Source organism: Hordeum vulgare, chromosome 4H (genome assembly GCF_904849725.1).
Source record: "Hordeum vulgare subsp. vulgare chromosome 4H, MorexV3_pseudomolecules_assembly, whole genome shotgun sequence".
Classification (NCBI taxonomy): Eukaryota; Viridiplantae; Streptophyta; class Magnoliopsida; order Poales; family Poaceae; genus Hordeum; species Hordeum vulgare.
This window is the reverse complement of record NC_058521.1, coordinates 440,345,698-440,417,786: the sequence shown is the minus strand read 5'-3', so window position 1 is coordinate 440,417,786 and position 72,089 is coordinate 440,345,698. Positions and strand designations below refer to the sequence as shown.

Sequence of the window (72,089 nt, the reverse complement as noted above, 5' to 3'; positions counted from 1 at the left end):
CCCATGAGTAGGTGGCTCTCTCTCTCAGAAAAGTGAATCTGGCAATGAAGTGTGTGTTCTGAGTGCTTCTCCCATGAATGAGAGGTGGGTGAACGGGTATATATAGTCAGCACACAAAATCCAACCGTTACACCCAAAGTGGCAAACTCGGTGACACCAAAGTCATCAACTCGGTGGTACCAACTTTCACTAAAGGCAACGACTTTTGAATCTCGGTGGAACCGATATACGAAACTCGGTGGCACCGAAGAGGTGTCTAACGTCAGATGACAAAACTCGGTGACACCGATACTCAAGCTCGGAAATTCCGATTTTGTGTACCGAGGCAACAAAAAGTTTGTCACCGAAACTCGATAGCACCGACATGGTTTTGGTTGCACCGATTTTGAGTGTGTGGTTTTGGACAGAATGGTTATGTGGGAAAAATGACTGAGTATTTTGGTGGCTAACTTTGAGCACTTGAGCAACCAGTTCATTTTAATACCTCACCCCTTTTGAAAGTATTGGCTTTCCTATGGACTAAAAAGTGATTTCTCACAAACATAAAATAAAGCGTCTTCTAGCTTGAAGCTTGGGCCAATCCTATTCCTTCCTTGCATCAAGGGGCATCTCCACATAAGCCTTTAGCCAAAGCATCTTTTGAATTTTCTAAAATATACTTGGATAAACATATTAGTCCAATGATGCATATGTTGTGATCAATTATCAAAACCACCCAAGGGAGCAATTGTGCTTTCAAGGCGTCTGCGCACAAACGCCTCTTCAAAGTCGGTCCATGCATTGATGCTACCGGCTCACACGCTGTTGAGCCATGTTCGGTCCGAGCCGAGCAGCATGGGCGGGACGTAACGCACCGCCACGCGCTTGTTCCCCTGGCGATGCCGACTGCGGTGGTGTAGTCGACCGGCCAGTCCTCTGGCTTGGCGGAGCCGTTGTACTTGGGGGTGTCGCTGGCAACGTGAAGCCGGTGGGGAACGGCCCATTGCGGATGCGGGGGCGAAGCACGCCGGACAGATCATCCCTTCCTCCTCCAGGAGGCTGGACTCCGCCAATCGGTCAGGCGGTGTCGACGTCGTTCTCGTCCTAAATGCGTGGGCCTAGCCAGGCGGTGAACTTGGGCCCCACTGTCGTGCCGGCTGAGACGGCCATGTCCTAACGTAGAGGCGGGCCACGGGCGTCCGTCTGGAGCCGGCCAATTCCCCGCCTGTCGTTACACACGCTAGTGATTGACGACTGATCATTGTGGCGTCGGGGACGCTCGTCCCGGCCTCGGCTGGCGCGGAGCACAAAACCGTGGAGGAGGACGCTTGCTGCGCATGCCGAGCCCGTCAGTCGGGTGCTGGCTGTTGCCCCGAGCGTGGCGTGACACGAAGCCGTCCTGAGCCGGCTCGAACTAGGCTTGAAGGGCATTGATAGTGTCGATGAGCTCGTGGACACGCTACTCCTCGGGCGCGCGCTCCTCGCCCTCCAGGTCGGCCATGGCAACGCCAACGGCCTTCAAGTTGGACGCATGCGTGTCATATATGAGGAAGTTCCCACCAAATATGTCGGCGACAGCGTGGCCACGGTGACGCACCTCACCATGTCGACTGGGCTTGGTGCTAGATGGGGTGAGACCCTAGACGGTGTTGTACTCGCGTTGTGCGGACTCCATGCGGCGGTGCGTGGTGGCGAGGGCGGTGGCCTCCGCAAGCAACTGCTTGCGGGCCACCTCGAGCTCGGCCTTGGTAGCGGTCGGGTTGGTGGATGGTGTGATGGGGGTACGCAGAACCTCCAAGGTTGTGCATAGGGTGTCCGACAAGCCAGCCCAGGCCGCCGCCTCAGCCCTGGCATGCCCTAAGCTAGAGGTGGAGCCGATGGTGATCACCTAGTTGGGGAACGTTGCATGGGAAACAAAAAAAATCCTACGCACATGAAGACCTATCATGGTGATGTTCATCTACGAGAGGGAGATCGGATCCACATACCCTTGTAGATCTCTAAACGGGAAGCGTTAAGAAACGTGGTTGATGTAGTGGTACAGCTTCGTGATTCAAATCACCGTCGTCCCACGATCTGTCCCACGATCCGTCCCGATCTAGCACCGAACGGACGGCACCTTCGCGTTCAGCACACGTATAGCTCGATGACGTTCTCCGCCTTCTTGATCCAGCAATAGAGACAGGGAAGTAGATGAGTTCTCTGGCAGCGTGACGGCGCGCCGGTGATGGTGATGATCTATTCCTGCACGGCTCCATCCGAGCTCCGCAGAAATCCGATCTAGAAGAAGAACTACGAGGTATAGGTTTGAGTTGCACGTGGCAAAGTTGTGTCTCAAAAACCCTAAAACCACCAATATATATAGGAGGAGGGGAGGGGCTAGCCTTGGGTCTCAAGGGAGCCCCAAGGGCGCGAGCCGAGAGAGGAGGAGGTGGACTCCCACCCCAATTCGGTTTGGGGAAGGAGAAGTCCCCTCCTTCCTTCACACGTCCCCTTTTTTCTTTTCTTTGGTTTTTATCCTTGTGGCGTCATAGCCCACTTGGGCTGGCCTCACCAGCCCACTAAGGGCTGGTGCGCCACCCTAGGGCTATTGGGATCACTCCCGGGTGGGTGGGCCCCTCCCGGTGAATACCCGGAACCCATTCGTTACTCCCGGTACACTGCCAGTAATGCCCGAAATATTTCCAGTGACCAAATGAAACCATCCTATATATCAATCTTCGTTTCCGGACCATTCCGGAAACCATCGTGACGTCCGTGATCTCATCCGGGACTTCAAACAACCTTCGGTCACCAACAACTATAACTCAACTATACTAAAACGTCACCAAACCTTAAGTGTGCAGACCCTGCGGGTTCGAGAACTGTGCAAACATGACCCGAGACACTCCTCGGTCAATATCCAATACCGGGACCTGGATGCCCATATTGGATCCTACATATTCTACGAAGATCTTATCGGTTGAACCTCTGTGCCAAGGATTCATATAATCCCGTATAACATTCCCTTTGCCCTTCGGTATGTTACTTGCCCGAGATTTAATTGTCGGTATCTCTATACCTATTTCAATCTCGTTACCGGCAAGTCTCTTTAGTCGTTCCCTAATACAAGATCCCGTGACTTACTCTTGACTCACCTTGCTTCCAAGGCTTATATGTGATGTTGTATTACCGAGTGGGCCCCGAGATACCTCTCCGTCACATGAAGTAACAATTCCCAAACTTGATCCATGCTAACTCAACGGACACCTTCGGAGATATCTATAGAGTACCTTTATAGTCACCCAGTAATGTTGTGACATTTGGTACACACAAGGTATTCCTCCGGAGTCAGTGAGTTACATGATCTCATGGTCATAATAATGAATACTTGACACACAGAAAACGATAGCAACAAAATGACACGATCACATGCTACATTTTTAATTTGGGTCTTGTCCATCACATCATTCTCCTAATGATGTGATCCAGTTATCAAGTGACAGCACTTGCATATGGTCAGAAAACCTTAACCATCCTTGATCAACTAGCTAGCCAACTAGAGGCTTACTAGGGACATTGTTTTGTCTATAGATCGACACATGTATCTATGCTTTCATTAAATACAATTATAGCATGGATAATAAACGATTATCTTGAAACGGGAAATATAATAATAACTATTTTATCATTGCCTCGAGGGCATATTTCCAACAGTCTCCCACTTGCACTAGAGTCAATAATCTAGTATCACATCGCTATGCGATTTAAATTGGAATGAATCTAACACCCATATTGTTGTGGTGTTGATCATGCTTCGCTCATGGAAGAGGTTTAGTCAGCGAATCTGCTACATTCAGATCTGTGCGCACTTTGCAAATATTTACGTCCTCCCCTTTGACGTAGTCGCGGATGAGGTTGAAGCGTCGTTTGATGTGTCTGGTCTTCTTGTGAAACCTTGGTTCCTTTGCTAGAGCAATGGCACCAGTGTTGTCACAGAACAGAGATATTGGATTTAGTGCCCACGGCACAACTCCAAGATCCGTCATGAACTGCTTCATCCAGACACCCTCCTTAGCCGCCTCCGAGGCAGCCATGTACTCCGCCTCACATGTAGAATCTGCTACGACGCTTTGCTTGGAACTGCACCAGCTTACCGCACCCCCATTAAGAATAAATACGTATCCGGTTTGAGACTTAGAGTCATCCGGATCAGTGTCAAAGCTTGCATCGACGTAACCATTTACGACGAGCTCTTCGTCACCTCCATAAACAAGAAACATTTCCTTAGTCCTTTTCAAGTACTTCAGAATATTCTTGACCGCCGTCCAGTGATCCACTCCTGGATTACTTTGAAACCTGCCTGCCATACTTATGGCCAGGCTGACATCCGGTCTAGTGCACAACATTGCATACATGATAGACCCTATGGCTAAAGCATGGGGGGCGATACTCATTTTTTCTCTATCTTCCACAGTTACTAGACACTGAGTCTTACTCAACTTTATACCTTGTAACACTGGCAAGAACCCCTTCTCGGACTGCTCCATTTTGAACTTTATCAAGGTATGTGTTTTGTGAAAGTCCTATCAGGCGCCTCGATCTATCCCTGTAGATCTTAATGCCTAATATGTAAGCAGCTTCTCCTAGATCCTTCATTGAAAAACATTTGTTCAAGTAATCTTTTACGCTCTGTAAAAACTCCACATTGTTTCCAATCAGCAATATGTCATCCACATATAATATTAGAAATGCTACAGAGCTCCCACTCACTTTCTTGTAAATACAAGATTCTCCAACAACTTGTATAAACCCAAATGCTTTGACCACCTCATCAAAGCGCTTATTCCAACTCCGAGATGCTTGCACCAGTCCATAAATGGATCGTTGGAGCTTGCATACTTTGTTAGCATTCTTTGGATCGACAAAACCTTCGGGTTGCATCATATACAACTCTTCATTGAGAAAACCGTTAAGGAACGCCATTTTGACATCCATCTGCCAGATTTCGTAATCGAAAAATGCAGCTATTGCCAACATGATTCGGACGGACTTAAGCATCGCTACTGGTGAGAATGTCTCATCGTAGTCAACTCCTTGAACTTGTGAAAAACCCTTTGCCACAAGTCGAGCTTTATAAAAGGTCACATTACCGTCTGCGTCCATCTTCTTCTTAAAGATCCATTTGTTCTTAATAGCCTTGCGACCTTCAGGTAATACTTTCAAAGTCCACACTTTGTTTTCATACATAGATCCTATCTCGGACTTCATGGCCTCCAGCCATTTGTTGGAATCCGGGCCCACCATTGCCTCTTCATAATTCGCAGCTTCATTGTTGTCTAACAACATGATAGATAAGACAGGATTACCGTACCACTCAGGAGCAGTACGTGATCTTGTCGACGTGCGAGGTCCGATAGTAACTTGATCCGAAGTTTCATGGTCATCATCATTAACTTCCTCCTCAACTGGTGTTGCCTTGACAGATGTTTCCCCCTACCCTGCGCCACCATCTAGAGGGAGTAGAGGTTCTACAACCTCATCAAGTTCTATCTTCCTCCCACTCAATTCTTTCGAGAGAAACTCCTTCTCAAGAAAAGCTCTGTTCTTAGCAACAAACACTTTGCCCTTGGATCTGAGATAGAAGGTGTACCCAACTATCTCCTTTGGGTAACCTATGAACACGCACTTTTTCGCTTTGGGTTCCAGCTTTTCAGGCTGAAGCTTTTTGACATAAGCATCACATCCCCAAACTTTAAGAAACGACAACTTTGGCCTCTTGCCATACCATAGCTCATATGGTGTCGTCTCAACAGATTTTGACGGTGCCCTATTTAAAGTGAATGCAGATGTCTCTAATGCATAACCCAAACCGATAACGGCAAATCGGCAAGAGACATCATAGATCACACCATATCTAACAAAGTACGATTACGATGTTTGGACACACCATTATGTTGTGGTGTTACAGGCGGTGTCAATTGTGAAATGATTCCACATTGTCTTAAGTGAGCACCAAACTTGAAACTCAAATATTCGCCCCCTCGATCAGAACGTAGGAACTTGATCTTCTTGTTACGATGATTTTCAACTTCACTCTGAAATTGCTTGAACTTCTCAAACATTTCAGACTTGTGCTTCATCAAGTAGTTATATCCATACCTACTCAAATCATCAGTGAAGGTGAGAAAATAACGATATCCGCCACGTGCCTCCACACTCATTGGACCGCACACATCAGTATGTATGATCTCCAACAAGTCACTTGCACGCTCCATTGTGTTGGGAAACGTAGCATAAATTCAAAATTTCCCTACACCATATTCAGATCTTCCTATGGAGAGACCAGCAACGAGAGAGGGGTGAGTGCATCTTCATACCTTTGAAGATCGCTAAGCGTAAGCGTTGCTAGAACGCGGTTGATGGAGTCGTACTCGCGGTGATTCAGATCGCGGTGTGACTCCGATCTAGTGCCAAACCACGGCATCTCCGCGTTCAACACACGGCAGCCCGGTGACGTCTCCTGCACCATGATCCAGCAAGGAGGAGGGAGAGGTTGGGGAAGATCTCTGGCAGCACGATGGCGTGGTGTCGATGGAGATACGAGGTCTCCCAGCATGGCTTCGCCAAGCACCGTGGGAGGAGGAGGAAGGAGAGGAGCAGGGCTCCGCCGAGGGAGAGAAGAAACCGTGTGCAAAACAGCCCCAAACCCCTCTCTATATATAGGAGGAGGGGAGGGGGGTGCCACCCCTAGGTTTCCCACCCTAGGTGGTGCGGCAGCCCCCCCCCAGATGGGAGGTGCGGCGGCCAGGGCAGGGGGAGGGGGTGGCGCACCCCTAGATGGGCCTTAGGCCCACCAGCGCCTAGGGTTCCCCCCCCTCTCCACCTCGTGCGCCTTGGGCCCCTTTGTGCGAGGCGCACCAGCCCACTTTGGGCTGGTTCCCTCCACCTTTTGGCCCATGCTACCTCTTGGGGCTGGTGGCCCCTCCAGATGGACCCCCGGAACCATTTCCGGTGGTCTCGGTGGTCCCGGTACGCTACCTGTGACGCCCGAAACATTTCCGGTGTCCAAAACCATCCATCCTATATATCAATCTTTACCTCCGGACCATTCCGGAGCTCCTCGTGACGTCTGGGATCTCATCCGGGACTCCGAACAACTTTCGGTAACCTCGTATAACAATTCCCTATAACCCTAGCGTCATCGAACCTTAAGTGTGTAGACCCTACGGGTTCGGGAAACAGGCAGACATGACCGAGACACCTCTCCGGCCAATAACCATCAGCGGGGTCTGGATACCCATGGTGGCTCCCACTTGCTCCATGATGATCTCATCGTATGAACCACAATGTCAAGGATTCAATCAATCCCGTATACAATTCCCTTTGTCTGTCGGTATAGAACTTGCCCGAGATTCGATCGTCGGTATACCTATACCCTGTTCAATCTCGTTACCGGTAAGTCTCTTTACTCATTCCGTAGCACGTCATCCTATGACTAACTTATTAATCACATTGAGCTCATGATGATGTTCTACTGAGTGGGCCTAGAGATACCTCTCCATCACACGGAGTGACAAATCCCGATCTCGATTCGTGCCAACCCAACAAACACCTTCAGAGGTACCCTTAGTGCACCTTTATAGTCACCCAGTTACGTTGTGACGTTTGATACACCCAAAGCACTCCTACGGCATCCGGGAGTTGCACAATCTCACGGTCGAAGGAAAAGACACTTGACATTAGAAAAGCTTTAGCATACGAACAATACGATCTAGTCATATGCTTAAGATTGGGTCTTGTCCATCACATCATTCTCCCAATGATGTGATCCCGTTATCAATGACGTCCAATGCCCATGATCAGGAAACCATGATCATCTATTGATTAACGAGCTAGCCAACTAGAGGCTTGCTAGGGACACATTGTGATCTATTTATTCACACATGTATTACTATTTCCTGTTAATACAGTTATAGCATGAACAATAGACGATTATCATGAACAAGGAAATATGATAATAACCATTTTATTATTGCCTCTAGGGCATATTTCCAATGGTCTCCCACTTGCACTAGAGTCAATAATCTAGTTACATTGTGATGTATCGAACACCCATAGCATTATGGTGTTGATCATGTTTTTCTCGAGGAAGAGGTTTAGTCAACGGGTCTGCAACATTCAAATCCGTGTGTACTTTACAAATATCTATTACTCCACTCTGGACATGGTCGTGGATGGAGTTGTAGCGGCGTTTGATGTGCTTGGTCTTCTGGTGAAACCTGGGCTCCTTGGCTATGGCAATGGCCCTAGTGTTATCACAGAAGAGTGTCATTGGACCCGACACGCTTGGAACCACTCCAAGGTCGGTGATGAGCTCCTTCATCCAAATTCCTTCATGAGCCGCTTCTGAAGCAGCTATGTACTCTGATTCACATGTAGATGCTGCCACGACTTCTTGCTTGCTGCTGCACCAGCTCACTGCCCCACCATTCAAAACATACACATATCCGGTTTGTGACTTAGAGTCATCCGGATCTGTGTCGAAGCTAGCATCGATGTAACCCTTTACGACGAGCTCTTCGTCACCTCCATAAACGAGCAACATCTCCTTAGTCCTCTTCAGGTACTTAAGGATATTCTTGACCGCTTTCTAGTGTTCCATACCGAGACCACTTTGGTACCTCCCTACCAAACTTATGGCAAGGTTTATATCAGGTCTGGTACACAGCATGGCATACATTAGAGAGCCTACGGCTGAAGCGTAGGGGACAGTACTCATCTTCTCTCTATCTGCTGCCATGGTCGGTGACTGAGTCTTACTCAATCTCATACCTTGCAAAACTGGCAAGAACCCCTTCTTTGAATTTTCCATATTGAACTTCTTCAATATCTTGTCAAGGTATGTACTTTGCGAAAGACCTATGAGGCGTCTCGATCTATCTCTATAGATCTTGATGCCGAATATGTATGCAACTTCTCCAAGGTCTTTCATCGAAAAACTCTTGTTCAAATAGGCCTTTATGCTCTCCAACGTCTCTATATTATTCCCCATCAATAATATGTCATCCACATATAGTATGAGGAAAGCTACAGACCTCCCACTCACTTTCTTGTACAGACAGGCTTCTCCATAAACCTGTATGAACCCAAACGCTTTAATCACCTCATTAAAGCGAATGTTCCAACTCCGAGATGCTTGTACCAGCCCATAGATGGAGCGCTAGAGCTTGCACACTTTGTTAGCACCCTTAGGGTCGACAAAACCTTCTGGTTGCATCATATACAACTCTTCCTTAATATTCCTGTTAAGGAATGTTGTTTTGACGTCCATTTGCCAAATTTCATAATCATGAAAAGCGGCAATTGCTAACATGATTCGGACTGACTTCAGCTTCGCTACGGGAGAGAAAGTCTCTTCTTAGTCAACTCCTTGAATTTGTTGAAATCCCTTTGCGACAAGTCGAGCCTTATAAATGGTCACATTTCCGTTTGCATCAGTCTTCTTCTTGAAGATCCATTTATTTTCTATGGCTCGCCGATCATCGGGCAAGTCCACCAAAGTCCATACTTTGTTCTCATACATGGATCCTATCTCGGATTTCATAGCCTCAAGCCATTTGTTGGAATCCGGGCCCGCCATTGCTTCTTCATAGTTCGAAGGTTCAACGTTGTCTAACAACATGATTTCCATCACAGGGTTGCCGTACCACTCTGGTGCGGAGCGTACCCTTCTGGACCTTCGCGGTTCAGTAGAAACTTGATCCGAAGCTTCATGATCATCATCATTAACTTCCTCTTCAGTTGGCGTAGGCGCCACACGAACAATTTCCCGCGCTGCGCTACTCTCCGGTTCGAGAGAGGGTGTAATTACGTCATCAAGTTCTACTTTCCCCCCACTTACTTCTTTCAAGAGAAACTCTTTCTCTAGAAAGGATCCGTTCTTGGCAACAAAGGTTTTACCTTCGGATCTAAGATAGAAGGTATACCCAATAGTTTCCTTAGGGTATCCTATGAATACGCATTTCTCCGCTTTGGGTTCGAGCTTCTCTGGTTGAAGTTTCTTCACATAAGCATCGCAGCCCCAAACTTTAAGAAATGACAGCTTAGGTTTCTTGCCAAACCATAGTTCATACGGTGTCGTCTCAACGGATTTAGACGGTGCCCTATTTAAAGTGAATGCTGCAGTTTCTAATGTGTATCCCCAAAATGATAGCGGTAAGTCGGTAAGAGACATCATAGATCGTACCATATCTAATAAAGTGTGATTACGATGTTCATACACTCCATTGCGTTGCACTGTGCCAGGCGGCGTCAGTTGTGAAACGATTCCACACTTCCTTAGGTGTGTGCCAAACTCGTGACTCAAATATTCTCCTCCACGATCAGATCGTAGACACTTAATTTTTCTATCACGTTGATTATCAACCTCACTCTGAAATTCCTTGAACTTTTCAAACGTCTCAGATTTGTGCTTCATCAAGTAGATATACCCATACCTACTCAAATCATCGGTAAGAGTGAGAACATAACGGTAGCCACGGCGAGCTTCAACGTTCATTGGACCACACACATCAGTATGTATTATTTCCAATAAGTTGGTCGCTCTATCCATATTTCTAAGAATGGAGTCTTAGTCATCTTGCCCATGAGGCACGGTTCGCATGTGTCAAATGATTCAAAGTCAAGAGACTCTAATAGTCCATCAGTATGGAGCTTCTTCATGCGCTTAACACCGATATGACCAAGGTGGCAGTGCCACAAGTATGTGGGACTATCATTATCAACTTTACATCTTTTGGTACTCACACTATGAATATGTGTAACATCACGATCGAGATTCATCAAGAATAAACCATTCACCAGTGGAGCATGACCATAAAACATATCACTCATATAAATAGAACAATCATTATTCTCTGACTTAAATGAGTAGCCGTCTCGCATTAAGCAAGACCCTGATACAATATTCATGCTCAAAGCTGGTACTAAATAACAATTATTAAGGTTTTAAACTAATCCTGACGGTAGATGTAGAGGCAGCGTGCCGAAGGCGATCACATCGACCTTGGAGCCATTCCTGACGCGCATCGTCACCTCGTCCTTGGCCAGTCTCCGCTTATTCCGCAGTTCCTGATTTGAGTTGCAAATGTGAGCAATGATACGTCTCAAACGTATCTATAATTTTTGAGGGTTTCACGCTGTTATCTTGTCAACTTTGGATGTTTTGTTTACCTTTTATATCTTTTTTGGGACTAACTTATTAATTCAGTGCCAAGTGCGAGTTCCTGTTTTTCTGTGTTTTTGACTCTTTTCAGATCTGATTTTGGAACGGAGTCCAAACGGAATAAAATCCCCGAAATAATTTTTCCCAGAACGGAAGAAGACCGGGAGGCTTGAGGTCCAAGGCAGGGGGCTCCCTGGGAGCCCACAAGCCCCATTGCCGTGGCCAGGGGGGCCCGCGGCAACCAGGCTTGTGGCCTCCCTGGCGCTCCCCTGCCCTAGCTCTTTGGCCTATAAATTCCCTAAAAATCCTGAAAAAATCAGGGCATCCACGAAAACACTTTTCCGCCGCCGCAAGCTTTCGTTTCCGCAAGATCTCATCTGGAGACCCTTCCCGGTGCCCTAACGAAGGGGGCTTTGGAGCTGGAGGGCTTCTTCATCAACGTCATCGCCCCTCCAATGACTCGTGAGCAGTTCACTTCAGACCTACGGGTCCGTAGTTAGTAGCTAGATGTGGGACTATCATTATCAACTTCACATCTTTTGGTACAAACACTATGAATATGTGTAACATCGCGATCGAGATTCATCAAGAATAAACCATTCACCAGCGGAACATGACCATAAAACATATCACTCATATAAATAGAACAACCATTATTCTCTGACTTAAATGAGTAGCCGTCTCGCATTAAGCAAGACCCTGATACAATATTCATGCTCAAAGCTGGTACTAAATAACAATTATTAAGGTTTAAAACTAATCCCGGCGTTAGATGTAGAGGTGGCGTGCCGACGACGATCACATCGACCTTGGAGCCATTCCCGACGCGCATCGTCACCTCGTCCTTGGCCAGTCTCCGCTTATTCCGCAGTTCCTGCTTTGAGTTGCAAATGTGAGCAACAGCACCGGTATCAAATACCCAGGAGCTACTACGAGCGCTGGTAAGGTACACATCAATAACATGTATATCATATATACCTTTAAGGTTGTCGGCCTTCTTCTCCACTAAGTACTTGGGCAGTTCCGCTTCTAGTGACCTTTGCCCTTGCAATAGAAGCACTCAGTCTCAGGCTTGGGTCCATTCTTTTTATTCTTCCCGACATCTGGCTTACCGGCGAGGCAACGGCTTTGCCGTCTTTCTTGAAGTTCTTCTTACCCTTGCCCTTCTTGAAACTGGTGGTCTTGTTGACCATCAACACTTGATGCCCTTTCATGTTTTCTACTTCTGCAGACTTGAGCATCGAGTACAACTCGGGAGTGGTCTTCTCCATCCCTTGCATGTTGTAGTTCAGCACGAAACCTTTGTAGCTTGGTGGGAGAGACTGGAGGATTCTGTCAATTATAGCATCATCCGGAAGTTCGACTCCAAGTGAAGTCAGACGACCGTGTAACCCAGACATTTTGAGTATGTGCTCACTGACAGAACTGTTCTTCTCCATCTTACAGCTAAAGAACTTGTCACAGACTTCATATCTCTCGACACGGGCATGATCTTGAAAAACTAGTTTCAGCTCTTGGAACATCTCATATGCACCGTGTTGCTCAAAACGCCTTTGGAGCCCCGTTTCCAAACTGTATAACATGCCACACCTAACTAGAGAGTAGTCATCACTCCGCGTTTGCCAGACGTTCAGAATGTCTTGGGATGCTGCGGGAGCAGGAGGGTCACCTAGCGGCGCATCAAGGACATAAGCCTTTTTAGCTGCTTCAAGGATGAGCTTCAAGTTGCGAACCCAGTCCGCATAGTTGCTACCATCATCGTTCAGCTTGTTTTTCTCTAGGGATGCGTTGAAATTGAGGTTGACGTTGGCCATCTACAATATTTATAAAGACAACTTTTAGACTAAGTTCATGACAATTAAGTTCATTTAATCAAATTAAGTATGAACTCCCACTTAAATCGACATCCCTCTAGTCATCTAAGTGATACATGATCCATGTTGACTAACCCGTGTCCGATCATCACGTGAGACAGACTAATCGTCATGGTGAGCAACTTCATGCTGATCGTATTCAACCATACGACTCATGTTCGACCTTTCGGTCTCTTGTATTCGAGGTCATGTTTGTACATGTTAAGCTCGTCGAGTCAACCTAAGTGTTTCGCGTGTGTAAATCTGGCTTACACCAGTTGTATGCGAATGTTTGAATCTATCACACCCGATCATCACGTGGTGCTTCGAGACAACGATCCTTCGCAACGATGCACACTTAGGGGAATACATTCTCGAAATTTTTAAGATGGATCATCTTATTATGCTACCGTCGTTCTAAGCAATAAGATGAAAAACATGATAAACATCACTTGCAATCATATAGTGACATGATATGGCCATTGTCATCTTTGCTCTTTCGATCTCCATCTTCAGGCATCGCATGATCATCATTGTCACCGGCGTGACACCATGATCTCCATCATCGTGTCTCCGTGAAGTCGTCATGCCAACTACTACTATCACTACTACTATAGCTAACCGTTAGCAATGAAGTAAAAGTAGTAAACACATGGCGTTGCATCTCATACAATAAATTAAGACAACTCCTATGGCTCCTGTCGGTTGTCATACTCATCGATGTTCAAGTCATGAATCCTATTACAATAACATGATCATCTCATACATCACACATGCAACATCACAGCTTTGGCCATATCACATCACATGTCAAACCCTGCAAAAACAAGTTAGACGTCCTCTAATTGTTGTTGCAAGTTTTACGTGGCTGATTTGGGTTTCTAGCAGGAACACCTTCTTACCTACGTGACAGCCACAATGATGATATGCCAAAGCTATTTACCCTTCATAAGGACCCTTTTCATCAAATACAATCCGACTAGAGTGGGAGAGACAGACACCCGCTAGCCACCTTTTGTTGGAGAACGTCGCATGGGAAACAAAAATTTCTTACGCGCACGAAGACCTATCATGGTGATGTCCATCTGCGAGAGGGGATGTGTGATCTACGTACCCTTGTAGACCGTACAGCAGAAGCGTTAGTGAACGCGGTTGATGTAGTGGAACGTCCTCACGTCCCTCGATCCGCCCCGCGAACCGTCCCGCGATCAGTTCCACGATCTACTGCCGAACGGACGGCACCTCCGCATTCAGCACACGTACAACTCGACGATGATCTCGGCCTTCTTGATCCAGCAAGAGATACGGAGAGGTATAAGAGTTCTTCGGCAGCGTGACGGCGCTCCGGAGGTTGGTGGTGATCTTATCTCAGCAGGGCTCCGCCCGAGCTCCGTAGAAACGCGATAGAGAGGAAAGACCGTGGAGGTATGTGGTCGGGCTGCCATGGAAAAGTCGTCTCAAATCAGCCCTAAAACCTCCGTATATATAGGGGGAAGAGGCGGAGCCTTGCCTTGGGGTCCAAGGACCCCTAAGGGTTTCGGCCGAGCCAAGGGGGGCAGCCCTCCCCTTCCAAACCGAATCCAACTAGGTTTGGAAGGAGGAGTCCTTCCCCCTTTTCCCACCTCCTCTTTTTTTTCTCTTTGATTTTCTTCCTATGGCGCATAGGGCCTTCTTGGGCTGTCCCACCAGCGCACTAAGGGCTGGTGTGCCACCCCCAAGGCCTATGGGCTTCCCCGGGGTGGGTTTCCCCCCCCCCCCCCACCGGTGAACTCCCTAAACCCATTCGTCATTCCCGGTACATTCCCGGTAACTCCGAAAACCTTCCGGTAATCAAATGAGGTCATCCTATATATCAATCTTTGTTTCCGGACCATTCCGGAAACCCTCGTGACGTTCGTGATCTCATCCGGGACTCCGAACAACATTTGGTAACCAACCATATAACTCAAATACGCATAAAACAACGTCGAACCTTATGTGTGCAGACCCTGCGGGTTCGAGAACTATGTAGACATGACCCAAGAGACTCCTCGGTCAATATCCAATAGCGGGACCTGGATGCCCATATTGGATCCTACATATTCTACGAAGATCTTATCGTTTGAACCTCAGTGCCAAGGATTCATATAATCCCGTATGTCATTCCCTTTGTCCTTCGGTATGTTACTTGCCCGAGATTCGATCGTCAGTATCTGTATACCTATTTCAATCTCGTTTACCGGCAAGTCTCTTTACTCGTTCCGTAATACAAGATCCCGCAACTTACACTAAGTCATATTGCTTGCAAGGCTTGTGTGTGATGTTGTATTACCGAGTGGGCCCCGAGATACCTCTCCGTCACACGGAGTGACAAATCCCAGTCTCGATCCATACTAACTCAACGAACACCTTCGGAGATACCTGTAGAGCATCTTTATAGTCACCCAGTTACGTTGTTGCGACGTTTGATACACACAAAGTATTCCTCCGGTGTCAGTGAGTTATATGATCTCATGGTCATAGGAACAAATACTTGACACGCAGAAAACAGTAGCAACAAAATGACACGATCAACATGCTACGTCTATTAGTTTGGGTCTAGTCCATCACGTGATTCTCCTAATGACGTGATCCAGTTATCAAGCAACAACACCTTGTTTATAATCAGAAGACACTGACTATCTTTGATCAATTGGCTAGCCAACTAGAGGCTTGCTAGGGACAGTGTTTTGTCTATGTATCCACACATGTATATAAGTCTTCATTCAATACAATTATAGCATGGATAATAAACGATTATCTTGATACAGGAATTATTATAATAACTATATTATTATTGCCTCTAGGGCATAATTCGAACAGTCTCCCACTTGCACTAGAGTCAATAATCTAGCCCTCACATCATCATGCGAATTACATTGTAATAAATCTAACACCCATACAGTTCTGGTGTTCATCATGCTTTGCCCGTGGAAGAGGTTTAGTCAGCGGGTCTGCTACATTCAGATCCGTGTGCACTTTGCATATATTCACGTACTCCCCTTCGACGTAGTCGCGGATGAGGTTGAAGCATCGTTTGATGTGTCTGGACTTCTTGTGAAACCGTGGTTCCTTTGCTAAGGCAATGGCACCCGTGTTGTCACAGAACAAGGTTATTGGATTCAGTGCACTTGGCACCACTCCAAGATCCGTCATGAACTGCTTCATCCAGACACCCTCCTTAGCTGCCTCCGAGACAGCCATGTACTCCGCTTCACATGTAGAATCTGCTACAACGCTTTGCTTGGAACTGCACCATCTTACCGCACCCCCATTAAGAATAAATACGTATCCGGTCTGCGACTTAGAGTCGTTCGGATCTCTGTCGAAGCTTGCATCGACGTAACCTTTTACGGCGAGCTCTTCGTCACCTCCATAGACGAGAAACATCTCCTTAGTCCTTTTCAGGTGCTTCAGGATATTCTTGACCGCCGTCCAGTGATCCACTCCTGGATTACTCTGGAACCTACCTGCCATACATATGGCCAGGCTAACGTCCGGTCTTGTGCACAGCATTGCATACATGAACCTATGGCTGAAGCATAGGGGACGGTGCTCATATGCTCTCTATCCTCATCAGTTGCTGGGCACTGAGTCTTACTCAATCTCGTACCTTGTAAAACTGGCAAGAACCATTTCTTGGACTGTTCCATTTTGAACCTCTTCAAAACTTTATCAAGGTATGTGCTTTGTGAAAGTCCTATCAGGCGTTTTGATCTATCCCTGTAGATCTTAATGCCTAGAATGTAAGCAGCTTCTCCTAGGTCCTTCATAGAGAAACTTTTATTCAAGTAATCCTTTATGCTCTCCAAAAACTCTACGTTGTTTCCAATCAGCAATATGTCATCCACATATAATATTAGAAACGCCGCAGAGCTCCCACTCACTTTCTTGTAAATACAAGATTCTCCAACCACTTGTATAAACCCAAATGCTTTGATCACCTCATCAAAGCGTTTGTTCCAACTCCGAGATGCTTGCACCAGTCCATAAATGGATCGCTGGAGCTTGCACACATTGTTAGCATTCTTAGGATCAACAAAACCTTCGGGTTGCATCATATACAACTCTTCCTTAAGGAAACCGTTAAGGAACGCCACTTTGACATCCATCTCCCAGATTTCATAATCGAAAAATGCAACTATTGCTAACATGATTCTGACGGACTTAAGCATCGCTACGGGTGAGAAGGTCTCATCGTATTCAACTCCTTGAACTTGTGAAAAACCCTTTGCCACAAGTCGAGCTTTATAAACGGTCACATTGCCGTCAGCGTCCGTCTTCCTCTTAAAGATCCGTTTGTTCTGAATAGCCTTACGGCCCTCAGGTAGTACTTCCAAAGTCCACACTTTGTTCTCATACATGGATCCTATCTCGGACTTCATGGCTTCTAGCCATTTGTTGGAATCTGGGCCCACCATTGCTTCTTCATAATTTGCAGGTTCATTGTTGTCTAACAACATGATTGACAAGACGGGATTATCGTACCACTCTGGAGCAGCACGTGGTCTCGTCGACCTGCGTGGTTCGACAAAAACTTGAACCGGAGTTTCATGATCATCATCATTAACTTCCTCCTCAACCGGCGTCGCAACGACACAGGTTTCCCCTTGCCCTGCGCCACCATCCAGAGGGATGAGAGGTTCGACAACCTCATCAAGTTCTATCTTCCTCCCACTCAATTCTCTCGAGAGAAACTCCTTCTCGAGAAAAGCTCCGTTTTTAGCAACAAACACTTTGCCCTCGGATTTGAGATAGAAGGTGTACCCAACTGTCTCTTTTGGGTAACCTATGAAGATGCAATTTTCCGCTTTGGGTTCCAACTTTTCAGGCTGAAGCTTTTTGACATAAGCATCACATCCCCAAACTTTAAGAAACGACAACTTTGGTCTTTTTCCATACCACAATTCGTATGGTGTCGTCTCAACGGATTTTGATGGTGCCCTATTTAAAGTGAATGCAGTTGTTTCTAATGCATAACCCCAAAACGATAACGGCAAATCGGTAAGAGACATCATAGATCGCACCATCTCTAATAAAGTACGATTACGACGTTCGGACTCACCATTACGCTGTGGTGTTCCAGGCGGTGTCAACTGTGAAACAATTCCACATTGTCTTAAGTGAGCACCAAACTCAAAACTCGGATATTCACCCCCACGATCAGACCGTAGGAACTTGATCTTCTTGTTACGATGATTTTCAACTTCACTCTGAAATTGCTTGAACTTTTCAAATGTTTCAGACTTGTGCTTCATTAAGTAGACATAACCATATCTACTCAAATCGTCAGTGAAGGTGAGAAAATAACGATATCCGCCGCGCGCCTCTACGCTCATCGGACCACACACATCGGTATGTATGATTTCCAACAAGTCACATGCACGCTCCATTGTTCCAGAGAACGGAGTTTTAGTCATCTTGCCCATGAGGCATGGTTCGCACGTGTCAAGTCAATCAAAGTCAAGTGACTCCAAAAGTCCATCGGCATGGAGTTTCTTCATGCACTTTACACCAATATGACCTAAGCGGCAGTGCCACAAAAATATGGCGCTATCATTGTTAACTCTAACTCTTTTGGTCTCAATGTTATGTATGTGTGTATCGCTATCAAGATTCAATATGAACAATCCTCTCACATTGGGTGCATGACCATAAAAGATGTTACTCATAGAAATAGAACAACCATTATTCTCAGACTTAAGAGAGTAACCGTCTCGCAATAAACAAGATCCAGATATAATGTTCACGCTCAACGCAGGCACTAAATAACAATGATTCAAGTTCATAACTAATCCTGATGCTAACTGAAGTGAAACTGTGCCGACGGCGATTGCATCAACCTTGGAACCATTTCCTACGCGCATCGTCACTTCATCTTTCGCCAGCCTTCGTCTATTCCGCAGTTCCTGTTTTGAGTTGCAAATATGAGCAACAGAACCGGTATCGAATACCCAGGCACTACTACGAGAGCTGGTTAAGTACACATCAATAACATGTATATCAAATATACCTGATTTTTCTTTGGCCGCCTTCTTATCAGCCAGATACTTGGGGCAATTGCGCTTCCAGTGACCCATACCCTTGCAATAGTAACACTCTGTTTCAGGCTTAGGTCCAGCTTTGGGTTTCTTCGTCGGATTGGCAATAGGCTTGCCGATCTTCTTTGATTTACCCTTCTTGCCTTTGTCGTTTCTCTTGAAACTAGTGGTCTTATTCACCATCAACACTTGATGTTCTTTACGGAGTTCAGACTCTGCGACTTTCAGCATCGCAAACAACTCGCCGGGTGACTTGTTCATCCCTTGCATGTTGTAGTTCAACACAAAGCCTTTATAGCTTGGCGGCAGTGATTGAAGGATTCTGTCAGTGATAGCCTCCTGCGGGAGTTCAATCCCCAGCTCAGCTAGATGGTTTGAGTACCCAGACATTTTGAGCACATGTTCACTGACACACGAGTTCTACTCCATCTTGCAAGCATAGAATTTATCGGAGGTCTCATACCTCTCGATCCGGGCGTTCTTCTGAGAGATAAACTTCAACTCTTGGAACATCTCAAATGCTCCATGACGCTCAAAGCGACGTTGAAGTCCCGGTTCTAAGCCATACAAGATTGCACATTGAACTACTGAGTAGTCCTCCTTACGTGCTAACCAAGCATTCTTAACATCCTGATCAGCCGTAGTGGATGGTTCATCTCCTAGCGCAGCATTAAGGACATAATCCTTCTTCCCAGCTTGTAAGATTAGCTTAAGGTTACGAGCCCAGTCTACAAAGTTGCTTCCATCATCTTTCAACTTAGCTTTCTCTAGGAACGTATTAAAATTCAGGGTGACTGTCGCGTGAGCCATGATCTACAACACAAATATATTCAAAGTGGACTTAGACTATGTTCAAGATAATTAGAGTTTAACTTAATCAAATTACTCGCTAAACTCCCACTCAAAAAGTACATCTCTCTAGTCATTTGAGTGGTTCATGATCCACTTACACTAGCTCAAGTCCGATCATCACGTGAGTTGAGCATAGTTTCAGTGGTAAGCATCCCCATGCTAATCATATCATCTATATGATTCATGATCGACCTTTCGGTCTCATGTGTTCCGAGGCCATGTCTGCACATGCTAGGCTCGTCAAGCTTAACCCGAGTGTTCCGCGTGCGCAACTGTTTTGCACCCGTTGTATGTGAACGTTGAGTCTATCACACCCGATCATCACGTGGTGTCTCGAAACGACAAACTGTAGCAACGGTGCACAGTCGGGGAGAACACAATTTCGTCTTGAAATTATAGTGAGAGATCACCTCATAATGCTACCGTCGTTCCAGGCAAAATAAGGTGCATAAAAGGATTAACATCACATGCAATTCATAAGTGACATGATATGGCCATCATCACGTGCTCCTTGATCTCCATCACCAAGCACCGGCATGATCTTCTTGTCACCGGCGCCACACCATGATCTCCATCAACGTGTCGCCATCGGGGTTGTCGTGCTACTCATGCTATTACTACTAAAGCTACATCCTAGCAAAATAGTAAACGCATCTGCAAGCACAAACCTTAGTATAAAGACAACCCTATGGCTCCTGCCGGTTGTCGTACCATCGACGTGCAAGTCGATATTATCTATTACAACATGATCATCTCATACATCCAATATATCACATCACATCGTTGGCCATATCACATCACAAGCATACCCTGCAAAAACAAGTTAGACGTCCTCTAATTTTGTTGTTGCATGTTTTACGTGGTGACCATGGGTATCTAGTAGGATCGCATCTTACTTACGCAAACACCACAACGGAGATATATGAGTTGCTATTTAACCTCATCCAACGACCTCCTCGGTCAAATACGATTCAACTAAAGTTGGAGAAACTGACACCCGCTAGTCATCTTTGAGCAACGGAGTTACTCGTAGCGATGAAACCAGTCTCTCGTAAGCGTACGAGTAATGTCGGTCCGAGCCGCTTCGATCAACAAAACCGCGGAATCAAGAAAAGACTAAGGAGGGCAGCAAAACGCACATCACCGCCCACAAAAACTTTTGTGTTCTACTCGAGAAGACATCTACGCATGAACCTAGTTCTGATACCACTGTTGGAGAACGTCACATGGGAAACAAAAATTTTCTTATGCGCACGAAGACCTATCATGGTGATGTCCATCTACGAGAGGGGATGTGTGATCTACGTACCCTTGTAGACCGTACAGCAGAAGCGTTAGTGAACGCGGTTGATGTAGTGGAATGTCCTCACGTCCCTCGATCCGCCCCGCGAACCGTCCCGCGATCAGTCCCACGATCTAGTGCCGAACGGACGGCACCTCCGCGTTCAGCACACGTACAGCTCAACGATGATCTCGGCCTTCTTGATCCAGCAAGAGTGACGGAGAGGTAGAAGAGTTCTTCGGTAGCGTGACGGCGCTCCGGAGGTTGGTGGTGATCTTATCTCAGCAGGGCTCCGCCCGAGCTCCGCAGAAACGCGATCTAGAGGAAAAACCGTGGAGGTATGTGGTCGGGCTGCCGTGGAAAAGTCGTCTCAAATCAGCCCTAAAACCTCCGTATATATAGGGGGAAGAGGGGGAGCCTTGCCTTGGGGTCCAAGGACCCCTAAGGGTTTCGGCCGAGCCAAGGGGGGCAACCCTCCCCTTCCAAACCGAGTCCAACTAGGTTTGGAAGGAGGAGTCCTTCCCCCTTTTCCCACCTCCTCTTTTTTTTCTCTTTGATTTTCTTCCTATGGCGCATAGGGCCTTCTTGGGCTGTCCCACCAGCCCACTAAGGGCTGGTGTGCCACCCCCAAGGCCTATGGGCTTCCCCGGGGTGGGTTGCCCCCCCCCCCCGGTGAACTCCCGAAACCCATTCGTCATTCCCGGTACATTCCCGGTAACTCCGAAAACCTTCCGGTAATCAAATGAGGTCATCCTATATATCAATCTTCGTTTCCGGACCATTCCGGAAACCCTCGTGACGTCCGTGATCTCATCCGGGACTCCGAACAACATTCGGTAACCAACCATATAACTCAAATACGCATAAAACAACGTCGAACCTTAAGTGTGCACACCCAGCGGGTTCGAGAACTATGTAGACATGACCCGAGAGACTCCTCGGTCAATATCCAATAGCGGGACCTGGATGCCCATATTGGATCCTACATATTCTACGAAGATCTTATCGTTTGAACCTCAGTGCCAAGGATTCATATAATCCCGTATGTCATTCCCTTTGTCCTTCGGTATGTTACTTGCCCGAGATTCGATCGTCAGTATCCGTATACCTATTTCAATCTCGTTTACCGGCAAGTCTCTTTACTCATTCCGTAATACAAGATCCCGCAACTTACACTAAGTCATATTGCTTGCAAGGCTTGTGTGTGATGTTGTATTACCGAGTGGGCCCCGAGATACCTCTCCGTCACACGGAGTGACAAATCCCAGTCTCGATCCATACTAACTCAACGAACACCTTAGGAGATACCTGTAAAGCATCTTTATAGTCACCCAGTTACATTGCGACGTTTGATACACACAAAGTATTCCTCCGGTGTCAGTGAGTTATATGATCTCATGGTCATAGGAACAAATACTTGACACGCAGAAAACAGTAGCAACAAAATGACACGATCAACATGCTACGTCTATTAGTTTGGGTCTAGTCCATCACGTGATTCTCCTAATGACGTGATCCAGTTATCAAGCAACAACACCTTGTTTATAATCAGAAGACACTGACTATCTTTGATCAACTGGCTAGCCAACTAGAGGCTTGCTAGGGACAGTGTTTTGTTTATGTATCCACACATGTATATAAGTCTTCATTCAATACAATTATAGCATGGATAATAAACGATTATCTTGATACAGGAATTATAATAATAACTATATTATTATTGCCTCTAGGGCATAATTCCAACACCTTTATGCACGGTGTGAATGTCTGTCGGTGGAACCAGTCTCACGTAAGCGTACGTGTAAGGTCGGTCCATGCCGCTTCATCCCACAATACCGCTGGAAAAGAATAAGACTAGTAGCAGCAAGCAATTAACAAATCATCGCCCACAATCTTTTGTGTTCTACTCATGCATAGAATCTACGCATAGAAAACCTGGCTCGGATACCACTGTTGGGAAACGTAGCGTAAATTCAAAATTTTCCTATGCCATATTCAGATCTTCCTATGGAGAGACCAACAACGAGAGAGGGGTGAGTGCATCTTCATACCTTTGAAGATCGCTAAGCGGAAGCGTTGCTAGAACGCGGTTGACGGAGTCGTACTCGCGGCGATTCAGATCGCGGTGTGATTCCGATCTAGTGCCGAACCACGGCAGCTCCGCGTTCAACACACGTGCAGCCTGGTGACGTCTCCCGCACCTTGATCCAGCAAGGAGGAGGGAGAGGTTGGGGAAGATCTCCGGCAGCACGACGGCGTGGTGTCGATGGAGAGATGAGGTCTCCCGGCAGGGCTTCGCCAAGCACCGTGGGAGGATGAGGAAGGAGAGGAGTGTTGGGGAATGTCGCATGGGAAACAAAAAATTTCCTACGCGCACGAAGACCTATCATGGTGATGTCCATCTACGAGAGGGGATTTCCGATCTACGTACCCTTGTAGATCGCACAGCAGGAAGCGTTATGAAACGCGGTTGATGTAGTGGAACGTCCTCACGTCCCTCGATCCGCCCCGCGAACCGTCCCACAAACCGTCCCGCGATCCGTCCCACGATCCGCTCCAATCTAGTGTCGAACGGACGGCACCTCCGCGTTCAGCACACGTACAGCTCGACGATGATCTCGGCCTTCTTGATCCAGCAAGAGAGACGGAGAGGTAGATGAGTTCTCTGGCAGCGTGACGGTGCTCCGGAGGTTGGTGGTGATCTTATTCCAGCAGGGCTCTACCCAAGCTCCGCAGAAACGCGATCTAGAGGAAAAACCGTGGAGGTATGTGGTCGGGCTGTCGTGGGAAAGTTGCCTCAAATCAGCCCTAATACCTCAGTATATAGAGGAGGGAGGGGAGGGACCTTGCCTTGAGGCTCAAGGAGCCCCAAGGGGTCGGCCGAAGTGGGGGAGGAGGATTCCTCCTCCAATCCTAGTGTGGAGTCCTTCTCTATTTTCCCACTTCCCCTTTTTCCTTTTCTCTTTGATTTTCTTTCTCTCCTGCGCAGGGGACTTTTTGGGCTTGCCCACCAGCCCACTAAGGGCTGGTGCGGCACCCCTAAAGCCTACAGGCTTCCCCATGGTGGGCTGCCCCCCCCGGTGAACATCCAGAACCCATTCGTCACTCCCGGTACATTCCCGGTAATTCCGAAAACTTTCCGGTAATCAAATGAGGTCATCCTATATATCAATCTTTGTCTCCGGACCATTCCAGAAACCCTCGTGACGTCCGTGATATCATCCAGGACTCCGAACAACATTCGGTAACCAACCATATAACTCAAATACGCATAAAACAACGCCGAACCTTTAGTGTGCAGATCCTACGTGTTCGAGAACTATGTAGACATGACCCGAGAGACTCCTCGGTCAATATCCAATAGCGGGACCTGGATGCCCATATTGGATCCTACATATTCTATGAAGATCTTATCGTTTGAACCTCAGTGCCAAGGATTCATATAATCGCGTATGTCATTCCCTTTGTCCTTCGGTATGTTACTTGCCCGAGATTCGATCGTCAGTATCCGCGTACCTATTTCAACCTCGTTTACTGGCAAGTCTCTTTACTCGTTCTGTAATACAAGATCCCGTGACATACACTAAGTCACATTTCTTGCAAGGCTTGTGTGTGATGTTGTATTACCGAGTGGGCCTTGAGATACCTCTCCGTCACACGAAGTGACAAATCCCAGTCTTGATCCATATTAACTCAACGGAAAGCTTCGGAGATACCTGTAGAGCATATTTATAGTCACCCAGTTATGTTGTGACGTTTGATACACACAAGGTATTCCTCCGGTGCCAGCGAGTTATATGATCTCATGGTCATAGGAACAAATACTTGACACGCCGAAAACTATAGCAATAAAACGACATGATCAATATGCTACGTTCATAGTTTGGGTCTTGTCCATCACATGATTCTCCTAATGATATGATCCTGTTATCAAGTAACAACACTTGCCTATGCTTAGGAAACCTTGACCATCTTTGATCAACGAGCTAGTCAACTAGAGGCTTACTAGGAACAGTGTTTTGTCTATGTATCCACACAAGTATTGTGTTTCCAATCAATACAATTATAGCATGGATAATAAACGATTATCATGAACAAAGAAATATAATAATAACTAATTTATTATTGCCTCTAGGGCATATTTCCAATAGTCTCCCACTTGCACTAGAGTCAATAATCTAGTTCACATCACCAAGTGATTCTAACGAATCTAACACCCATATAGTTCTGGGGTCTGATCACGTCTTGCTCGTCAGAGAGGTTTTAGTCAACGGTTCTGAAACTTTCAGATCCGTGTGTTCTTTACAAATCTTTATCATCTTATAGATGTTGCTACCACGTGTTATTCGGAAATACTCCAAATATCTACTCTACTATATGAAACCGCTTCACTACTCATAGTTATTCGGATTAGTGTCAAAGCTTGCATCGACGTAACCCTTTACGACGAACTCTTTAACCACCTCCATAATCGAGAAAAATTCCTTAGTCCATTAGTTACTAAGGATAAATTTTGACCGCTGCTAGTGATTCAATCATGGATCACTCTCTCTACCTCTCAACAGACTTTGAGGCAAGGCACACATCAGGTGTGGTACTCAGCATGGCATACTTCAGATTCTATGGCCAAGGCATAGAAGACGACCTTCTTCTATTCTCTTTATTCTGCCGGGGTCAAGTTTTGATCCTTACTCAAATTCACACCTTACAACACAACCAAGAGCCCCTTCTTTCTTGATCTATTTTGAACTCCTTCAAAATCTTGTCAAGGCATGCATCTTGTTGAAACTTCTATTAAGCATTTCGATCTATCGCCATAGATCTTGATGCTCAACGTTCAAGTAGCGCAATCCAGGTATTCCTTTGAAAAACTCCTTACAAACAACCTTTTATGCTTTACAGAAATTCTACATTACTTCTGATCCACAATATGTCAACCACATATACTTATCAGAAATTCTATAGTGCTCCCACTCACTTCTTTGGAAATACAAGTTTCTCATAAACCTTGTACAAACCCAAAAGCTTTGATCATCTCATCAAAGCGTATATTCCAACTCCGAGATGCTTGCACCAGTCCATAAAAGGATCGCTGGAGCTTGCATACTTGTTAGTATTCTTAGGATCGACAAAACATTCTGATTGTATCACATACAATCTTTCCTCAAGGAAACCGTCGAGGAAACAATGTTTTGACTTCCTATGTGCAATATTTCACAAATAATGCAGCAACTACTAACATAATTCCAACAGACTTTTAGCATCGCTACGAGTGAGAAAGTCACATCATAGTCAACTCTGTGATCTTGTCGAAAACATCTTTGCGACAAGTCGAGCTTTTAAAGATCCATCTTTACTTAATAGTCTTACTACCATCAAGCAGTTTTTCCAAAGTCTACACTTTGTTTTATACATGGATTCTCTCTCGGATTTCATGGCCTCCAGCCATTTGTCGGAATCCGGGCCCACCATTGCTTCTCCATAACTCGTAGGTTCATTGTTGTTCAACAACATGACCTCCAAGACAGGGTTACCGTACCACTCTGCAGTAGTACGCGACCTTGTCGACCTACGAGGTCTGTAGTAACTTGATCTGATGCTCAATGATCACTATCACTAGCTTCCACTTCAATTGGTGTAGGCGCCACATGAACAACTTCCTATGCCCTACTACACACTGTTTGAAGTGATGGTTCAATAACCTCATCAAGTTCTATCACCCTCCCACTCAATTCATTCGAGAGAAACCTTTCCTCGAGAAAGGACCCGTTTCTAGAAACAAACACTTTGCTTCCGGATCTGAGATAGGAGATGTACCCAACTGTTTTGGATATCCTATGAAGATGCATTTATCCGCTTTGGGTTCGAGCTTATCAGACTGAAACTTTTTCACATAAGTGTGTCATCCCCAAACTTTCAAGAAACGACAGCTTAGATTTCTCTAAACCTCATTCTATAATGTGTCATCTCAACGGAATTACGCGGTGCCATATTTAAAGTGAATGCGGTTGTCTCTAATGCATGACACATAAATGACAGTGGTAATTCGATAAGAGACATCATAGCATGCACCATATCAAATAAGTCGCGGCTATGACACCATCACACCATGGTGTTCTTGGTGGCATGAATTGCGAAGAAACTTCCACATTGTCTTAACTGTGTACCAAAACTCGCAACTCAGATATTCATCTCTATGATCATATCGTAGACAGTTTATCCTCTTGTTACGACGAACTTCACTCTGAAACAGAATTGAACTTTTCAATATTTCAGACTTGTGATTCATTAAGTAAATACTCATGTATCTACTCAAATCGTCATTGAAGTAAGAACATAATGATATCCACTGCGTGCCTCAGCACCCATTGGACTGCATACATCAAAATGTATTACTTCCAACAAGTTACTATCTTGTCTCATCTCAATGAAAACAAGGCCCTGCTCATGTGGTATGATCTGCATGTCTCAAGTGATTCAAAATCAAGTGAGTCCAAACGATCCATTTGCATGGAGTTTCTTCATGCGTTTTACACCAACATGACTCAAGTGGTAGTGCCACAACTAAGTGGTGCTATCATTATTACTTTGTATCTTTTGGCACTAGTATTATGAACATGTGTAACACTACGAACGAGATTCAATAAACCATTGAGGGTAATTATTCAAGCAAATAGAATAACTATTATTCTCTTTAAATGAATACTTGTATTGCAATAAACATGATCCAATCATGTTCATGCTCAATGCAAACACCAAATAAAAATTATTTAGGTTTTACCACCAATCCCGATGGTAGAGGGAGCGTGCGACGTTTGATCACATCAACCTTGGAAACACTTCCAACACTTATCGTCACCTCGCCTTTAGCTAGTCTCCGTTTATTCCGTAGCTTTCATTTCGTGTTACTAATCACTTAGCAACCGAACCGGTATCCAATACCTTCGCGCTACTAGGAGTACTAGTAAAGTACGCATCAACATCATGTATATCAAATATACTTCTTTCGACTTTGCCAACCTTCTTATCTACCAGGCATCTAGGGTAGCTCCGCCTCAGTGACCGTTCCCCTCATAACAGAAGCACTTAGTCTCGGGCTTGGGTTTAATCTTGGGTCTCTTCATTAGTGCAGCAACTGTTTTGCCGTTTCACGAAGTATCCCTTCTAGCCCTTGCCTTTCTCGAAACTTAGTGGTTTTACTAACCATCAACTATTGATGCTCCTTCTTGATTTCTACTTTCGCAGTGTCAAACATCGCGAATCACTCAAGGATCATTGTGTCTATCCTTGATATGTTATAGTTCATCACGAAGCTCTCACAGCTTGGTGGCAGTGAGTTTGAAGAACCATCACCATCTCATCTGGAAGATTAACTCCCACTTGATTCAAGCGATTTTCGTACTCAGACAATCTGAGCACACGCTCAACGATTGAGATTTTCTCCTTTACTTCGTGGACAAAGAATCTTGTCGGAGGTCTCATACCTCTTAACAAGGGCACAAGCATGAAATCACTATTTCATCTCTTTAGAACATCTCTTTTGTTTCGTGACGTTTCAAAACGTCTTCGGCGCCTTGCTTCTAAGCCATTAAGTATTTTGCACTGAACTATCGCGTAGTCATCAGAAACGTGTATGTCGGATGTTCACAACATTCACAGACGACGCTCGAGGTGCAGCATGCCGAGTGGTGCATTAAGAACATAAGCCTTCTGCGCAGCAACGAGGACAATCCTCAGTTTTACAGACTCAGTCCGCAAAGTTTGCTACTATCGACTTTCAACTAAATTTTCTCTAGGAACATATAAAACAGTAGAGCTATAGTGCAAGCTACATTGTAATTCGCAAAGACCATTAGACTATGTTCATGATAATTAGTTCAATTAATCATATTACTTAAGAACACCCACTCAAAAAGTACATCTCTCTAGTCATTTGAGTGGTACATGATCCAAATCCACTATCTCAAGTCCGATCATCACGTGAGTCAAGAATAGTTTCAGTGGTAAGCATCTCCATGCTAATCATATCAACTATACGATTCATGCTCGACCTTTCGGTCTCTTGTGTTCCGAGGCCATGTTTGTACATGCTAGGCTCGTCAAGTTTAACCCGAGTGTTCCGCGTGTGCAACTGTTTTGCACCCGTTGTATGTGAACGTTGAGTCTATCACACCCGATCATCACGTGGTGTCTCGAAACGACGAACTGTCGCAACGGTGCACAGTCGGGGAGAACACAATTTCATCTTGAAATTTTAGTGAGAGATCACCTCATAATGCTACCGTCGTTCTAAGCAAAATAAGGTGCATAAAAGGATTAACATCACATGCAATTAATAAGTGACATGATATGGCCATCATCATGTGCTTCTTGATCTCCATCACCAAAGCACCGGCACGATCTTCTTGTCACCGGCGTCACACCATGATCTCCATCAACGTGTCGCCATCGGGGTTGTCGTGCTACTCATGCTATTACTACTAAAGCTATGTCCTAGCAATATAGTAAACGCATCTGCAAGCACAAACGTTAGTTTAAAGACAACCCTATGGCTCCTGCCGGTTGCCGTACCATCGACGTGTAAGTCGATATTAACTATTACAACATGATCATCTCATACATCCAATATATCACATCACGTCGTTGGCCATATCACATCACAAGCATGCCGTGCAAAAACAAGTTAGACGTCCTCTAATTTTGTTGTTGCATGTTTTACGTGGTTGCCATGGGTATCTAGTAGGATCGCATCTTACTTACGCAAACACCACAACGGAGATGTATGAATTGCTATTTAACCTCTCTCCAAGGACCTCCTTGGTCAAATCTGATTCAAATAAAGTTGGAGAAATCGACACTTGCCAGTCATCTTTGAGCAACGGGTTGCTCGTAGCGATGAAACCAATCTCTCGTAAGCGTACGAGTAATGTCGGTCCAAGCCGCTTCAATCCAACAATACCGCGGAATCAAGAAAAGACTAAGGAGGGCAGCAAAACGCACATCACCGCCCACAAAACCTTTTGTGTTCTACTCGAGAAGACATCTACGCATGAACCTAGCTCATGATGCCACTGTTGGGAAATGTCGCATGGGAAACAAAAAATTTCCTACGCGCACGAAGACCTATCATGGTGATGTCCATCTACGAGAGGGGATGAGTGATCTACGTACCCTTGTAGACCGTACAGCAGAAGCGTTAGAGAACGCAGTTGATGTAGTGGAACGTCCTCACGTCCCTCGATCCGCCCCGCGAACAATCCCGCGATCAGTCCCACGATCTAGTACCGAACGGACGGCACCTCCGCGTTCAGCACACGTACAGCTCGACGATGATCTCGGCCTTCTTGATCCAGCAAGAGAGACGGAGAGGTAGAAGAGTTCTCCGGCAGCGTGACGGCGCTCCGGAGGTTGGTGATGACCTTGTCTTGGCAGGGCTCCGCCCGAGCTCCGTAGAAACGCGATCTAGAGGAAAAACCGTGGAGGTATGTGGTCGGGCTGCCGTGGAAAAGTCGTCTCAAATCAGCCCTAAAACCTCCGTATATATAGGTGGGAGGGAGGGGGCCTTGCCTTCGGGTCCAAGGACCCTCAAGGGGGTCGGCCGAGCCAAGGGGGAGGACTCTCCCCCCCCCAAACCGAGTTGGACTAGGTTTGGTGGGAGGGAGTCCTCCTCCCTTCCCACCTCCTCCTTTTTTTTTCCTCTTGATTTTTCTTCTCTTGGCGCATAGAGAACTTGTGGGCTGTCCCACCAACCCACTAAGGGCTGGTGTGTCTCCCCAAGGCCTATGGGCTTCCCCGGGGTGGGTTGCCCCCCCCCCCCCCGGTGAACTCCCGGAACCCATTCGTCATTCCCGGTACATTCCCGGTAACTCCGAAAACCTTCCGGTAATCAAATGAGGTCATCCTATATATCAATCTTCGTTTCCGGACCATTCCGGAAACCCTCGTGACGTCCGAGATCTCATCCGGGACTCCGAACAACATTCGGTAACCAACCATATAACTCAAATACGTATAAAACAACGTCGAACCTTAAGTGTGCACACCCTGCGGGTTCGAGAACTATGTAGACATGACCCGAGAGACTCCTCGGTCAATATCCAATAGTGGGACCTGGATGCCCATATTGGATCCTACATATTCTACGAAGATCTTATCGTTTGAACCTCAGTGCCAAGGATTCGTATAATCCCGTATGTTATTCCCTTTGTCCTTCGGTATGTTACTTGCCCGAGATTCGATCGTCAGTATCCCCATACCTATTTCAATCTCGTTTACCGGCAAGTCTCTTTACTCGTTCCGTAATACAAGATCCCGCAACTTACACTAAGTTACATTGCTTGCAAGGCTTGTGTGTGATGTTGTATTACCGAGTGGGCCCCGAGATACCTCTCCGTCACACGAAGTGACAAATCCCAGTCTTGATCCATACTAACTCAACTAACACCTTCGGAGATACCTATAGAGCATCTTTATAGTCACCCAGTTACGTTGCAACGTTTGATACACACAAAGCATTCCTCCGGTGTCAGTGAGTTATATGATCTCATGGTCATAGGAATAAATACTTGACACGCAGAAAACAGTAGCAACAAAATGACACGATCAACATGCTACGTCTATTAGTTTGGGTCTAGTCCATCACGTGATTCTCCCAATGACGTGATCCAGTTATCAAGCAACAACACCTTGTTCATAATCAGAAGACACTGACTATCATTGATCAACTCGCTAGCCAACTAGAGGCATGCTAGGGACGGTGTTTTGTCTATGTATCCACACATGTAAATGAGTCTTCATTCAATACAATTATAGCATGGATAATAAACTATTATCTTGATACAGGAATTGTAATAATAACTATATTTATTATTGCCTCTAGGGCATAATTCCAACAGGTACAACTTCGTGATTCCAATCACCGTCGTCCCACGATCTGTCCCACGATCCGTCCTGATCTAGCACCAAACGGACGACACCTCCGCGTTCAGCACACGTACAGCTCGATGACGATCTCCGCCTTCCTGATCCAGCAAGAGAGACGGGGAAGTAGATGAGTTCTCCTGCAGTGTGACGGCGCGCCGGTGATGGTGATGATCTATTCCTGCAGGGCTCCGCCCGAGCTCCGCAGAAATCCGATCTAGAAGAAGAATTGCGAGGTATAGATTTGAGTTGCACGTGGCAAAGTTGTGTCTCAAAAACCCTAAAACCACCAATATATATAGGAGGAGGGGAGGAGCTAGCATTGGGGCTCAAGGGAGACCCAAGGGCGTCGGTCGAGAGAGGAGGAGGTGGACTCCCACCCCAATTCGGTTTGGGGAAGGAGGAGTCCCCTCCTTCCTTCCCACCTCCCCTTTTTCTTTGGTTTTTATCCTTGTGGCGCCATAGCCCACTTGGGCTGGCCTCACCAGCCCACTAAGGGCTGGTGCGCCACCCTAGGGCTATTGGGCTCACTCCCGGGTGGGTGGGCCCCTCCCAGTGAATACACGGAACCCATTCGTCACTCCCGGTACATTGTCGGTAATGCCCAAAATCTTTCCGGTGACCAAATGAAACCATCCTATATATCAATCTTTGTTTCCGGACCATTCCGGAAACCCTCGTGACGTCCGTGATCTCATCCGGGACTTCGAACAACCTTCGGTCACCAACAACTATAACTCAACTATACTAAAACGTCACCGAACCTTAAGTGTCAGACCGTGCGGGGTCGAGAACTATGCAGACATGACCCGAGACACTCCTCGATCAATATCCAATAGCGGGACCTGGATGTCCATATTGGATCCTACATATTCTACAAAGATCTTATCGATTGAACCTATGTGCCAAGGATTCATATAATCTCGTATAACATTCCCTTTGTCCTTCGGTATGTTACTTGCCCAAGATTTGATCGCCCGTATCTCTATACCTATTTCAATCTCGTTACCGACAAGTCTCTTTACTCATTCCATAATACAAGATCCCGTGACTTACACTTGAGTTACATTGCTTGCAAGGCTTATATGTGATGATGTATTACCGAGTGGGCCCCGATATACCTCTCCGTCACACGGAGTGACAGATCCCAGTCTTGATCCATGCTAACTCAACGGACACCTTCGGAGATACCTGTAGAGTACCTTTATAGTCACCCAGTAACGTTGTGACGTTTGATACACATGAGGTATTCATCCGGAGTCAGTGAGTTACATGATCTCACGGTCATAGGAATGAATACTTGATGCGCAAAAAACGGTAGCAACAAAATGACACGATCACATGCTACGTTTATAATTTGGGTCTTATCCATCACATCATTCTCCTAATGATGTGATCCAGTTATCAAGTGACAACACTTGCATATGGCCAGAAAACCTTAACCATCCTTGATCAACTAGCTAGCCAACTAGAGGCTTACTAGGGACATTGTTTTGTCTATAGATCCACACATGTATCTATGCTTTCATTCAATACAATTATAGCATGGATAATAAACGATTATCTTGAAACAGGAAATATAATAATAACTATTTTTATCATTGCCTCTAGGGCATATTTCCAACACACCTCAACGTGGAGGTGAGGACTGTCGGTGTCGCCCGAAGCGCTGCTGTCGGGGGCAAGCAACAGGTCGGACACGTCGAGTACCTCGCTAGGGTACTCGTCGGAGGCAGGGCGACGCTAACGCGCAACACCGGAAACGGTCGCACATGTCATCAATGTCATTGCGGAACACACGGCCTACAGGTGGCAGCGGGTCGAAGATGGTGCCTCGACAAGGTACTGACCGGAGGCGGGCGCATCACTGATGCATAGCTCGCAGAAGTGCGTGCAGAGGCTGCCGATGTCGATGGGGTTGTTGTCGCTCGGCGAGCGAAATGACGGTGCCGCCTGCGAGGCATGCGGGGCCAGTGCCGCGCGGCGCGCTGTCACCAGGGGAACGGATGCTGCGGAGTGCGGAGTAGGCCAGGCGCAATGCGCTAGGCTGGGGACAAGAGGGGTCCCGCCCGAAGCGTGTCTTCGGCCGACGCCACACATGACCCCATGGTGGGCACAAACTCTCGTCGTTTTATCACGACAGATGCCATGGGGTGGTTTATCTCGAGTGGTTAGGGCCAATGTGCGTCGAAAAACTCCGGGAACAAGATTGGAAACAAGAAGTGGTGACACGCGATGTACGCAGGTTCTTGGTTCTCCGTGGGAGGTAACACCCCTAGTCCTGCTTGAGCTACTATGTGGTAGACAAGAGCTACAATGGTGCTCCTTGAGCTGTTGGCTGGAGGAGGGAGAAGAAGCTTGCTTGCTTCCCTCGCCTCTCTACGTGAGTGTGTGTGGGGGAGAGGGAGTGGAACCCCTTTGCATGGGGCACGCCCCTAGTCCTGCTTGAGCTAGTATGTGGTAGACAAGAGCTACAATGGTGCTCCTTGAGCTATTGGCTGGAGGAGGAAGAAGAAGCTTGCTTGCTTCCCTTGCCTCTCTACGTGAGTGCGGGGGGGGGGGGGGGGGGGGGGAGTGGAACCCCTTTGCACGGGCCAGCGCCGGGGGGCTTTATAGGCCAGCACCTTGGCTTACAATATGCTTAGATGGTGCGGATGGGGCCCGGCTGGCGGCCTCTCTGGTCGACTAGAGGGTCCCACCATCAGGGCAGTCTTGTTGCGGATAGGACTTCCCAGGTGCGCGGTCCAGTCGAAGTGGTGGCCCACTGAGCCCTTGTCGTGCCCTCCTGTGGTCAGCGGTACGACCGGCTCCCCTCTCACAGTGCCGCCTCGCCCAGTCAGGGAGTTGGTGATGACGAGTATTGTGCGACCACAGTGTCGCCTCGCCCGGTCGCAGTCGACAGCGGGCAGCGGTACGGTCGGCTCCACTTTAGACATGCGTGTACGGTGTCGTGGAGTGGTTGGCTCTATCGTCGCGTCCCGTCTGAGTGGTCGCGTCTTTTGTCATATGGGCATGACTTGGGGGGGGGGGCGACTCGCGGGTCGCCCGGAGCCAGATGGACAAGGATCCAGCCTTGAGCCGGCCTGCACGGGTGGAGCCGTCCTACGGGAGTCAGCGTGTGAGGGGCGGACCCGGCCCCGATGTTTGTGAAAAGCGAGCAGGAGGTGAGATGAGGCTACCCCGGGTTATCCCCCAACAATTGTCAAATTTTGGTCATGATTTCAAAAAATATTCAAACACATCCACAACCGGGGTTACTTTCACATGGATTATTCATCCGACGTGAACTTCCTTAATGAGGCTATCAACGGCAATAACCGATAAATTTAATATTCTTCAAACTTGGCTGCTTGAGTAACCAAATTTCCAAATTTGTATGGCCATAATTTGAAGCAAAGGATGGGGTCCAACATTGGATTTCAACAACTATCCTTCGACAACTATCTGTAATAGTTCTACACGGTGCATCCGAATCAATCTCCTTAAAATGTGACTTTCTGCAGTATCTTAAATAAAAAAAGCTAAAGCACGACTGCAGACAATCCTTATTCTCTTAAATTTCCCACATCAGTAGGTAGTTGTTTGTTTCCAACCAATAACCATGTGTTCACTTCAAATATTAGATCTCCAGGTTGACCATCGAGTGCTACCGCAAATTCATATTTGACATTCAGTACTCTAGCATAAGCTGATATAGATCTCTCATACACAGTTTGGAAACATTCAAATATGGTATTGGCGTAAACCTGTTTTTAAATCTCTTTTTCAGTTTTTTTTTTCAACTTCATTTAATTAATTTTTAGTTTTTTTTCTTGCCCTTTTTATAGTTTTCTCTCTCATCTGCTTCTTTATTTAAAACTAAAAGTTTTCTTTATAAATATGAATACATGATGGACATTTTTTACGTTAGAAATATTTTTAATAGATAATGATTTTTTAAAAAATACATATTCAACATTTTCTACTACATGATGAATAATTTTTAATATAATATGAACAAATTCGGATTACATGATGAACTTTTTAAATAAACAACAAGCATTTACTACATATACACGATGAACATTTTATAAAACATGATTAACATTTTTGGATTACACGAGGAACATCTTTAAATACATCATGAGGCCTTGTTTGGTACTAGTGTATTTTAGGGAATTTGTGGGGATTATCCCGGTCAAACCGCTCAATCCCACACATCCCATAACATCATTTGGTTCTAGTGTATTTGACATGTTTCATCCCCGCATTTCTCACAAATCCCCAAATTATAGTGCATTTTTCTCAATACCCAATACACTACCCTTACCTAGTGTATTGGGGATAAATAGGGATTTGAAGGGATTGAGTGAAGGTTGGAGTTTCACCCAACCCCTTGAGAATTATTCCCACCAATCTCCTCAAAAACACTAGTACCAAACAAGGCCTAAATATTTTTATACACGATGAACATGTTTTGCATTACACGAACATTTTTGGAATTAGACAATTAATATTTCAATGCGGTGTCAAACTGTAGAGCATTCGCACCGGAGAGGAAAGACCAAATGTAAGTTGGCCAGTACCGGAGAGGAACGAGCAAACGTAAGAAGGTTCTGTTATGGCTTTTTCTGGTTTTCCATTTTTTCTGCGCTTTCTTTTACTGGTTTCCTTCGAGTTGTTTTATTTTTTATTTTTCATTTTCGTAAATAATACAGATTTTAATATGTTCGTGTTTTCAAATATTTGTTACAAATTTGGAAAATGTTCCTGTTTTAAAAAATTATTTACAAATTCATAAAATGTTCCAAAAGTTCAAAAAATGTTTGTTTTTAAAAAATGTTCTCGTCTAAAAAACTTGTTCATAATTAAAAAAATGTTTGGGAATTTTCAAAATTTGTATATGTTTTCAAAAAATATTCGAAACATTAAAAATGTTTCATATTTTTTAAATGTCATGTTTTGGGAAAATGTTTTAAATTCTAAAAATTATTCTGATTTTCAAAAAAATGTTCCCATTTTCAAAAATATTTACTTTCATAAAACAAGTTTATATTTTACGAATGTTAAAAAAATGAACAATTGATTGGTATATTAACCGGGTCAGCCACTACAGTACACCCCGACTTGCTTCTAGTTGGGTTGGCCATGTACTGACTCTGTACGTCCATGCGACCTTTTGACGCACATGGCGTAGCTCCCAAGTCGTTTCCTCTCTAGATGTAGGAGGATGCATCAAGGACGACGACGGTTAGCCGGATTAGGTGACTCCACTCGTGATCTCTCTCCTCCCTCTCACATCTCTCACATGGACTGAACTATGCGATGGCGGAGTCAGCCTATAAGTGTGTTATGTGTGCAGGCATAGTGTGTGCGGTATGCGAGCGTGCCTGCCTCTACTCATGGGTGTGACGGCGTGAACATGCACGTCAACACTGCCTATTCCCTCCCTGCTATTTTTCATTATTTGTATTTGTACTTTCTTCATTTTTATTTACTTTGCATAATAGCTTTGATCTAAGTTAAATTTTGTAAAGTTGACCAGATTTATAGAAAATACTCCCTCCGTAAAGAAATATAAGAACGTTTGGATCACTCAAAGGAAATATAAGAGCGTTTGGATCACTACTTTAGTGATCTAAACACTCTTATATTTCTGTACGGTGGGAGTATATATATAAACTTCCATGATTGCAAATATATATGGATTGACTATTCATCATCCTGGATGAGGAATATTTATTTTTCATCCTCCTCTATTTTAACATCAATACATCGTAATTTTACGTTTCGTAAATTTTATTTTATTTGATTTAAAAAAATACCTTAAAAATATATATAATCATCGTAAAAAATATTTTACGTCATGTAAAACTATAAACATAAATAGTGTAAAATATACATAAAATGCATTTTTCTGTTCTTATGACATATATTTTTATTTTCATATGTCAATTTGTATGTAGTAAATCAATATAAATATAACTATTTGTATTAGAAATGTAATTTATTTGTAAAATAATCATAAGATTACCTTGCATGAAGAATAACTTATTCTGCATCCAGGGTGATGAATAGAGTATCTATCTATCTATCTATCTATCTACCATGGAAGTACATATATGTAATTTTGATTCTAATGGTGTGATTTGATATTGTGATGTCAATAATTTGTTGTACAAATCTAATCAATGTTTACCCTTTTTTTTTAGTAAATTATCAATGTTTAGCTAATCTGTCTTCTCTGTACCTGCGGAAGTTTCACGGTAACACGGAGCAGCGAACCGGAGCAGGCCTTCAAAGGTATCTGGTGGACTCGACCGGCCCGGCCCGGCCTTGCCTATCTGAGTGCTGTCTTCACTCTCTCGTCGGGAGGGTTAAGCTGGTGACGGATTCTCCCCTACCTATCGACCCACGCCGCCGCCACGCCCGCCGACGACGACGATGGCAACTACCGCCTCGCCGTCCACCACGACCACCCCCCGGTCCTTCCTCTCGTCGCCTTCCTTCTCCCTCAGGTACCCCACTCCTCCCCCCTCTCGGCACCACACCGCGCTCCTCGGTAGCTCGACGAGTCACTCGAACCGGTGACGTGCTTGCAGGGCATCGAAGTCGAGCCACCTCCGGACGACGAGAAGGCTGCCCGTTAATGTACGCTGCGCCAGCAGCTCTCCTGCCGCCGATGCATGTACTGTTTCTTCTCTCCAGCACTCTAGCCTCAAATACATCCAAATTTCGACCTAGTAGTGGTGTACTGAAATATTACGCTTTCATGGTGAAGCTTACACGACGAAGGTTTCGAGGAATGCCAACATAGCCAAGCTCCAAGCAGGCTATTTGTTTCCCGAGGTATCATTGCGTTAGTGTACTGTGATTTTGTTCTTGGTGATACTACCATATTAAGGATTTGGGTTTTGGTAGTGATAATCTCTCAACTTCCATTCAGATTGCCAGAAGAAGGGCGGCTCATCTGCTGAAGCATCCTGACGCCAAAATTATTAGTCTGGGAATAGGTGACACTACTGAGCCCATTCCGGAGGTCATAACAAATGCCATGGCAGAGGTATCTCATCGTTCTTAAAAACAAGAAATAGCTACTTGTGTTACTTTAACTTTGGTTACCCCAGGAAGTAAAAACACACACACGAAAGCACATTTCTTTGAACATGTTTGCAGATGTAAGGCTCATGTTCATGTTTTATTTTTTTTGGCAAAATGTCAATGCCCATGTTTATGTTTTTCCTCTGTAAAGGATGGCCACTCAGATATTCGATACAGTGCACATCTTTGCTGGAGTGGGCTAAGGAAGTTCATATGTTCATTCTGTTGCGTAATTTCTCTTTTGCGACCCAATACTGTTCTTTGACGGATCTACATATAAACGCAGAGGGCACACGCTTTATCCACAGTCGATGGCTACAGTGGTTATGGAGCCGAACAGGGTGAAAAGGTAATATGGCCTCTCACTTCACTATAACCTCCATTCTTAAATGGATGACCTCATAGGAAGAATGCAATTGAACTTATCTGATTTTGATTTAGAAATGCAATTGAATTTATCTGATTTTTACTTGGAACATATGTTAAATTATTTGGATTGTTTATGTAAAGATGCCATCATTAGATTGGTCGGAAATAAAATGAAAAATATCTTCATAGCATCACAATTTTACAATATTAACATATTCTTATGGAAGGTAGTGGTCCAAGTTTCACGTTGGAAGAGGCTGTGCACATATGGCCATAACTAGGATGCCATCTCTTTTTGTTTACTAACGCACAGCCTTTTTCTGTTAATCCATCGATAGACATCATTAGAGGCTAAGGTGTGTGTAACTATTTTTTGCATATGCTTGTAAAATTGGTCTATTCTGATAGCAAATTATTCAACTAGGACAGATGCTATGCTAATCCATGTATGTTTAGCAACATCTAATGGCATCTGAAGCTCTGGTCATTTAGTTATGGCTTTTGAATTGTTACTTTCATGCTTTCCATAATCTCTTAATGTGTTGATACTTAATTTTCTTTTACTGGCCTCCAAATACTCGTGTGACTCTTAATTTTTCCTAGAACGAGTTTAGTTTATCTTTTCAGAGATATGCTTGGCTATTTTTTGACATACTCTGTCCTAAAATGTTGTTCCCATAATTAAAAGTGGTGCATTGATTGTTTGTACAGAAACTAAGGGCAGCAATTGCTGCAACCTACTATGCGGATCTTGGTATCGACGAAACCGATATATTTGTCTCTGATGGCGCCAAATGTGACATTTCTCGTCTACAGGTTCAGAATGCCTCCTCTCCTCCTTTAGTCTACTGTTCATGTTACATTGTCGCTGATTACTTTTATGCTTAAAAATTTCAGGTTCTTTTTGGATCTAAAGTGAAGATTGCAGTTCAAGACCCATCATATCCTGTAATAACATTCTTCAATTGATGTTCAACTTCTGTTGTTTTCCCCTTGCATATTTGTGATTCCCAAACCTTAAGTGATGTTTGTGGTGACATACTTGCTACATGTCTTTGTTATCATCCTATTATTATGATAAACTACTATTACTGTTTTGTACTATTGTATGTTTCAAAATTAATATGACACTTCCATTTTAACAGGCATATGTTGATTCAAGTGTTATCATGGGGCAAACTGACTTATATCAGCAGGATGTTCAGAAGTATGGCAATATTGAATACATGAGATGCAGTCCTGAAAATGGATTTTTTCCTGATCTTTCCAGTGTCCCACGGACAGATATCATATTCTTCTGTTCACCCAACAATCCTACTGGTGCTGCTGCATCCAGGGACCAGCTAACACAGCTAGTCAAATTTGCAAAGGACAATGGGTCCATAATAGTCTATGATTCTGCTTATGCCATGTACATATCAGATGACAGCCCAAAGTCCATCTTTGAAATTCCTGGGGCAAAGGAGGTAGGCTCTATGTTTCTTGATTTAACTGCTTACCATTTTCTGGAGATCTTAAGAATTTACCAACATGTCTGGTCCAGTTTTCTTAGGACCGCTAACAAATTATTTCCATCAAATATGTCAGGCTAGACCTGTATCATTATGGTTTGTTGATGTGTAGGTTGCCCTCGAGACAGCATCTTTCTCTAAATATGCTGGGTTCACCGGTGTCCGACTGGGATGGACTGTGGTCCCCAAGGAGCTCCTTTTCGCTGATGGGCATCCAGTTGCTAAAGATTTCAACCGCATAGTCTGCACTTCCTTCAATGGCGCATCGACAATCTCTCAGGCCGGTGGTTTAGGCTGCCTCTCTGCAGAGGGTCTAAAGGTAGCGGTTCAGTGCTTTGAAATCTTTATTAGTATATGGCTTCTTTTCGCTGTGCTGCTTCTCATCCAAAGTCCACCATGCAGGCTATGCAAGAGGTTGTTGGATTCTACAAGGAGAATACTAAAATCATCGTTGACACGTTTACGTCGCTTGGATTCAACGTCTATGGTGCCAAGAATGCCCCCTATGTGTGGGTGCACTTCCCTGGCCGCAATTCTTGGGATGTCTTTGCTGAGATCCTTGAGAAGGCGCATGTGGTTACTACTCCTGGCAGTGGGTTTGGGCCTGGCGGTGAGGGCTTTGTGAGGGTCAGTGCATTTGGCCACAGAGAGAACATTATTGAAGCTGCAAGAAGACTGAAGCAGCTATACAAGTGAGGGTTGGCTTAGCAGATGGCCTCCTCTGTCTGTTGCTGGGGAGGGAGCCAGCCAATAAGAACCCAGCAGCATTTGGAACACCAGATTTGCTCCTGGGCTTCTGGGAACTGGGAAGTGTTAGAACAGAGACAGGGTATTGTTTTTGCTCCTCTAGATGTTACTCTTTTCATAACCATTTAATACTGGAAATTTGCTTGTTCAATTGTGCTGTGGAGCCTGTATCATGATGTATTTGTCTCGCATCTGCTCGTCTTCAGCATTATGCTTTTCCTACGATGGTGTGCATCTCCCATTTCTCTCCTATATATCTATATATCTATTAAAAAGAACCATCATAAGCCAGCCTTGCCAATGCTCATCAATTTCCAGTGTACTCTTTTATAATTCTTCACCTAGTATTTCGTCTTCCATGTCTGCTTCCTCTGTTGCATCACCTGTTTCTTCATCACCATCAGCTCCACCCTCATGCCGAGCATCGCCTGCAGTGGAAGTGCTTTTTTTTCCCTAGTCCATCAGCATGTTGGGCCAAAGCCTCCTTCTGGAGCAACTCTGCTCCTTGCTTCAGCATCATTTTGCTGGCCCGCCCAATATCGTACAAAGGAACAAAAGCATAACATAGGAATTCAACAGGGATCTCACAAGCTTCTTATCAAAACAAGCTCGACTACGAATCTTCCATATAGCCCAACATATAGCTGCAAGACCAACAATTTGAATATTACGGCTACTACTACAAATAACTTACGAATACAATCAAAATGTTGGGAGAAAAAGCCATGACTACTTTCAGCCCAAACCTATTCTTGCAGCAGATCACTGGAAGAATAGATGATGGATGCTCTCAGATTCAGATTCAGGACAGACTTGACACACATGGTCCCCTGTCCATTTTCTTTGTGCCATATATTGTCCTAATAGGCTACACGCTCGAACTAAATGAGCTTTGTTACTTTGGCATGTGAAATGCAGTTACAATCCTCTAGCATCTACCACAGTTGACCGCCTAGAGCACAGGGAAGAGAATTCATTGGGGCATGAGCACTAATAACTCGCAGCGTCGAGGGAAGCAAATCGTTGACTCAGACATCACGAATTTTGTAACTGAACTCGAAGTTAACTTGAGCTCCTGACCATGTGACGGCATAGGATACTGAAACTGAACACCGACAAGATCCATGGCAGCACCACACAACGCATGGGGCCAAAAGTTACAGGCTCCTCTACTAGGAGATGGAGAACTCTACTAGTACTAGGAGAAGCTAACCGAATTATCCTATGAAAATGAACCAGACAAGCCTTGAGTGATTTGCTTCACTCAAGACAAACTTGCTACACTACGTCCAAAGCATAGTTAAAACTAACAAATCCGCTCGGGCGAATTTGCAGATAGACTAGAAAATGAAAAACATAGCAGCTCATCCACAAGAAGATACTCCATAATCTCATGACGAGGAAATCATCACTAATATATAGACCAATTTTCACATCAACTCTCAATTTGGTCAGAACATCAAAGTAGACAAAAACTGATGAATTGCATACCAGCCATATTATGTGCTTCAAAACTAAACTGATGAAGATGAAGCCAGGACACATCAGGCAGGTACAGTTTCGGGAATTTCCAGCCGCTTATATATGACAAAGAACAGGATATCCTCCTACCCAACTACCACCAATGGCAATGCAAATAGGAAAGCAAAATAATTGGCTCAGAGGGGCGACCATATCCTACTGAAGAAGAACCAATAAGCACATGACGAATAACCTTTAGGGAAGTGAAATGTACACTTACAACAAATGAAAACCCTAACTGTTTTACCGATAACAAATACAACCTCTGTACACTAATATAAAACGTTTTTACAGTTTAATTTGAAACGTCTTAATTAGTTTACAGAGGGAGTAAATAGGAAATCCATAGAGCTATTCAGCTGAGTACCCTCGTCTAACTCGATTTCTAGAAGCGGAAGGCATAGATTGTGCCATCAATAACATAACTTCATCCTCTAACATTTCACAGTACAACATAGATATCCATCCCGCGATACCAAAACCAAATTTCCTTGTTACCCTGATTCTACAAAAAAGAACAATTATAGGATTTTGATCCAAGAGAATCTAGAACGAACGAACAAAATAAACGTGGACGTAGTGTACTATAGTTATCACGTTGTAGCAGTCTTGACGGCCTTGAATGCTGGGTGGAGCAACCCGTAATCATCCTTCATATCAAGAGGGTTACTGGTCTCATTCCTGATCCTCTTGATCCTCCTGCTCGCAAGAGACTTGTGCTCAAACCCATACATGTGCAAGACCTGGTTGTCCCCGAAATTGAAGGCACGGTCCATCTGCTTGAGGCATCTCTCAACAGGGTAATCCCCAAACTTGGAGCATGGCTTGCACCCGACAAAGTGAGTGACCAGCGGCCACCGATGATCGCCGAGCCCTGGCTGGTAATTCTCAAGCATCTCCTCATACCTGTCCACCAAGATCCCCCAGTAGCCATGGAGGTAGTAGCCATTCTCAAGATATACCTTGTTACCCCATTTCTCACGCTGGGTAGCGAGGATGTACACCATGGCCGACTGATCGTCGGCTTCGAAGACCGGCCGGTCCTTGAGGTACTTGGTGAGCACCTTCCCAGCCTCGATACGAACAGGGCCCTTTGGCCCCATGGGCGCCCAGGTGTCGAGGTAATCGAGCGACCACTGGCAGTTGCGCAGCAAGAAGCTACCGGTGTTGAGACCAATCCAGTTCTTGTCGTCGTAGACCATCTCGTCCCAGCCGTGCAGGATGAAGTTGTATGGGCCGTAGCGCTCCCACGGCAGCTCGAAGGCCATGTCGGTGAACATGGCGTCGGAGTCCATCCACCAGAAGAACTCGACCTCCGGGTGGGCCAGGAGGAGCGCGCGGAGGAGCGGGAGCTTGGCCCAGAAGCCGGCGAGCTCGGCGTCGAGGAGCGCCATGTTGTAGAAGATCTCGAGGCCGTGGATGCGGCAGTAGTCGATCTTGTTCTTGATGGACTTGAGGAGGTAGTGGTCGCCGACGGGGTTCTCGCAGGGCTTGGGCGAGGACCCCGTGACGAGCATGACCCGCGGCTTGACGTCGTTGAGGAAGGGCGGGGTCTCCGGGTGGCGGCGGTTCCACGCGGCCCGCTGCTCGTCCCAGTCGGAGATCTTGGGGCCGAGCGTGTAGGGCGGGTCCCGGAGCGACCTGGGCTGCGGCTCCGGCTCGTCGTCGCGGGCGGCTGCCTTGGACCTGGCGTCGGAGGCGGCGTCGGCGGCGTCGGAGGCCTTGGAGCGGGCGTCGTGGTGCTCGGCGAGCGCCCGCTGCGGGTGGGAGATGAATCGGTGCCGCAGCTCGATGAGGTCCTGCTGCGGCGTGCCGAACTTGCCCGCCCCGAGGGTGCCGCGGAGCACGAGGATGGTGAGCATGAGGCAGACGACGGTGAGCTTGGCGTTCCGCGTGAAGCGCTGGATCTCCCGCATCCGGCGCTCCCCCAGCACCCGCTCCGCCACCCACATTTTCTTGTCGATCCCTTCCCTGGCCCGGATCGAACACCAGACAAAACCAAACCAAACAATGCAGACGCCTCTGAATCGACGCCGCGGCCGGGCAATGCGGCGGGGGCGGGACGGGGCCGGGGAGGAGGAGGAGGGAGAGGGGGAGGAGGTTTAGAAGTGCGGAGGGGAAGGGGAATTAATAAGGGGCGGGGGCGGGGTCGAGTGGGAGTGGGAGTGCGCGAGCGCGCACGTTGAGGGGGAGCGGATTGCGGTGGGTGTCTGGAGCGGAGGCCAAGGGAAGGGGGAGGAAATCTGGAGGCGGGATCGAAATCGAGTCAATCCGGCGCGGCGCGGCGCGGATTCTCGGCTTGGGGGAGGAGGAAGAAGGCCTTTGGGGGAGCGAGGAAGGAAGGAAGGAAGGAAGGAATGGCAGCAGGACGCGGAGACGAGATGCACCCGATGCTTCCACTCCTTTTTCCCTTCCCCCGCCCCGTGTCGCCTCCCCTCGCCCGGTAAGTAGTACTCGTATTTTTTTTAGGAGTACTAGTAAATTTTCGTTGGTTGACGCGGGCGTCGCGAGGTGATAGATAGGTCAATGACGGGTGGGTCCTGGCGGGACGTGGAGAGAGGGTGGCCGTTGTTTCGGTGGGCTATGCCGCACGGTTAATCGTTCGTACCGTACTTCTGTCCTGGCGGTGTGGGCGCGACCGGGTCTGGGGTTGCTGCCTGGCTGCCGGGTAACCGGGTTTGCCCGTTAGTGCTAATGCATTTCTACTTCGATCGTCACACATGTACTGGCTGCTTGTTATTACGGATAAAAGCTACCTACAAATTCCATATCGACTGCTACGTTAAACTTGATGGTGTTACATGCCTGATGACATTGATTGCCACATGTCACTCTGGAGTTATATGTGACGCAGTTCATTGTCATCTACTCCCTCCGTTCCTAAATATAAGTCATTGTAGAGATTTCACTAATGTACTACATACGAATATATATAGACATACTTTAGAGGATACATTCGATCATTTTGCTCCGTCTGTACACATCTAGAGAAATCGCTTAAAAGACTTATATTTAGGAACGGAGGGAGTACTCCCTCCGTTCTTAAATATATATTTTTTTTAAAACTTCACTAGAAGACTATATACGAAGCAAAATGAATGAATGTATACTTTAAAATATGTCTATATACATTCGTATGTAATCTTTTAATAAAACTTCTAAAAAGACTTATATTTAAGAACGAAGGAAGTAGATGAGAGTTAGTCAGACCCGTTAATTATTAAATCAAGTAGTATCATCATTTTAACCGAATTAATGCTATGCCATATATGTTGCATGTACTTCCTTCGCTTCCTTTTACTCCGTATTACATTTGTTTGAAAAAGTCAAAGTTTGACCAAACTTATATTAACAATATTATCATCTACTACAATACTAAAGTAAGACAATGTGAGAAATAATATTATGATGCATCTAGTGATGTTGATTTGGTATTTTGAATGTTTTTTCTATAAATATGGTCAAACTTTACAAAGTTTTACTTCATACAAATCTTAAATGTGGTGTAAAAGGAAACAAAGAGAGAACTAGTTTATGACACACTACCGTGAGAGATCTTAATTCTTTCACAATTGACAATCCTAACTTTTCCCCACGGCAATCTCAAATTACTATTTACTATGTCTACGTTTTTAGATGAGAATTAACAAACTCAAATATAACTCCAACATCATTTGATTAATCAATACAAAGAAGAACAAGCAAAAAACCAACACGAATGTCAAATCAAATGGTGTATGGATTAGAAGTAACTCGGTTAATTGCCATCTAGATGAGAGTTAGCCACACGCGTTAATTCTCATCTAGAAGAGATCTACTCCCTCTGTTCTTAAATAGAAGACATTTTAGAGATTTTACTAGAAGACTACATACGGAGCAAAATGAATGATACTACACTTTAAAATATGTCTATGTACATCCATATATAGTTCATAGTGTAATCTTTAAAATGTCTTATATTTAGAAACGAAGGGAGTAGATGACTATGCATGCGCCATTGACGCTAATACATTTGTGCTTTGATAGTCACGGATGCAAGTTGTTTGCTATACATAGAAGTGATGGAATTGTTGCTTTTGTAGCTAAAACATGTTGATTGTTACGGTAGACCTTGATGTTACATGCTTGATGATGATGGTCATAGGTCATTCTCCTAAATTTACAAATAAAAATAAAAAAAGCATACCATGAAAAAAAAAGTTCGTTGAAGATATAAAAAGTAACTGAACCATGTTACATAGTTGCATGCAAAATTCTCTCGATACATGTTGCTGGTCACATTGGAGCATGCTACTAGTGTGCATGATACAAATTCCAGACTTTATATCTTAGATTGACTAACTTATTTATCATTTTAGAGGATTTATAGTAGCACCTCGGTTATTATGATACATTATCATAATGTGATACTAGTACTAGTTGCATGCATGTACTAGATTATGAAACAATATTCTGAGAGGTCTTACTTCTTTCGCAATTATGAGTACTGATATTTCTCCCATAGTAATCCTAAATTATTACTGACTATGTTTAATTTAGTTAATCTATTGGCAAAATGTTCCAAGTTCCAAGTTTTCAGATGGATAGAAAACTATCTTTCTACCTTTTTCCTGCGCGCTTAGACTTTTTACAACTTCAATCTAAGCGTGAGAATTTTGTGGAGATTTGTAGCCATCTTTTTTACATATAATTATGGTTGTAGCCATCTTATATTACTTGGCTGATTTGCAATGTGTATTGTTTACCAATATGTATTTTTTATGTGCACCCCATGAATATCAAAATTGAATATACCTTGTATAGTTCTCGGTGAGACTGTTACATCTTACTTTGATTGATTTGCAATGTGTCTTATTTAAATTTAGCATTTAAAATAAAAAGAAAATAACAATTCTTTCTTATTGTTGGATCAAGTTTTGTTTGTAGAAACACCAAGTATAATTACCCCCCCACACACACACACGCGCGCGCGCAAGCATTAGCATCCATACACGTGTGCTCACACAATGGCGACCAAAAAACAAAGTCGCAAAGCTATAGACCACAATAATGAGACACAAAAACTTCAAACATGGGGTTTGATCTCTAATGGGCTAATAGTGTAATCACTCTTGAAAGGGCATATAGCCCCTAAGTATGGTTTTGGTAATTAATGACAATGTTTATGGACTAATGTTTTCAGTGAGATATATTTGAAGATTTTGTTCATAGATGGTGCCCCAAGGATATTGGATGGAATCAAGGATGAAGCACATGTATGTGAATATATGTTCGCTCAAAGCTTTGGAATTAAATGAAGATTCATATGGAGCATCAAGTGCATTGAATCTTATATGAAGATATGTTCCATAGTGATGCTCGAAGTGCATTGGGTTGTTTTGTGAAGAATGCCATCAAAGCATCCAAAAAAGTCCTCTTGGTATCCTTCTCTGGATACATGTGCTCATGGGCTTGTACTGTGCGCATGGGGTCGAGTGTCAACTCTCTGGATACCCCGTGCTCACGTGCTCTCAAGATCCCATGTCCGGTGAGGTTTCAAGATCGTGTGCGAGATCACGGGCTGGAGAGAATAATCAAACAGAAAAATAAGTTAAGGTTTCAAGACGAGATCATGGTAAACTCATGAAAGCACATATGCTCCCTTGGTGGTTTTGGTAATTCATGACAACATACATCATCTCTTGGACTAACACTTCTACCTAGTATATTTCAGGTATAGTCCACAAAGAGCTTTGGCTATAGGTTTGTGAGAAGAAGCCCCTTGATGAAACAAGGAATACGATTGGCTCAAACTTCAAGCAAGAAGACTCTTAATTTTATATTTTGAGAAATCACTTTGAGTCCATAGGAAAGCCAATACTATTAAAAGGGGATGAAGTATTATGATGAATTGGTTGCTCAAGTGCTTAGAGATAGCCACAAAAATACCCAACTACTCTTCCACAAAATAAATCTGTCCCAAGCCAAATATGGAAAATCGGTGCCACCAACCTTTCCCACTCGGCCATATCGATTTTACACTTACACAGATCCTATGCCAAACCCACCATCCTAGTACAACCAACATTCCTATCGGTGCCACCGAGTTTGGGTGACCAACTTTCGGTTAAACTAATTTCAAGTTTCGGAAATTCCGAGTTTGAAGTCGGTCTCACCGAGTTTCGAAATCTAGACTAGGTCATTGTATCGATACCACCGAGATTCAAAAGTTGTTGCCTTTTGAGCAAGTCATTACCACCGAGTTTGTAACTTCGGTGTCACCGAGTTAGTTAATTATGGTGCAACGGTTGTATTTTGGAGGTTGCCTATATATTCCCATCCACCTACTTATCATTCATAGAGGAAGCACTCATAACACACTTACACTTGCTAGATGCATTTTATTGAGAGAGAGCCACCTACTCATGTGTTGAGATCAAGAGATTCAATTCCAACCATTTGAACTTTGATTTCTAGCCTCCCCAAGTTGCTTTCCACAGGATCAATCTCTCCTACCCCTGCTAAATCTGAGAGAGAGTGACTGAGTGTTGGGGAGACTATCTTTAGAAGGATAAGAGCAAGGAGTTCATCGTTCTACCACATCTATTACCTTTTGGAGGGTGGTGCCTCCTAGATTGGTTAGGTGTTGCTTGGGAGTCGTCTACTTCGTGTTCTGGAGTTGAACCAAGACTTTTTTTAAGGGAAAGGAGGTCGCCTACTTCGTGAAGATCTACCGTGAATGAGGCTAGTCCTATGTGGACGGAAGCATGGTGAAATAGATAAGGCCGCTTCTTCGTGGACCCCTTGTGGGTGGAGCCCTCCGTGGACTCTCGCACTCGTTACCCTCCATGGGTTGAAGTCTCCACCAACATGGACGTACGATAACGCCACCTATCGGAACCATGCCAAAAATCGTTGTGTCAACTTATTCGCGTTTGATCTTTCTAAACTCTACTCCTTACTACATGTGCAAAGTATTTACTTTTTCGCTGCCATACTTGTTGACTAGCATGTGTAGGGTGCACTAGACTTGTTAGAATCGCTAAAATATGCCAACCATTAATTTTGGAAAAGGCTAGGATTTTAATTTATGCAAGTAGTTTATTCACCCCCCCTCTATACACCTCTTCTATCGATCTCTCAGTTGGTATCATGGCAAGGTCTCCAAAACCTTGGTTTAATCACCATTGGAGGAAGATGGATGTGCCTAGTTTGGGGAATATTAGTTGTAGAGTGCCCATTCTTGATGAGGAATATTTTAGACAATGGAAATATGGAATGCTTGATATATTTGACAAATTCCATTCGCGCAAGTATGTTAAATAACCCTATGAGCCTCCCATTGATCATTTGCATCCTTCTCATGATGAAGAACAAGATATGCTTGGTAGTCTTAAAACTGTAAATCTAATCATTAGAGGACTGCCAAGAAATGTGCTTAATCAAATGCAAAATTTTGAGTGTGCTCATACTTCGTGGAAAGACTTAGAGAAAAGATATCCCGACTATTCAATGAAAAATCATGAGATCATTTTCCATAAATGCACTGCCTTTCACAAAATGAAGCCAACCCATCCTAATTTTGATAAATGCCTTTTGAGCTTCGTGACCTCATGCGTGCTAAAGGAGATGTCATTACCATTAACAACGTCATTGTTGAAGCCATTTGCATGCATAAATATGAACGTTGTCATAGTCAAATTTCTGATGAAATTCTTGTTTCTTATGACGAGGATATTTTGTCCGATGACGACAATGTGGAGCGTGGCTACTACGATGAAGATGAAGAGTTTGACATCGAGTATGACAGGAACCATGAGGAACCTTAGTCTTATAATGAATCTTAGAGACTACATGGTTGGTGGAAAGGAGTGGGTTCTCAAGAGTGGATGCACCGATCACATGACCAAAGATAAAGACTTGTCATGAGATCACACCAAAACGTGGACCTCGAAGGTATGTGACCTTTGGAGACAACTCCAAGGGTATGGTACTTGGTCTTGGTAAGGTGGACATATCTCATGATAGTTCCATTCAAAATGTCATGCTTGTTAAATCCCTTGGCTACAATCTTATTTCCGTATCTACGCTAGCAGACTTTGGTTTCAATGTTCTATTTATGAAAGTTGATTGTCAAGTGTTTCGTAGTGACAATTATAACATGGTATTTATTGGTTTCCATAGAGGTGATCTATACATTGTCGAGTTCACTAAAAAATCCAAACCTCGTACATATCTGATTGCAAAATCTTCTAAAGGTTGGTTATGGCATAGAATGTTAGGACATGTAGGTATGCGTAACCTTGACAAGCTTATCAAAGGTGATCATATTCTTGGTGTTAGAGATGTTATCTTTGACAAAGATAGACTTTGTAGTGCTTGTCAAGCAGGAAAGCAAGTCGGTGGAAGTCATCCCGTGAAGAACATCATTACTACAAGAAGGCCACTCGAGCTGCTACACATGGATCTGTTTGGTCCCAATGCTTACAAGAGCCTCAGTGGAAATTCTTATGGTTTAGCCATTGTTGATGATTTTTCCAGATTTACGTGGGTATTCTTTCTTGATGATAAGTCGCTGGTACAAATGATCTTCAAGAACTTTTCTCGAAATGCCCAAAACCAGTTTGAAGTGAAGATCAAGAAGGTTCAGAGCGACAACGGAACGGAGTTCAAGAACACTAATGTGGATACTTTTCTTGACGAAGAAGGCATCTCACATGAGTTCTCGGCGACGTACACACCTCAACAATATGGAGTTGTTGAGAGAAAGAACCAGACTCTCATTGAGATGGCCAGAACGATGCTTGACGATTACGCCAAGACATTTTGGGCAGAAGCCGTGGAAACAACTTGCCATGCCATAAACCGACTCTACTTACAGAAGCTTCTCGGCAAAACGACATACGAGCTACTCACCGTTAACAAACCTCAAGTTGGATACTGTCGATTATTCGGCTCTAAGTGCTGCATTCTTGATAAGCATCGTCGCGCTAAATTTGCTCCTAATCTCATGAAGGTTTCCTACTTGGTTACGCATCAAATTCTCACACTTACCGTGTCTACATCAGATTCACTCAAAAAGTTGAAGAGACGGTAGATGTGAAGTTTGATGAATTTAATGGTTCACAAGTCGAACAATTGCCAAATGATGTAGGAGGTAAGGAACCTTCGGAAGCCATCCAAGATCTACCTATCGGAAAGATTCGTCCCATGGAGGTGAAGGAAAGTACTTCATCAATTCAAGTGGAAGCCCCTACTTTGCGTCAAGGTGAACCACAAAACGACATGGAGGCATCCACAAGCGGTACACGACATGATGAAGAAGAGGAATAAGTACACCGTGATGATCCACCTCAAACTTCCTCACCACCACCTCAAGGAGTTGACACCGTCAACGACAACGTGCAAGAAAATGATGATGAAGAAGCTCCACCATCCAACAAGAAGAAGTTCTCACAAGTTCGAGCAAGAGTGGGCAAATATCATCCACTGAATAAAATCTTTGGTGACATACAAACCGGGAGAATCACTAGCTCTAAATCTTGTTTAGCTATGTTTTGCGAGCATTATTCTTTCATCTCTAGCATTGAGCCTTTGAAGGTAGAAGAAACACTTCAAGACCCGGATTGGGTGAATACCATGCACAAAGAGCTACACAACTTCGAGAGGAATCAAGTGTGGACACTTGTTGAAAAGCCCGAAGGCGAGCAAAACATCATTGGTACAAGATGGGTGTTTTGGAACAATCAAGATGAAGATGGACAAGTTGTACGCAACAAGGCGCGTCTCGTAGCCCAAGGATACACACAAGTTGAAGGTATGGACTACGGTGATACTTATGCCCCTGTTGCTAGACTTGAAGCCATTCACATTCTTCTCACTTATTCCAATCACCATGGTATTACTCTTTACCAAATGGATATCAAAAGTGCTTTTCTAAATGGTGAAATTGAGGAGGAGGTTTATGTCAAACAACCTTCCGGATTTGTGAACCCTAAGAAAGCTAATCATATTTACAAACTTCGCAAAGCTTTATATGGTCTTAAACAAGCCCCTAGAGCTTGATACAAATGTCTAACAAAGTTTCTCATAGAAAAGGGTTTTGAAATTGGTAAAATTGATGCAACCTTAATCACTAAAAGAGTCAATGGCGAACTATTTGTGTGCCAAATATATGTGGATGATATTATATTTGGTTCTACTAACCCACATTTTAGTGAGAAATTTGGAAAGTTGATGTGAGAGAAATATGAGATGTCAATAATGCGCGAGCTAAAATTCTTCCTTGGATTGCAAATCAAACAATCGAGAGAAGGTACATTTATCTCTCAAACCAAGTACATCAAGGACTTAATCAGGAAGTTCAATATGCAAGAGTGCAAAGGTATGGGAACCCACATACCTACTAGTGGGCATATTGACCTCACTAAGGAGGACAAACCAGTTAAGTTTATCGATCAATGATTGGTTCATTGCTATATCTATGTGCCTCCCGTCCTGACATCATGTTGAGTGTTTGTATGTGTGCCCAATACCAGGCGCCACCCAAAGAGTTTCATTGGGTGTTAAAAGAATCGTAAGATACCTAAAACATACACCAAACTTTGGCATATGGTATCCCAAGGGATCTTCTTTTAATCTTGTTGGCTATTCTGACTCAGACTATGTCGGAGACATGGTTGATAGAAAATCCATCTCGGGTACATGTCAACTTCTTGGGAGATATCTTGTTTCTTGGCCATCCAAGAAACAAAACTCGGTATCTTTATCTACTGTCGAAGGTGAATACATAACCGTCGGATCATGCTGTGCACAATTACTATGGATGACTCAAATTCTTAAGGATTATGGCATTCATGTTAGAAATGTTCCGTTATTGTGTGACAATGAAAGTGTATTAAAATTTCCTATAATCCTATGCAACATTCTCGAACAAAACATATTCAAGTGTGACATCATTTCATTCGTGATCATGTTGGTAAATGAGATATAGATCTTAAGCATGTTCGTACCAACAAACAATTAGCTGATATATTTACCAAACCACTTGATGAGAAAGTAATTTTTCATTTTAGGAGTGAGTTGAACATCATTGATGCTTCAAACTTGAGCTAGACTCACTCGGATGCATGCAAGGGCATGAGCTTGATTGTCAATTCCTTGATGCTATTTATTTGACATTATCTTATATCTTGGAAAACTATGCTCCCTTGTATTATCTAACCTTTTGTAGATATTTGGAAGAACTACACTTCACAAGATTGCCATCAACTCACATCAAAAGCAATTTTGATATGGCCAAGTATCAATAACCCTTCTTCGGAGATGGAGGAAGAAGACAACCAAATCACATCATTGACAATTATATGATAATGAATTCACTCATGTCATTTCGATATATTATGTTCTTCCTTGCATGACTAACCATTGTAGGTAAAAATAGAAACCAAACGACAAGGATAGCTCCCAACTCAAGATGACCATCATGAACTTTGACCATCCGCAACAAGTTCACCTACATGCCATGTCATCAAGATCATTCGAAGGTATGTACTCATATCCTTGATAAAGCTTTGCACCAAGTCATGAGGTAAAGCAACTCAAGTGATATGAAGACATAAAAATGCTTAATTGAAAAATGGTAACCCCATTTTTGTGCTTAACGATGAGTATGACCTATGATCAAGCATTCTTGCTTGACTCCTCAAGTCAAATACTCTAATATAGTTGACATGGTCACTGCCCCACATCTAGATGGAGATTCTTGTATGGTTCACATTTTTCATTGCATACTTACTTGGAACCATTCAACTCTCATCTATATGTATGTGTATTTCAAATAAACGTTTTCTCGTTTTTGTTTCAATTTTTGTATATTGTCTTTTTTCAAAGTTTGTGGATATTTTCTGTCTATTTTCAGTTAAGGAGTTGATTCTCATTGCACCTCGGTTTCACCGATCTGGGAAACTCAGTCTAACTGATTCCTCCCAAGGGCATGTGTTCATTCTCGGCTCTACCAAATCACATTGCCTCGGTGACTCCGATATTATCATTGCCCTAGATTTTCTGATATTTTCTAGACTTTTTCCATAGGGGGAGAAAGATTATCAATGATCCCATGTTTCATTGCCACCTAAGATCTTATTGCAAGTTTTATGAAACAAAATGAGTTTTATCAAAAAAATTGAGGGGGAGAAATCTTCTCTAGGGGGAGAAAACCTGAGTGATCCCATACAATATAAGAGGAAGAATCATCTAGGATCCCTAACCTAGGGGGAGATAGTTCAAGGTGTTGGAGAACGTTGCATGGGAAACAAAAAATTCCCTACGCACACGCAATACCTATCCATGGTGATAATAATCTACGAGAGGGGAGAGTGAATCTACATACCCTTGTAGATCACTAAGCGGAAGCTTATATAACGCGGTTGATGTAGTGGAACATATTCACGATCCAAATCGCACCCCGCCCCGCGATCTCATCACGATCTGTCCCGCGATCCCATCACGATCTAGTGCCGAACGGACGACACTTGTGCGTTCATCACATGTACAACCCGATGACGATCTCCGTCTTCTTGATCCAGCAAGAGGGGCGGAGAGGTAGATAAGTTCTCTAGCACGGTGGCGTGGTGATGGTGGTGGTGAACAATCTAGCAAGGCTTCGCCAAGATTCCGCGGAACTAATCTAGAGGAGTAAATGATCTAGAGGGAGAGAGCGCTATGCCTTTTCTTCAGGTACAAAAAGCCTGTCTACCCTCTAGTATATATAGGAGGGAGGGAGGGAGGAGGCAGTCCAAAAACCCTAATAGGGTTCGGCCGAAGTGGAGAGGAGGTGGAGGAGTCCACCTCCAATCCTACTCCTAGTAGGATTCCACCTTTTCTTTTCCTTCCCGCTTTTCCATTTTCCCCTTATTTATTCCTTGGTCTAAATAGGCCCTATTGGGCTGTCCGCACCAGCCCACTAAGGGTTGGTGCACCACCTTTAGGCCTATTAGGTTCTCTCCCGGTTGAGTGGCCCCTCCCGGTAAAACCCTAGAACCCATTCGTCACTCCCGGTACATTACCGACAATGCCCGAAAACTTTCCGGAAGCCAAATGCAACTTTCCTATATATCAATCTTTACCTCCAGACAATTCCAGAGCTCCTCGTGACGTCTAGGATATCATCTGGAACTCCAAACAACCTTCGGTCACTGAAAAGACCTCGATGACGCCTAGAGGGGGGGGGTGAATAGGCTATTTAAAAACTTCTTCGGATTTGGCTTGAAACTAATGCGGAAATAAACTAAGAGGGTACTTGTCAAGCACAAATCCTAAATGCACTAGGCACTGCAACGTGTATCAACAACACGATCTACCAAGATGGACACAATACAGTTACTAACAAGCACAAGTAAGTTACACAAACTTACTTGAGCTATATCACACGACAAGTAGGTGAACAACACAAGATACTAGATCACACTATATCACACGATATATCAAGGGCTGCAAGTATGAGCGTGTGGATATAGAGGGTATGCTTGAATGCTTAATCTTGTACAAGAAATAGCCAACACAATATAATGAGCACAAACAATATGCAATGTATGTATGCTCAAGTAGCACAAGTAAACCACAAGTAAGGAGTTAGGGTTAAGGATAACCAAGGTCACTGAGACGAAGATGTATCCCGATGTTCACTTCCTTGGAGGGAAGCTAGTCACCGTTAGAGAGGTGGATGTTACCATGAAGGCACACCAACGCCACGAAGGCTCACCCTATTCTCCCTTTGAGATAACACCACGAAGGCGTTTCTCAACCACTAGTGGTAAGCCTTTGAGGTGGCTTCCAAACCCTCACAAACTTTTCCGGGGGGTAATCACACGGATTGATTCCTCTCCGAAGAACTCCTACCGCCTAGGAGTCTCCAACCTCCAAGAGTAACAAGATCATGGGGAATGCTCAAAACTTGCTCAAATCTCAAATAGCTTGGGTTGAGAGGAGGAGAGGGAGACGATCTATCTTTTGATTGGAACAACTCTCAAAGGGGCTCACAAATGCTCTTGGGATCTAAGATTTGGTGTGAGCAAATGTGTGTGAGGTAGAAGTGTGTTCTTATGAGGATAAGGCTGTGTTGGGCAACCCTCTCACAAAGTGGGAGGGGGTATTTATAGTGAGGAGAGAAAAACAGCCATTGGGGACACTTTAAGTGACACAGGGTCCGGACGTACGACAGTTTCCGAAAGTCCGGAAGTCCGCGAGGGGTCGGACGTCCGACAGGGGTCGGTCATCCGAGAGCTGTAGATATGTCTGGAAACACAGTGAGTTGAATAGGCACCGGACGTCCGGAGAAGGCCGGAAATCCGAGTTATTCGACTCAACTTCTTCTGGTGGGAGGTTCCGGATTTCCGAAAGGGGACGGACGTCCGGCACTCGGACGTCCGGAGGGAGCCGAAAATCCGAGTTAAAGAGCTCATGTTCTTCTGGTGCAGGGCTCCGGATTTCCGAAGCCTGTCGGTCGTCCGAACCTTGACCGGCCCTCGGACGTCCGGAGGGAGCCGGAAGTCCGAGTTATATGGCTCAAGTTTCTCTGGAGCATAGTTCCGGAATTCCGAAGCTGGTCGGATATCCGGGCCTCGGACGTCTGGAGGGAGCCGGAAGTCCAAGCTATATGGCTCTGATTTCTCTGGTATAGGATTCCGGATTTCTGAAGTTGTCGGTCGTCTGGCCCTCGGACGTCCGGAGGAAGCCGGATGTCCGAGGCACTGGTTTTGTTTTCAGATAACAGCAGAGCAGTGGAGATGTGGTCTGAGCAGAACAGTGGAGATGTAGTTTGAGCAAGTTCATTGCAAAACCTGTGATCCCCTCTTAATAGTGCGGGATCCCTAAAGACTCAAGAATCATAAAAGGGGTACTGATGATCCATACTTGAGTGTATACTTTTATTCGCTGATCATCACTCCGCACAACTAACATCAAAGGAACTGATACCTTTGAGTTAGCCCTTTCACTTGAGCTTGATGTTGTTGTTCCTTCTTGGCTCAAGTTGAAAGCAAGACATGATGAAGTCTTCAAGTAGCTCTCCCATACACAATGTGGAAAGCCTAGCTTATGTATTCATCTTCATTTGTCCACCATGTGAACATCCATAAGAATCAAGCATGTAGTGCTCAGGAATGCTTATATTGATCTTGTCCTTGTTAGCACATGAGCTTGTCCTTATCAACACATGATCATTAACAATAGTTTCAATGATATATTCGTGCTGATCCACTTGAACTTGCACACCACAATCTTGATGACGATCGCCACTTGCCGTCATCCTTCATGGGTTGTATGAGATCGTCCTTTTGACGCAAGCCCATGGAAGCACACCTAACCCCCACATAGGACTCTCACAAAGACCAGGGGTTAGTACACAAACACGTAATGGACAATGCTTACCATACCATGGGATCACTTGATCCCTCTCGTTACATCTTATACGCTTTGTGTGTTGATCATCTTGATTTACTCTTTGTCTAAGATCTTGATCAACCTAGTGTCTCTATGACCATTCTTTGGATAATACCTTGAATACCATCTTGGTCATCATATAAACTCCTTGAACCCAACAGATGGACTTCAAGAAGTGCCTATGGACAAATCTTATAAATATAACTTAAGGCAACCATTAGTCCATAGGAATTGTCATCAATTACCAAAACCACATATGGAGATATATGCTCTAACAATCTCCCCCATTTTGGTAATTGAAGACAACCACTTCAAGAGAGTTTATATAAGGAAATAAGCATAACCAAGCGCACACTTACAAGGTAATAATGCATGCGTGAAGACGTAAATGCTTATGCAATAAAAGCAAAACCCTCTAAACATATCCAAAGTAAACTCTCTAAACTTCTCCCCCATTGGCATCGATTGCCAAAATGGACAAAAAGTTTAGAAAGTCAATATTGTAGGTGGTCCTCCAAAAGGTGTGTACTTCTCAGCACATGAGTGCAGAGAAATACACAAATACAATGATAAGTAGTTGGAGGAAAACAAACTATATTGAGGACCCAAAGATTGCAAATAAAAGGATCGTATGCCACAAAGACATACAAAAATAGAGGCAAGCAATCAAAAGATTCCAGATGGAACAAACAATCATATGGTCCTTCGAACCACATGAATAAAAGATATTATGATAAAGGCAACAGAGTGTTTTATCAAAAACTAGAGAAGCTCCCCATGATTTGTGCACTAATATGAGATTTTTGTATTTGATACAGGTGCACAAAATAGGATCGTTGCTCCCCCAAAATGAATAAAAACACACAACGAGTGCAAGAAGATAGATGAGACAATAAGCATATCAATTGCACAAAACAAATGGTTGAGCAACATGTAAAAGAAGCAACTTAAGAATAGGCTCAACCAAAGTAATGTGTGTGAGTCATGGCAAAGCACTTGAGAAGACTAAGATAAGGATGAGCATTACTCATCAACATAGTCTTGATGAAATGAGATACAAAGTGCAAGACATATCATTCCCACACACACATACTAGAAAATGGGTTCACAAGCTTACTAATAAACAAAATAAGAACCAACTCTTGTGACAACCCATTGTGAAGATAGAAAGTAAGAACCTTGTCAAGAGGAGAGATACTAATTGAAATGGCAAAACCCTCATCAAGACAAGCATGAGGAAAAATAATCTTCACGGCCAAAGAGTGCATCAAGATGTAGGAAAATAAGATACGCACTCAAAATAAAACTTTTCACGAAGCCACCAAAAGCTGAAAAAGGAAATGCAATGACGATCGTGAAAGAAAATAGGATATTATTTAGAGATGTAACTTCTATCATGTGTAAAAGATTCTAAGTAGAAGACAATCATGATGATATATATCCACAAAGAAGGATGTACACACGAAATGGTTACAAGAAGGAACAAACTAGATATCCAAAAGGAAGTCATAAATATATCAATGAGATCCTTTGCTTGGAAGCATAGCACATGGCCTAATATTTTCTTATTGTACAATATGAACTTCCAACATACGAACATCAAAGACATCCCAACTAGTAGTAAGACATCATCATTCAGATGCTTTGAGAAAGCAAACAAGTACTATGAGAACAAATCAAGAGATTCATGCCATGATGCAACCTAGAAAAGAAAAGACAGGCTGGGTCCTTTGCAAGAAAAGAATGCATGAAGTGGATACTTGTTACCGAGACAACATTGGATTGATATAGTAGATAGTTGTTCTTTGATCATCCTAACTTGGCCCCAATAATCACATGGTCTCAACACCTTCCTTATAGGTGAGCCGAGCATCCAATGCATCTCCAGTTGTACCTGGAACAACAAAACAAACAAAATGGTGCCCAAACTCATTGGGACCAAAGAGTTAGAAAACCAGCAATACATAGGACAAACTCCACATACATATGTGCATATAGATATGAATTTGAATTTCATGCACACTTTAGCCAATTTATGACAAGGTGGAGTTTCCCCTATATATTGGGTCAAAGAAGGAAAGCAAGCAAAAGAAGTTGTATATAGTAGCTAGATACGCATGCTCAAGACTCTCAAGAATCAACTCAACACAAAGTTGATAAGTCACCAAAAGACAAGGTATCAAGTGATAATAAGATCCTAAAACAAAAGAACTATCACTTGAAGGATATCAATTAAAAGATACCTCAAGGAATGAGATATCCATTGACACATGCCAAATAGAAGGCAACAAGAAACCAATTGAAGGAAAACAAACACGAGGTATCTAGTTTCGAAAAGAGAGCTAGGTTCCAACAAACCAAGCCCTCGACAAATTTTCATGATGGCACAAAGCATCATAAAGAGCAAGACTTGCCTCCCATCAACACATACTTGATGGGGATCAAAAGATTTTATGATGGGTGAATAAAGAGAGTGTTCTAAAGAAAATAAGATAGCTCCCCCAAGGGACGTGCATTATATAGAATTTTGCATTTGAATACAAGACGCACACGATGGGATCATCACTTTCTCTATATCTATAAAAACACTAGACATGTTAAAATAGATTCATAAGAGGCAAGGAAGACAAATGAAACACAAAATCCAATGTAAAGATGATTAGCAATTCCTATCACATGATGGGAATACCAATTGTCAAGGACAAGAAGTATTTTCGAAGTGATACTCATTGGTAGATCACAAATATATCCAAGATCATCTTTACCCATAAAACGCAAGCAAATGACACTTGTAGAGCTAACATGCCACCTAGGAACAAGATAATTTACAATATCAACACTAAGTGGCAACACGTCAAATGTACACATTTTCTAGGTTTGTAATATGCACATAGCATATTACTCCCCCATAATGTGATAAACCAACAACATTAACAAGTGGCAAATTAAAACCAACAAGAGATACTTAATGGACCATATAGAATTTGAATTTCTCATGAGTAAGACATACCACATAGAAACTAGATAATCTTGAAGTATCAAAACTAAGTGGTATTCCTCATGTATACACATTTATAGGATTGTGAGGTGTGAAAAGCACATCACTCCCCCACAATGGGATAATCCATTAGTCTCTCACAAGAGCCAACAAAAAAAATATAAACAAGATGCAAAAAGGCTCAATACAAGACTCACATGTACATGATGTGCAAACCAACATACCCACACTCGATTACTCAAGATAAGCAAGTTGGAAGCACAACATATACAAACGCATGCAAGGTACAAAACCACAACATGCAAAGGGGCAAGCACCTAACAATGTAAACAGTTTAAGTATAAGTTACCGTAAGGAGGCACATTGGATATAAGATAGAAACTCGATAATCCAAATGACTTGGCTTGAGATAATATGAATGATGAAGACCCCTTAATTCTTCATTATGTATCCAAGTCTCTAATGTCCTCCATAGTCACCTATTGATCAAGTTTGAGCTTGTTGGTCCCCAACTACGTTGGGTCCTAAGAGGTTAATCACAATAGGCTTGGCAACCCAAATGGTTCTTTTCTTGACACCATTTTGAGTACCAACAAACTTGGCAAACACATTGCCAACCTTATCCTTCCCAAGGGAATAGGTATCATCAATAGTGATTGGGTTGGATAAGTTACCTCTCGTGCAAGACGAAGCGACGTGACCCTTCTCACGACATAAGTAGCAACATCTACCCTTTGTTTTCTTCCCAGTTGATTTCTCACCTTGGAGAGTGTTGGCTTGGGTCTTATTGGGAAGAGGCCTTCCTTCAACTTGTAGTTGAATATGTGATTGAGTTTGTGGCCGCTTCCCTTGTTGCTTGTGACTTTGAGACTTCGTCTTCAGAGGGAAAGATCTAACATGATGCCCTTTAACTTTGCACTTGAAGCAAATGATTTTGGCCGAATTCTTGACTTGTTCTAGGCCCCTCTTGTTCTTGTTTGAGTTTACTCCAACATCATTTTTGTCATTCGGAGATGTTTGCTCACACAGGACGTTGAGTGTGGACATCCCTTCATGACACTGTTCCAAGTCTTTCTTCAAAGAAGTGACTTGGGCCTTGAGCTCTTTGATTTCCTCTACACGGTTAGTATCAATGCAAGTACTAGAGGAAGTGTAAGCTTCAATGTTAGAGCAACAGGGCAAGGAAAGTAATTCATCACACGAGGTAGCAACATTATGAGTAGACGAATTACGAGGACTAGCACATGGAAATATAGTACTTTGACTAGAAGTAGTGCCATTGTCCACATGAGGCTCACTTGATGTTACCTTGGTGATGATAGCCTCATGAGCTAACTTTTGCACATTATGGGATGTTAGGAGATCGGCATGAGAGCTTGTGAGCATTACATGGTTTTCTTCCAACTTCCCATAATTGCTAGTTAGTAAATCAAGTTGAGCACGTAGCTCAACATTCTCCTTCAATGTTGATACTTCAAAAGAGATAGGGTTAGATGTACAAGTATCATCAACAATATGAGAGGAGTAAGTAGCGATTAGAGACTTCTCATGAGTAGATTGAAGCTCCTCAAATATCTTAGAGGTTTTGACGAGCTCTCCCTTGACATTCTTGCATTCAAGGAGAAGGACCTCAAAATCCCTTTTAAGTTTATCATGAGCAACTTCAATCTCTCCTTTTGAAGATCTTAAGTCTCTACATGCTTGATGACTCTTCTCAAGTTCATGTTCAAGTTGTTCACTTTTAGCTTGTTCATGATTAAGTGAATCATTACAATTTTCAAAGTAAGCAAGAACATCTTGGAACCTTTGAAGAGCGTTATTTTTAGCTTTATGAAGAATTTTACTGATCACATAGATATTTTCAGTCAAGTCATCATCATCATCCTCATCGCAAATATCATCGTTATTGCACAGGGAAGATGATACCTCATTATTACCTCTTGCCATGAGGCACATGTGAACTGGAGAAGTTGATGATGATTCTTTTGGTGAATCAGATTCTTCATTAGTCAAAAGTGCTTCATATTTATTGACTTCCCCTAAATGATTAGTCATAGAGCAACTACGGAGAAACAAGATATTTTGATCAAGAGGACACGAGGAAGCAGGCATATCACCACAGACATTTGTCAGGGGATCTTTAGGTGAAATGCATGACCTATCAGCACAATAATTTACACTATGTGTGGTGCTAGATATGCTCGTGTGCATAGAGGCTATGACATTTTCATCAACATATATTTCTTCAACCACCATGTCATTACCTTGTGAGATTGAACATGCCGAGGTGTGCAAGCAATCGGATATGGAAGTAGTGGTGGACTCTTTAAGATCGAAAAGAGTAAGAGCTCATGCACCAACTCCTTCATCATAATACCGTCTTCATCAGGATTGGACCCACCATATATATCTTCAAGTTTAGTCCAAACTTCATGAGCTGACTTGCAAGTCGAGATAGATTTAAACACTTCAGGACTTATGGTTCGATGAATGGCAAGAAAGGCCTCACAATCAAGATACATTTCATTAGTAGATGAAGATGCATCATCCTTTTTGTCGGCAATCCCTACAAGAACAATTCGTAAAGTATTTGAGCCCATGGCCCGAAAGTGATGAAGCATACGAATTCTCCATAGGGTATAATTTGTGCCATCAAAGTCAAAGATGCCATTGTGCACTAATCCAATAGTCGACATCGATACTCTCTAGGTCGTGAAACCTAATTAAAGAGAGACCTAGCTCTGATACCAATTGAAAAGACCTCGATGACGCCTAGAGGGGGGGGGGGTGAATAGGCTATTTAAAAACTTCTTCGGATTTGGCTTGAAACTAATGCGGAAATAAACTAAGAGGGTACTTGTCAAGCACAAATCCTAAATGCACTAGGCACTGCAACGTGTATCAACAACACGATCTACCAAGATGGACACAATACAGTTACTAACAAGCACAAGTAAGTTACACAAACTTACTTGAGCTATATCACACGACAAGTAGGTGAACAACACAAGATACTAGATCACACTATATCACACGATATATCAAGGGCTGCAAGTATGAACGTGTGGATATAGAGGTTATGCTTGAATGCTTAATCTTGTACAAGAAATAGCCAACACAATATAATGAGCACAAATAATATGCAATGTATGTATGCTCAAGTAGCACAAGTAAACCACAAGTAAGGAGTTAGGGTTAAGGATAACCAAGGTCACTGAGACGAAGATGTATCCCGATGTTCACTTCCTTGGAGGGAAGCTAGTCACCGTTAGAGAGGTGGATGTTACCACGAAGGCACACCAACGCCACGAAGGCTCACCCTATTCTCCCTTTGAGATAACACCACGAAGGCGTTTCTCAACCACTAGTGGTAAGCCTTTGAGGTGGCTTCCAAACCCTCACAAACTTTTCCGGGGGGTAATCACACGGATTGATTCCTCTCCGAAGAACTCCTACCGCCTAGGAGTCTCCAACCTCCAAGAGTAACAAGATCACGGGGAATGCTCAAAACTTGCTCAAATCTCAAATAGCTTGGGTTGAGAGGAGGAGAGGGAGACGATCTATCTTTTGATTGGAACAACTCTCAAAGGGGCTCACAAATGCTCTTGGGATCTAAGATTTGGTGTGAGCAAATGTGTGTGAGGTAGAAGTGTGTTCTTATGAGGATAAGGCTGTGTTGGGCAACCCTCTCATGAAGTGGGAGGGGGTATTTATAGTGAGGAGAGAAAAGCAGCCGTTGGGGACACTTTAAATCACACAGGGTCCGGACGTCCGACAGTTTCCGGAAGTCCGGGCGTCCGCGAGGGGTCGGACGTCCGACAGCTGTAGATATGTCTGGAAACACAGTGAGTTGAACAGGCACCGGACGTCCGGAGAAGGCCGGAAATCCGAGTTATTCGACTCAACTTCTTCTGGTGGGAGGTTCCGGATTTCCGAAAGGGGACGGACGTCCGGCACTCGGACGTCCGGAGGGAGCCGGAAATCCGAGTTAAAGAGCTCATGTTCTTCTGGTACAGGGCTCCGGATTTCCGAAGCCTGTCGGTCGTCCGAACCTTGACCGGCCCTCGGACGTCCGGAGGGAGCCGGAAGTCCGAGTTATATGGCTCAAGTTTCTCTGGAGCATAGTTCCGGAATTCCGAAGCTGGTCGGATATCCGGGCCTCGGACGTCCGGAGGGAGCCGGAAGTCCGAGTTATATGGCTCTGATTTCTCTCGTATGGGATTCCGGATTTCCGAAGCTGTCGGTCGTCCGGCCCTCGGACGTCCGGAGGAAGCCGGATGTCCGAGGCACTGGTTCTGTTTTCAGATAACAGCAGAGCAGTGGAGATGTGGTCTCAGCAGAACAGTGGAGATGTAGTTTGAGCAAGTTCATCGCAAAACCTGTGATCCCCTCTTAATAGTGCGGGATCCCTAAAGACTCAAGAATCATAAAAGGGGTACTGATGATCCATACTTGAGTGTATACTTTTATTCGCTAGTCATCACTCCGCACAACTAACGTCAAAGGAACTGATACCTTTGAGTTAGCCCTTTCACTTGAGCTTGATGTTGTTGTTACTTCTTGGCTCAAGTTGAAAGCAAGACATGATGAAGTCTTCAAGTAGCTCTCCCATACACAATATGGAAAGCCTAGCTTATGTATTCATCTTCATTTGTCCACCATGTGAACATCCACAAGAATCAAGCATGTAGTGCTCAGGAATGCTTATCTTGATATTGTCCTTGTTAGCACATGAGCTTGTCCTTATCAACACATGATCATTAACAATAGTTTCAATGATATATTCGTGCTGATCCACTTGAACGTGCACACCACAGTCTTGATGACGATCGCCACTTGACATCATCCTTCATGGGTTGTATGATATCTTCCTTTTGACGCTAGCCCATGGAAGCACACCTAACCCCCACATAGGACTCTCACAAAGACCATGGGTTAGTACACAAACACGTAATGGACAATGCTTACCATACCATGGGATCACTTGATCCCTCTCGGTACATCTTATACGCTTTGTGTGTTGATCATCTTGATTTACTCTTTATCTAAGATCTTGATCAACCTAGTGTCTCTATGACCATTCTTTGGATAATACCTTGAATACCATCTTGGTCATCATATAAACTCCTTGAACCCAACAGATGGACTTCAAGAAGTGCCTATGGACAAATCCTATAAATATAACTTAAGGAAACCATTAGTCCATAGGAATTGTCATCAATTACCAAAACCACATATGGAGATATATGCTCTAACAGTCACCAACACCTATAACTCAACTATACCGAAACATCACCGAACCTTAAGTGTGCACACCCCGCGGGTTCGAGAACTATGTACACATGACCGAGACACTCTCCGGTCAATGTCCAATAGCGGGACCTGGACGTCCATATTTGATCCTACTTATTCTACGAAGATCTTATCGGTTGAACCTCTATGTCAAGGATTTAGTTAATCACGTATGCAGTTCCCTTTGTCCTTCGGTATGTTACTTGCCCGAGATTCGATCGTCGGTATCTCTATACCTAGTTGAATATCGTTACCGGCAAGTATCTTTACTCTTTCCATAATACAAGATCCCATGACTAACTCCTTAGTCACATTGCTTGCAAGGCTTGTTGTGATGTTGTATTATCGAGTGGGCCCCAAGATACCTCTCCGTCACACGGAGTGACAAATCCCAGTCTTGATCCATGCCAACCCAACAGATACCTTCGGAGATACCTATAGAGAACCTTTATAATCACCCAGTAACGTTGCGACGTTCTATACACATAAGGTATTCCTCCGGTGTCCGGGAGTTGCATGATCTCATGGTCATAGGAACAGATACATTGACATGCAGAAAACAATAGCAATAAACTGGCACGATCATATGCTACGTTTATAGTTTGGGTCTTGTCCATCACATCATTCTCCTAATTATGTGATCCGTTATCAAGTGACAACACTTGTCTATGGCCAGGAAACCTTGACCATCTTTGATCTATGAGCTAGTCAACTAGAGGCTCACTAGGGACAGTGTGTTGTCTATGTATCCAAACATGTATTTGAGTTACCAATCAATACAATTCTAGCATGGACAATAAATGATTATCATGAACAAGGAAATATAATAATAACCAATTTATTATTACCTCTAGGGCATATTTACAACAGTCTCCCACTTGCACTAGAGTCAATAATCTAGTTCACATCACTATGTGACTGTTATGAATCTAACACCCATACAGTTATGGGTCTTGATCACGTCTTGCTTGTGAGAGAGGTTTTAGTCAACACGTGTGATCCTTTCAGATCTGTGTGTGCTTTATAAATATCTATGTCATCCTATAGATGTTGCTATCATGCGCCATTTGGAACTATTCCAAATGACTGCTCCACTACACGAATCCAGTTTACTACTCATAATTACTCGGATTAGGGTCAAAGCTTGCATCAACGTAACCCTTTACGACGAACTCTTTAATAACCTCCATAATCGAGAGAAAAAAAATCCTTAGTCCACCAGTTACCAAGGATAACTTTGACCACTGTCGAGTGATTCAATCATGGATCATTCTTTGTACACCTTGACACACTCATGGCAAGGCACACATCAGGTGCGGTACATAGCATGGCATACTTTAGAGCCTACGGCTAAGGCATAGGGGACGACCTTCGTCCTTTCTCATTATTCTGCCGTGGTCGGGCTTTGAGTCTTACTCAAATTCACACCTTACAACACAGTCAAGAACTCCTTCTTTGCCGATCTATTTTGAACTCCATCAAAAACCTTGTCAAGGCATGCATTTTGTTGAAAGTTCTATTAAGCGCTTTGATCTATCTCCATAGATCTTGATGCTCAATGTTCAAGTAACTTAATCCAGGTTTTCCTTTGAAAAACTCCTTTCAAACAAGCCTTTATGCTTCCCAGAAATTCTACATTATTTCCGATCAATAATATATCAACCACATATACTTATAAAAAATTCTATAGTGCTCCCACTCACTTCCTTGGAAATACAAGTTTCTCATAAACCTTGTACAAACCCAAAAGCTTTGATCATCTCATCAAAGCATATATTCCAACTCTGAGATGCTTATTCCAGTCCATAGAAGGATCGCTGGAGCTTGCATACCTGTTAGCATCCTTAGGATTGACAAAACCTTCTGGTTGTATCACATACGACCTTTCCTTACGGAAAAAACGTGTTGACATCCATTTGCCTGATTTCATAATTGAAAAATGCAGCAACTAGTAACATAAATCCAACTAACTTTTAGCAACGCCATGAGTGAGAAAGCCTCATCATAGTCAACTCTTTGAACTTGTCGGAAACATCTTTGCGACAAGTCAAACTTTCTTAATGGTGACTTTTCACCATCATTGTTTGTCTTCCTTTCAAAGATCCATATGTACTTAATAGTCTTATGACCATCAAATCGTTCTTCCAAAGTCCACACTTTGTTTTCATACATGGATCCTCTCTCGGATTTTATGGCCTCCAGCCATTTGTAGGAATCCAGGCCCAACATCTCTTCTCCATAGCTCGTAAGTTCATTGTTGTCCAACAACAAGACCTCCAAAACAAGGTTACCATACCACTCTGGAGCAGTACATTCCCTTGTTGACCTACGAGGTTTGTAGTAACTTGATCCAAAGCATTATGATCACTATCATTAGCTTCCACTTCAATTGGTGTAGGCGCCAGAGGAACAACTTCCTGCGCCCTACTACACACTGGTTGAAGTGACGTTTCAATAACCTTATCAAGTTTCCACCATCCTCCCGGTCAATTCTTTCGGAAGAAACTCTTTCTCGAGAAAGGACCCGTTTAAAACAACAAACACTTTTCTTTCAGATCTGAGATAGGAGGTATACCCAACTATTTTGGGTATCCTATGAAGATGTAGTTATCCGTTTGCGTTCGATCTTATCAGGCCGAAACATTTTGACATAAGCATCGCAGTCCCAAACTTTAAGAAATGACAACTTAGGTTTCCCCAAACCGTAATTCATACAGTGTCATCTCGATGGAATTATGTGGTGCCCTATTTAAAGTGAATGCGGTTGTCTCTAATGCCTAACCCAAAATGATAGTGGCAATTCAATAAGAGACATCATAGTATGCACCATATCCAATAGGGCGCGACTATGACGTTCGGACACACCATCACACCATGGTGTTCCACGTGGCATTTAGTTGTGAAACAATTTCCACATTGTCTTAAATGTGTACCATATTCGCAACTTAGATATTCATGTCTGCGATCATATCATAGATATTTTATCATTTTGTCATGACGATCTTCAACTTCACTCTGAAATTATTTGAACCTTTGAATAATTCAGACTTGTGTTTCATTAAGTAAATATACCAGTATCTACTCAAATCATCTGTGAAGTACGAACATAACAATATCCACTGCGTGCCTCAGCACTCATTGGACTGCACACATCAAAATGTATTACTTCCAACAAGTTACTTTCGTGTTCCATCTCATTGGAAAACGAGGCCTTCAGTCATCTTGCCCATGTGGTATGATTTGCATTTCTCAAGTGATTCAAAATCAAGTGAGTCCAAACGAACCATCTGCATGGAGTTTCTTCATGCGTTTATACCAATGGACATGGTTTGCATGTCTCAAACTTTTCAAAAATGAGTGAGTCCAAAGATCCATCAGTATGGAGCTTCTTCATGCATTTTACACCAATATGACTCAAGCGGCAATGCCACAAGTAAGTGGTACTATCATTACTACTTTGTATCTTTTGGCATCAATATAGTGCACATGTGTATCACAAAGATCGAGATTCAATAAAACATTCATTTTAGGTGCAAGACCATTGAAGGTATTATTCAAATAAATAGAGTAACCATTATTCTCTTTAAATGAATAACCCTATTGCGATAAACACAATCTAATCATGTCTATGCTCAACGCAAATTCCAAATAACAATTATTTAGGTTTAACACTAATCCCGATGGTAGAGGGAGCGTGCGATGTTTGATCACATCAACCTTGGAAACACTTCCAACACATATCGTCACCTTGCCTTTAGCTAGTCTCCGTTTATTACGTAGCTTTTATTTCAAGTTACTAACACTTAGGAACCGAACCAGTATCTAATAGCCTGGTGCTACTAGGAGTACTAGTAAAGTACACATCAATATCATGTATATCGAATATGCTTCTATCGACTTTGCCAGCCTTCTCATCTACCAAGTATCTAGGGTAGTTCTGCTTCAGTGAGTGTTCCCCTCATTACAGAAGCACTTAGTCTCGGGTTTGGGTTCAACCTTGGGTCTCTTCACTAGAGCAGCAACTCATTTCCCGTTTCATGAAGTATCCCTTCTTGCCCTTGCCCTTCTTGAAACTAGTGGTTTTACTAACCATCAACAATTGATGCGCCTACTTGATTTCTACTTTCGCGGTGTCAAACATCGCGAATAACTCAAGGATCATCATATCTATCCCTGATATGTTATAGTTCATCATGAAGCTCTAGCAGCTTGGTGGCAGTGACTTTGGAGAACCATCACTATCTCACCTGGAAGATTAACTCCCACTCGATTCAAGTGATTGTAGCACTCAGAAAATCTGAGCACATGCTCAATGATTGAGATTTTCTCCCTTACTTTGTAGACAAAGAATCTTGTTGGAGGTCTCATACCTCTCAACAAGGGCACGAGCCTGAAATCCCAATTTCATCCCTTGGAACATCTCGTATGTCCCACGACGTTCGAAACGTATTCACAGCCTTAATTCTAAGACGTTTAAGCATTATGCACTCAACTATCATGTAGTCATCAAAAAATGTGTATGTGAGATGTTCGCAACATCTACAGACGATGCGTGGTGCATTAAGGACATAAGCCTTATGTGCAGCAATGAGGGCAATCCTCAGTTTACGGAGCTAGTCCGCATAATTGCTACTATCATCTTTCAACTAAATTTTCTCTAGGAACATATTAAAAAACAGTAGAGCTACAGCGCAAGCTACAACATGATTTGCAAAGACCTTCTGACTATGTTCATGATAATGAGTTCAATTAATCATATTACTTAAGAACTCCCACTCAAATTGACATCCCTCTAGTCATTCAAGTGTCACATGATCCAAATTCACTAACTCAAGTCCGTTCATCACATGAGTTGAGATTAGCTTCAATGGTGAACATCTCCATGTTGATCATATCAACTATATGATTCATGCTTGACCTTTTGGTCTCTTGTGTTCCGAGGCCATGTATGTACATGCTAGGCTCGTCAAGTTTAGCCCGAGTGTTCCGCGTGTGCAACT

At 43.9% G+C, this 72,089-nt stretch overlaps 2 protein-coding genes across 2 annotated transcripts; one reads left to right on the top strand and one right to left on the bottom strand.

The window, feature by feature from the left end:
- Positions 1 to 38,477: 38,477 nt before the first annotated feature.
- On the top strand, positions 38,478 to 42,009 carry LOC123448864 (probable LL-diaminopimelate aminotransferase, chloroplastic). Its single transcript, XM_045125893.1, has 10 exons — positions 38,478 to 38,648; positions 38,733 to 38,818; positions 38,912 to 38,979; positions 39,077 to 39,193; positions 39,518 to 39,580; positions 40,312 to 40,416; positions 40,498 to 40,548; positions 40,746 to 41,066; positions 41,224 to 41,430; positions 41,514 to 42,009. The coding sequence occupies exons 1-10, from the start codon at positions 38,575 to 38,577 to the stop codon at positions 41,805 to 41,807; spliced, it is 1,386 nt and encodes a 461-aa protein (XP_044981828.1). The 5' UTR covers positions 38,478 to 38,574; the 3' UTR covers positions 41,808 to 42,009.
- A 1,544-nt stretch (positions 42,010 to 43,553) lies between these two features.
- LOC123448866 (probable xyloglucan 6-xylosyltransferase 1) lies at positions 43,554 to 45,791 on the bottom strand. The gene has a single exon (XM_045125894.1). The coding sequence runs from the start codon at positions 45,329 to 45,331 to the stop codon at positions 43,973 to 43,975; it is 1,359 nt and encodes a 452-aa protein (XP_044981829.1). The 5' UTR covers positions 45,332 to 45,791; the 3' UTR covers positions 43,554 to 43,972.
- Positions 45,792 to 72,089: the final 26,298 nt, after the last annotated feature.

Bases quoted from the DNA above. Each gene is read 5' to 3' on its own strand.
- LOC123448864 (XM_045125893.1), top strand. From the start codon at position 38,575: ATGGCAACTACCGCCTCGCCGTCCACCACGACCACCCCCCGGTCCTTC. The intron at 38,649-38,732 runs GTACCCCACTCC...ACGTGCTTGCAG, and splicing joins TCGCCTTCCTTCTCCCTCAG to GGCATCGAAGTCGAGCCACC. The intron at 41,067-41,223 runs GTAGGCTCTATG...GTTGATGTGTAG, and splicing joins AAATTCCTGGGGCAAAGGAG to GTTGCCCTCGAGACAGCATC.
- LOC123448866 (XM_045125894.1), bottom strand. From the start codon at position 45,331: ATGTGGGTGGCGGAGCGGGTGCTGGGGGAGCGCCGGATGCGGGAGATC.